Genomic DNA, 70,601 nt, shown 5'->3' with positions numbered 1-70,601 from the left:
ATCCCTCCAGTGCCCGTCTCCACCTTCACTGTCAGTCTCCTCCTCTGTACAACACAGGTCAAAGGTCATCCATATGTCAGGCTGATTACGAAGGCACAGCAGAGGATGGACTTTCTGCGGCAGCTGAAGAAATTCAACGTGCCACGGACCATGATGGTGCGATTCTACACCTCCATCATCCATCCTCTCCTCCTCCATCATCCATCCTCACCTCCTCCATCATCCATCCTCACCTTCTCCATCATCCATCCTCTCCTCCTCCATCATCCATCCTCACCTCCTCCATCATCCATCCTCACCTTCTCCATCATCCATCCTCACCTTCTCCATCATCCATCCTCACCTTCTCCATCACCCCCTGGTTGACCGTCGCTACAGTCAAGGACCAGACTAGTTTGCAGCGGGGGATACTTTCTGGGGAGAGGGTGATGGGCTACACACTCTCTCCAGGCCCTGCACAGGGAGGGTGATGGGCTACACACTCTCTCCAGGCCCTGCACAGGGCCAACCCCTCCCACATGGGCTGTTCTCTTTATTCACTTTGGCTGCCATATTGGTCAGTCTGACGTAATTGGTGGTACGAAGTGCCCGTTGACTTCATTGTTAAAAGTTCACTATAAAAACACCACTTCAAGAACCAAAATAGTCAAAATAACAGGCTGAATACACTATCGGGGTTACAAACTCATCATTACCAGCCGATTGTTTTTCACTGCCATAGTTTTCGCGTTTGGAAATACATGGAAGTGAATGAGCCATAGTTAGCCGTCAGCTGCATTCACCTCCATGTATTTCTAAACGCGAAATTAACATCAGTAAACAATCTGAATCAGTTCAGAACAAACTAGATTGCAATATTTTAACGTTGCTGCTATAGAAGTCACACGTCATTTGAATGTAAACATTAGTTGCATGTTCCAACGGACGTTTAACGCAGGACTAGCAGAACTGCAGTGTGAATTGTATAGCTCTCGGCTTAGGTTAACCCTGGGGTAACAGTGTGTATGTGTGAAAAGGGGCTAAGTTAACCCAGGGTTAACTCTTAGCCCTGGGCTAAGGATAGGCCGAGGCTATGAATATGCAGTGTGTAATGATCATTGAACTACTGTAGACTGACCGTTCTAGTCTCCAGCATCTGGTAAAGCCCAAAGGCCACCAGGGCAATCAACCCAGTGAGGAATATGTACAGGAACATCCTGCAGGGGTGAAAAAAACACAAGACATGCCATACTACTGTCTGGTGGAGCAAATAATATAAAATAAATAAAATAAATAAAATAAATAAAATAAATAAAATAAATAAAATAAATAAAATAAATAAAATAAATAATAAATATATACTTTATACATGCTAATATATAACATATTAATAAACACATTAACACTTAAAACAAACTAATATATAGCATATTAATAAACACATGAACACATTAAACAACATATGGAATGAAGCGCTTACGTCTCCCCGTCCAGGAAGTCCTCCAGCTCGATGATGGTGACTGTCTGGTTGTAAATGGCCGTCTGGAAAGAGTTGCCCTACATAACAGAGAAGACCCAATATCAGCACCTCCAGCCATGCATTCTACCGTCAGCATGTCTGAAAGCACAGACTACAATAAAGTGGCTTGTAGTCAAATAACTAGTGTATACACCCTAAAATATGTGCACAATGGACATTGAAGCACACAGTTTTGCGTTTTGATAAAGTCAAAGGTTTTATATTAGGCGCAGTCTATTCTTACAACAGCCATAAGATGACTGGCCAGCGATTCTTCTACAGCGTCAATCCTAACCTTAACCCTTCTCTTCAAAGTCCTAATCCTAACCCTTCTCTTCAAAGTCCTAATCCTAACCCCACCCTTCATAGGCCGGACAATAACCCTCCCGTAACACATAGGATTGAAAATATAGGGAATAGGTGCCAGTGCCTTCTCCATAGGACCAACATGATGTTCCCTAACCGTAACTCAATTATGTATTTATGGTCAAAATGATGGTTAATAGTTGGTGACTGTAAGTACCGACGTGCCCGCTATTTTCACAGCACGCCCCACGACATTGAATCAACAAATAAAGACCTTACCTCTCCATCCTGGTAGTTGAGGAGGATGACGAGGCCGAAGGGCCGACCGGCCATCTGCAGGGCGGGGATGAAGGAGTACTCGAAGGAGGCCTGCTTCTGAGGCTGTACCACGGCGTTGAGGGGCAGAGCTGTGAACTTCACAACACAGCAGAACATAAGCAGCTAGGCCTTTCCACAGCAAACAAGCTGAGGCAACTATCCACACTGAATTAGTATGTGGGAGGGAAAGATGTTTGTCCACAAAGAGGGATCATTAAGGTATCTATCTATCTATCTATCTATCTATCTATCTATCTATCTATCTATCTATCTATCTATTTATCTATTTATCTATCTATCTATCTATCTATCCATCTATCTATCTATCCATCTATCTATCTATCTATCTATCTATCTATCTATCCATCCATCCATCCATCTATCTATCTATCTATCTATCTATCTATCTATCTATCTATCTATCTATACATCTATCTATACATCTATCTGTCTGTCTGGCCATCTATCTACTATCCATCTATCCGTCCGTCCGTCCGTCCGTCCGTCCGTCCGTCCGTCCGTCCGTCCGTCCGTCCGTCCGTCCGTCCGTCCGTCCGTCCGTCCGTCCGTCCGTCCGTCCGTCACTCCGTCCGTCCGTCCGTCCGTCCGTCCGTCCGTCCGTCCGTCCGTCTATCTAATCTATCTATCTATCATCCATCTATCTATCTATCTATCTATCTATCTATCTATCTATCTATCTATCTATCTATCTATCTATCTATCTATCTATCTATCTGTCTGTCTGTCTGTCTGTCTATCTATCTATCTATCTGTCTGTCTGTCTGTCTGTCTGTCTATCTATCTATCTATCTATCTATCTATCTATCGTTATAGCGTTATAGGATATGACGGCTGAGGGCTTGATGGGAGGAAGCCAAACTTACGTTCTGGATGTGGAACTGGAAGTCCTGAGGGTAACGGAAGGAGGCCTCTAGTGAATGGACGGAGAAATCCTGGCTTCCTTTGTTGGTGAATCCCACCAGGAACTTCACAATTTCATTGGCTGGGAATTCTGGATAACAACAACAACAAACAAACATTGAATAATTCAAACTAATGGTTTGCTGATGAGGCCTTAATAAGATGCCTTGGCATGGCATCTAACAAATGGTTTGCTGATGCCTTGGCATCTAACTAAAGAATTTTACCCTCGCTAATTGAGACCGATATATCCTTTGGCTCATAAGAGAAGACAGGACCAACCTTCGCCAGTCACAAAGAGGATGGTGGTGTCTGCGTCGGGATGGGAGGTTACATCAGCACCTGCAGAATCTTCATCTAAGTCATCTTCCGTTTCCTGACAGGATTAAAACAGTGAATTCATGTTAACTATATTCTTTCTTGAAAAAAAAAAAACAGAAAAGAAAAAAGAACAGCATATTAGGAAATGTTGGATCACACACCGAACCAGGGACCTGATCTTCCTCCACCAGCACCTCATCCTCCTCTTCCTCCTCCTCCTCATCAACAGCTACATCCGGGGCATCCTCAACAGTCTCCGAGTCTGCAGATACCTGGCCTGTCAACAGAGATGTGTCACTTTCAACAGTGTATTAAATCTGTCACAATGCATATTCCAGCCTCAAGAGCTTTTAAAACGGGTCATAAACTGTAATGCACCGAAATCAAGCAAGCGTTGCAGTGACTTGCCTCAGTTTAATCTAGTACACAACAACAGTTTTGTATGGACACACAAACACAAACTGACGAGATATCCGGTAATGTCGTAATAGGAACCATATGATTAATTTAATTGTTTGACAGAGTTGCAGTACAGCGATTCTCCTCGGTGGTGACGTGTCCCACAGTGTAGCAAGGCGCCATTCCGTTATCGACTGATACATGGTTGCACACAAACAACATGAACCCACTGAGCAAAGACACGTCTAAAAGACGTCTTTTAGATGTCTTTTTTGTCTTTTTCGGACGTCCAAAGACATCCAATTAGGAGCCAGAATGAATGTTTTTTTTTAATGTTCAGATATTGAACCCGTTCTGCACGTCCACAGACGTCTTAGAGGGGTCCGAGCCAGACGTGTGAATATTGAGGGGTCCAGCAGACGAACACACGGGGTTCAGGACCTGGACGTTATTAAGACGTGATCTGCCCGACGTTGCGTGTTTGCTGGGAAGCCTCAATGCTTGTGTGCTTCACACATTTTTTGTAACCAAATAATTGTCGGTCAAAGTTTTTATAGGCCTACTTATTAGTTGGCTATTTTGCCAAGCGTTCAAAGCTTTTAGCACAGTTGTAGAAATCTATGAAGTCACAAAAAACCCAATAGCCATCTTTTTCATTAATACAAATCAAGTTTTGTTAGGTTGACTAGTTTCACCAGTACTACGGAATGAACATTTTCTTATGCCACGTCGATGTTAAGCCTGTCCGCAACCATTAGGCTAAACTACTGCACAACTGGGTAAAAGTTTGAACATTGTACAAACAATTATACAAAGCGACTTACCAACTATCAATCCACACGGGAATGCCAGGAGAAAAAGAAGAAGTATTTTTGAACCGAATGGAAACATCTTAGTGGCGTCAGTGTTCAGCTTGTACACATCAGCAGTCAGACGGAAAGGAAGAAGAAACGAAAAGGGGAGGGGTCAGAAGATTCTAGCCACGCCCCCATCATCTGCTCCAGCGGTGCCCAGGTAAGGCATGGGTAAGACCTGCACCCCCCCAGCTCCATGCCTACACCCCCCCAGCTCCATGCCTGCACCCAGATCCATGTCTACACCCCCCCAGCTCCATGCCTGCACCCAGATCCATGTCTACACCTCCCCGGGGGCCAAGGCATGGGTAAGACCTACACCCCCCCAGCTCCATGCCTACACCCCCCCAGCTCCATGCCTACACCCCCCCAGCTCCATGCCTGCACCCAGATCCATGTCTACACCTCCCCGGGGGCCACTAGTGGATGATATTTATATGTTTTTATAGCAGTTATTTATTCATAGTTCTTATGTTTTAATGCTCACATTACTGTTATATGACCCATTGATTCTTGATTTTATTCTGTACCACTTGGGTTCTATCTTTCTGCTGCTGTTCTGCCCAAATCTCTCCTCCTAGGGACCATTACAGTTATATCTTATCTCATGCCCCAGAGATCCCGAGACACATGCAGAATCTACATGATTCAATAAAAAAAAGACAGAGTAGCCTCCAACAGAGAGGAGTAGACCTGTATCCATTGTTCTTAGCTCAGTCAATAGTTCCTGTGTTAGTTAGCAGAATGCATGGCTCTCTACTCCACATGGATACAGGGTGTCCTCTACACACAACCATTTCCTTATGGTGTGGTTATGCAATAAAGTGTTATCGTTATAGCCATTCAAACATGCAGTAATCAATACCCAGGTGTGTGTGTGTGTGTGTGTGTATGTGTGTGTTGGGGTGGGATTGGGGGGTTTCTGGAGACCTTGTGTAACGTTCCCTATATGTTCTCTAAAGGTGTTGAAAGCCCCACACCATAACACAACATTGAGGACGTGCTTAAAACGTCCTGTTTTGCTTATGAAAGTGCTGCGGTTCAAAGTTCAAAGTTCAAAGTTCCCTATATGGAGAAATGGCACATATTACTGTTCCTTGTACCAAAACAAAAAATTCTGTGTGCAACTGATAATCAGGCTGGGACAACTCACTCTGAAATCTCACACACTTACATGTATTACTTGGTTTAGAAAAGCTTACAAGTACAGTATCACCTTTATTTATGCAAGATGAATTCTCTGATGCCCTAATGTGCATACCCATGTGTGTATGCCCCACTTTGGCGAGTGCCCCAAAGGTTCAAGGTACCCCACCACTTTGTCGTGCGCTGAGTGCGATGTGAAACGGCAACGATGGGACAGTGAAGCGAGTGTGTATTGTATCAAGTTGTTCATTATATCAGTCGACACTTTCATGGACTCCTGTAAGTAGATGTATGAATGTCATGTTGACATCATTTGCCAAAATAATCAATTATTTTCAACAATTTTATATATTTACATCAAGTCAAAGCTTTCATCATTATGTGGTGAAATGTGGAAAGGTGGTGAAATGACACAACAATTTGTGAAACAGGCAACCATAACAACAACGTTATGCCAGTGACAGACACATTAAAGAGGTGGATGCTGCAGGTGATGGAAAGCCTGCAGTCAGACAGTCGCCTCTACTGGAAGACTGGACCACACTGTTGAACAGAAACATCCGGGTCCAGCCTCCATCACAGCCTCAGGAGGTCGGGGAGAGGCCCTGCAGAACGACGCAGAAGCTGCAAGAGGTACATTTAAAGGAGTAGTAAAGGGAAAATGCATGTTTAGCCCTGTTTTAAGGTTACTTATGATCATATACAATGGTTCAGATCAAAACGTTGACAACACTTTTGAGAAAGTCTAATAATTGCTCTACCACCGTTTAGGCCATACAATGGATGTGCGTGTGCACCTTGAAAAATCATTCAAAAACATGTTAAATGTGTGTGGTATCCAATATTCTTTATGGTTTTAATTTCATGTCTGTATCTCACAGCCCCACTGTATTGCCATGATATAAACACATGAATGCATTTCTAATTAGTGCCAGTCCCAGACTCTGAGATGAAGCTCTTTTTTACAGTCTGTGTCAAAGGTACTCATTATTCTCTGTCTCAGTGATGTTTTTATAGGAAGGGCTGTGGTTTTCTGCAGATTGCTTCCTGATGCACAAGAGCTTGTGTTGCTAACATCCTGTACCAAACTCCTATGAAAAGGCTATGGTGTAGAAACCTCAGACATAAAAGCTTGAATTGATTCATAGAGAATAGCTCATTTTTAATTTTGTATTAACTTTAATCTATCTCTCTGAATCAATGAGGATCGTAGAATTGAAGGTTTAATTTCTGAGGCTTCTGAATTTGAAAACATGACAGTCGCTTGTAATTGCACACAAAAAACAGGTAAGTCTCTTATCAACTTGACTCATTCCTGTGTTTCCTTATCTTATTCTTTCTCGTCCTCGTCTTTCCTAAAGCTTATATATGATATTAGACAACCTTCATTCAAATGTGAACTTAGAATGTAGATTGGGTTGCTTTTGTGCTCATTATTCATATAAAAAAAAATCATATTTGATGTTGAAATGCAACATCTTAAAAAAAAAAAAAAGATTATTTTTTCTTGTCTGTAGTTTTTACAGCTCTCTGTGGATCCTCTGAGTTATGGATCCTACTGGTCGCTGTCAGCACAATGTTGCTTTTCTTCGTGGGCGTGAATATTCTTTGCTGTTTCGCAAAACTTTTCTCAGGTAAGAGTTTCATCAAGTTTAAACTCTGCCCTACAATTGCTGAAAAATCACAATTCATGACTTTCATGTTTTTTTGTTACAGATAAAGGCAAGATGTTTCTACCGCGCTTCAGAAGGAGGTAGGCTATGTTTGAGAGACAGATAAGGAAATTAAAAGGTTGTTTATCCAAACATGGTTGTTTGTTTATGGAACAACATTGGATTGTCTAACTCTTTCTCTCCATCATCAGTCTAAGTCTGAGACTGAGAGACATGGAAGAAAACCCCATTTATGGAAATATCAGCTACATTCAAACGAGTGAGTGTGTGTGCATATGTGTGTTCTCTAAAGTTTTCAAAATAACAATAAAATGCGGCCTCTTGTGACCGATGCCTCCTTGCTTGTAGGAGTTGACCCTCCAATCTGTCCATCGTCAATCAGACATCATAAGGTAGTGAAAAGTGTCGCCAATTAAGTATTTTCTACTCACTTGCATTACCTACATTTCAATATAATTCATAATGTTATCATGTACATTAGAGGTACACTGATGTACGTCATGTACATTAGAGGTACGACGTATGTGAGATTTGGTTTGTGAGATCTATTTAATGTAGGAGTAGTAATGTATAAATGTCCAAGACAAATGTATGTTTGGGGTCATCGATGGTCATCCATCTTCTGTTTTCTTACTAATGTCTCTTTGCATCTCTCAGCCGCCCTCTAAAGGTCAAGACTGTTACGCAAACCTAACTGTGATGACCCCCAAGCCGATGTCTCGCCGCGGCTCCCCAAAGATCGAGTACTCGGATGTGGTGACACTGCAGGCGCCTCAGGAGGCCGAGAAGGAGACAGAAGGCAACACAGACACGGTCTCTGTGCTCTCTGGTCTGTACGCCTCTGTCCAAACGGACCGCACCAAGACCCTGGACACCTCGGAGAGCAACGACGGCTACGCCAACCATGTCTGACGGACCTTCGCTGACTAGGGCCTTCACCTCGTCTTAATGCATTTTTATACAACGGTTAGTTCTGGTTCTTGATTCTGATTGGCTGGAAGCCGTGTTAAAATACTTTGTAACACACACCTGGGACCGCATATCATTCCATTTTCAGTATTAATGCGCCTCCCGTTTGATCCAATGCATTGTAGTTGTTGTTGTTGCTTGGCAACCCTTTTCTTAGGGGAACTATTTTGCTCGGCGGAATTGAGGGAATGATGCTTCGTTTTGAATAAATGTTAATATTTTACATTGCTGTGTGTTTATTTTACACTAATAGCTGTAGTCACCGTTGTATAAAAGCAATAAAACACTCGAGGCCGTGTGTTATAGTGATTTTATAACAGCTAGGGGGGTTTTGTGCCTAACAACGCTCCCTAGCTGTTATAAAATCACTATAACACACGGCCTCGAGTGGTTTATTGCTTAAATTGCATTTGGAGACCAAGTGATAGGCCTAGGTGGCAGCAGCTGGTAATTTGGTCCGCATATTGTTGCAGTTTGACTTGTGACCACAAGGTGTCACTGTTGATCAGCTTGATGGTATTGTTGAGAATGTGTACAGTTCTCTGAAAGTATTGGTTCAAATAGGTGAAATGTTTTTTTTGCTTCCCTCTGGAAAATTAGGGGCAGGATCAGTAATCAGTATATAGACATTCAACCCCCCCGTTCTCTCTGTAAAGCACATTGTGTTGCCTTTGTGTATGAAATGCGCTATATAAATAAACTTTGATTTGATTTGATCAGCATTTATAAAACTCCCTCCATTATCAATTGTTGCAAAACAGTGGATATGGCATGTTTTCATCCTGGGTCCAGAATGAAAATGTAGTGATACAGGTTGTGCTGCCTCGACAGGTTTAACTTCACTGTATTTAGTTAAATCTTTTCAAAGCCAGGATTTATCTAATCCCTTTGTATGAATTTCAGACTCAAACAAGTGCACAGTAAACATATAGTCCCCCATCCATTATGCATGTTCTCTTGTCAAGCCCTCAAACTCTCACTGATTCTGGGTTCAAGTACAATGTCTCCATCTAGTGGGCAAACATGTCCATGCACCTGTATGCTCTAAAATCCTATATGATAAATACAAACATATCTAGCGCTATTAAACACCTCAATCTCTGCTCTCTGCGGATGTAGAATGTACATGGTTTCCCAATTAAACTTTGTCTGAGACTATACTGCATTTAAAAAAAAAAGAAAAGCGGGAGAGCTTGTTGAACGTGGGTTTGATTTCCTCCCTGGGCAAGCCCTTAAAGGAGTAGTAAAGGGAAAATGCATGTTTAGCCCCGTTTTAAGGTTGTTACTTATGATCATATACAATGGTTCAGACCAAAACGTTGACAAAACTAGCACTTTTGAGAAAGTCTGATAATTGCTCTACCACCGTTTTGGTCATACAATGGATGTGGATGGGCACCTTGAAAAATCATTCAAAAAACAGGATCGTTGGTCCTAGCTTACCCGGTTCTAGGACCCACCAGACGCCACTGGGGGGGGGGTTGGGGGGCATTGGGAGTAATAACAATCTCGGAGAAGACCCTGTGCAAGACCCCACGGTACGCTACTGCATTATAGACAGACAGTCCTCATTACAATAGGAGTAGGACACTTCAAATCCTATAGTAATTCATTTTTGTATGGGATGTGATGCACCAGACGCTCTACGCCTACATGTGGTTTATTTTCGGTGATTAGACTGACTGTTGACTGGCACAGCTTTAGGGGGTGATGGAGGAATGAGCTTAATGTATTGATGCTTTTTTGTGTGTGGCTGTAAGCCAGCGCACCTAGTATAGCGTTCGTCCGGTTATCAATCCCTCCCTCCCTCCGTTACTGCGGACAATGTTGACCTGCATTTCTCTGTTGGCACCACAAGAGGCAGTAGTCCCAGCACACCAAAATCAAGAAGGACACCAAAATCAACCCGCTGAGGACCTCGCTCCTGCCTGACCCACGCCTGTCTGAGATCCTCGCTCCTGCCTGACCCACGCCTGTCTGAGACCCACGCTCCTGCCTGACCCCCGCCTGTCTGAGACCCATGATCCTGCCTGACCCACGCCTGTCTGAGACCCACGCTCCTGCCTGACCCCCGCCTGTCTGAGACCCATGAACCTGTCTGACCCACGCCTGTCTGACTACCACGCTCCTGCCTGACCCACGCCTGTCTGAGACCCATGAACCTGTCTGACCCACGCCTGTCTGACTACCACGCTCCTTCCTGACCCACGCCTGTCTGAGGACCACGCTCCTGCCTGACCCACGCCTGTCTGACTACCACGCTCCTGCTTGACCCACGCCTGTCTGAGATCCACACTCCTGCCTGACCCACGCCTGTCTGAGATCCACGCTCCTGCCTGACCCACGCCTGTCTGACTACCACGCTCCTGCCTGACCCACGCCTGTCTGAGGACCACGAACCTGCCTGACCCACGCCTGTCTGACCCACGCCTGTCTGAGACCCATGAACCTGCCTGACCCACGCCTGTCTGAGATCCACGCTACTGCCTGACCCACGCCTGTCTGAGATCCACGCTACTGCCTGACCCACGCCTGTCTGACTACCACGCTACTGCCTGACCCCCGCCTGTCTGACTACCACGCTCCTGCCTGACCCACGCCTGTCTGACTACCATGTCCCTGCCTGACCCCCGCTTGCCTCTCTGACCTGATCCTGCCTGACCCGTATTAAATAAACACGCCTCCGGGCTTCACCTCCAAGAGTGAGTCTGCTTTTGGGTCGTCCTCCGCTAGCCCTAACACATAAGCACATAAATAGTCTTAAAACCCAGTTTTATTCCTTGGCTTTTAACCTGGTATGAGACTTTGCTCCTGTTTTAATTGCTGTCTACTGTCTTTTATTGTTTTTTATTGTTTCATTGTTTGTTACTGTTTGTATGTATTTATGATTACTCATGTACAGCACTGTGTTGCAGCAATGGTTGTTTTTAAAGTGCTCTATAAATGAAGTTGAGTTGAGTTAACACGGGTTACACAAACATCTACTAGCGCTACTAAACAGCTCAAGCTCTGCTCTCTGTGGATGGAGGTCATGAGGTAGAGCGGATCATCCAATGATGGGGTCGACGGTTTGAATCCCGGCTCTTCCTGTCCACATGTTGAAGTGTCCTTGCGCAAAACACTGAACCCCAAATTGCTCCCAATGAGCAGGCTAGCTAAGCGGGGGACCAAGTGCTCACTCCAGATCTTGGTCGGGGACCAGGCCGGAGAGCATCTGTATTGGGTTCTTTGGGAGGAAACCCTTGTGAACACGGTGAAAACATGCAAACTCCGCATCGTGACCTTGTTGTTGTGAGGTGACAGTACAAGGAACTGCACCACTTGCCGCACATGAGCGATTTTGGGGTTCAGTGTCTCGCAGTAGCACACTTCCAGGAGCTGGGATCGAACCAGCAATCCCCAGCCGCTCTACCTCCCGAGCTACGTACCTACGTGCTGCATCTTGTTAACTACACCCACCGATGCCATTTCTGGCTTTGCAGCCCTATGCTGTGAATGAAAAAATCACCCCACAGAGCGAGACTGACTTTGATTGCATTCTCAATCCATGAATGCATTCTGGCTTTCAACCTGGCATGAGACTTTGCTCCTGTTTTAATTGCCCTACTGTCTTTTATTATTTTTTTATTGTTTCATTGTTTGTTACTGTTTGTATGTATTTATGATTACTCATGTACAGCACTTTGTTGCAACCATGGTTGTTTTTAAAGTGCTCTATAAATAAAGTTGAGTTGAGTTAACACGGGTTACACAAACATGTCTACTAGCGCTACTAAACAGCTCAAGCTCTGCTCTCTGTGGATGGAGGTCAGGAGGTAGAGTGGGTCATCCAATGATGGGGTCGGCGGTTTGAATCCCGGCTCTTCCTGTCCACATGTCGAAGTGGTACCTGGCCTGGTTCTTATCTTTTTGTATACATTTTTTCCCCCCGTCTTGTCTTGTTCATTACATTATTCCGGAATATTACGTATACTGTATAATTGTCACTTGAGCACGTGAGCGTGTGAATAAATCCTTATCTTTTAAAAGGAACAGTTTGGTTGTCAGTGTGGTAGTATTTGAGCACCCCACTTGTAGGCTGGGTATTCCATCTCCCAGCGGTGTGAGCATACAGGTATTCCATCTACCAGCGGTGTGAGCATACAGGTATTCCATCTCCCAGCGGTGTGAGCATACAGGTATTCCATCTCCCAGCGGTGTGAGCATACAGGTATTCCATCTCCCAGCGGTGTGAGCATACAGGTATTCCATCTCCCAGCAGTGTGAGCATACAGGTATCCCATCTACCAGCAGTGTGAGCATACAGGTATTCCATCTCCCAGCGGTGTGAGCATACAGGTATCCCATCTACCAGCGGTGTGAGCATACAGGTATTCCATCTACCAGCGGTGTGAGCATACAGGTATCCCATCTACCAGCAGTGTGAGCATACAGGTATCCCATCTACCAGCGGTGTGAGCATACAGGTATTCCATCTACCAGCGGTGTGAGCATACAGGTATTCCATCTCCCAGCGGTGTGAGCATACAGGTATTCCATCTACCAGCAGTGTGAGCATACAGGTATCCCATCTACCAGCAGTGTGAGCATACAGGTATTCCATCTACCAGCAGTGTGAGCATACAGGTATCCCATCTACCAGCAGTGTGAGCATACAGGTATCCCATCTACCAGCAGTGTGAGCATACAGGTATTCCATCTCCCAGCGGTGTGAGCATACAGGTATCCCATCTACCAGCGGTGTGAGCATACAGGTATTCCATCTACCAGCAGTGTGAGCATACAGGTATCCCATCTACCAGCAGTGTGAGCATACAGGTATCCCATCTACCAGCAGTGTGAGCATACAGGTATTCCATCTCCCAGCAGTGTGAGCATACAGGTATTCCATCTACCAGCAGTGTGAGCATACAGGTATTCCATCTACCAGCAGTGTGAGCATACAGGTATTCCATCTACCAGGGGTGTGAGCATACAGGTATCCCATCTACCAGCGGTGTGAGCATACAGGTATTCCATCTCCCAGCGGTGTGAGCATACAGGTATTCCATCTCCCAGCGGTGTGAGTATACAGGTATACCATACCAGCGGTGTGAGTATACAGGTATTCCATCTACCAGCGGTGTGAGCATACAGGCTCCGTTGCATTTTCTCCCTCCCTCCCCTAGACTACATCTGAGGGAGGTTTGTAACATCCGGCCACACATTGCACACAGTGAGCGGCGATAAGGTACACATGCAATTTTTGGGCGTTGCTGGTGGAAAATGTTCCCTGCATTTCTCCCATCCTAGCTGTCCTCCTCCAGGGGCAGCCAGGAGCAGCACATCGTTCATGGCGCCGGGGGACCAGGTGCTCACTCCAGATCTTGGTCGGGGACCAGGCCGAAGAGCATCTGTATTGGGTTCTTTGGGAGGAAACCCTTGTAAACACGGTGAAAACATGCAAACTCCGCATCGTGACCTTGTTGTTGTGAGGGGACAGTACAAGGTACTGCACCACGTGCCGCACATGGGCGATTTTGGGGTTCAGTGTCTCGCACTAGCACACTTCCAGGAGCTGGGATCGAACCAGCGACCCCCAGCCGCTCTACCTCCCGAGCTATCACACTGTTTTCTGAGGGATCACACTGTTTTCAGGCCTCTTGAATCATCACTTACTGAACCTCTGCCTGAGAATGCAATCAAAGTCAGTCTTGCTCTGTGGGGTGATTTTTTCATTCACAGCATAGGGCTGCAAAGCCAGAAATGGCATCGGTGGGTGTAGTTAATACCTGAATACCTGAATACCTGTATGCTCACACCACTGGTAGATGGGATACCTGTATGCTCACACCGCTGGTAGATGGAATACCTGTATGCTCACACCCCTGGTACATGGAATACCCAGCCTACAAGTGGGGTGCTCAAATACTGCCACCCTGACAACCAAACTGTTCCTTTTAAAAGATAAGGATTTATTCACACGCTCACGTGCTCAAGTGACAATTATACAGTATACGTAATATTCCGGAATAATGTAATGAACAAGACAAGACAGGGGGAAAAAATGTATACAAAAAGATAAGAACCAGGCCAGGTACCACTTCGACATGTGGACAGGAAGAGCCGGGATTCAAACCGCCGACCCCATCATTGGATGACCCACTCTACCTCCTGACCTCCATCCACAGAGAGCAGAGCTTGAGCTGTTTAGTAGCGCTAGTAGACATGTTTGTGTAACCCGTGTTAACTCAACTCAACTTTATTTATAGAGCACTTTAAAAACAACCATGGCTGCAACACAGTGCTGTACATGAGTAATCATAAATACATACAAACAGTAACAAACAATGAAACAATAAAAAACAATAAAAGACAGTAGGGCAATTAAAACAGGAGCAAAGTCTCATACCAGGTTGAAAGCCAGAATGCATTCATGCATTGAGAATGCAATCAAAGTCGGTCTTGCTCTGTGGGGTGATTTTTTCATTCACAGCATAGGGCTGCAAAGCCAGAAATGGCATCGGTGGGTGTAGTTAACAAGATGCAGCACGTAGGTACGTAGCTCGGGAGGTAGAGCGGCTGGGGGTCGCTGGTTCGATCCCAGCTCCTGGAAGTGTGCTACTGCGAGACACTGAACCCCAAAATCGCTCATGTGCGGCACGTGGTGCAGTTCCTTGTACTGTCCCCTCACAACAACAAGGTCACGATGCGGAGTTTGCATGTTTTCACCGTGTTCACAAGGGTTTCATCCCAAAGAACCCAATACGGATGCTCCGGAGAGGAAGTGCGTCAGCATTCGAGGCTGCTGACCACTCAGTAGAGGTGTTAATCCCAATAGTAATGCCTGTCACATGCATTCTCCGGTTGTGAGCATGTCATATTACACTCTGAGATTATCACTTTAACACAAGTCTAAATCATCTAAAACATCTTTATTTATCTTTGCTCCAGATGTCTTTGTTTTACCATGGTTCTTCATCCCTGGAAACAATAAGATGCTCAGTGTCCTCATACTCAGTGAGCACAGTAGCCGGAAAACAAGTGTGTTGGCTTACAGATTATGTATTTTTCTGTTTAAAGGCTTAAAGGAATAAGGTCCTCCAGGGCAATACAGTGGGGAAGCTTAAACTAATCTCTCTCAATTCAAATTGCTTGAATAATCCAATAAAAAGGAAGCAGATTCTCGGAAGCAGATAAGCAGATGCGGTACCCACAGCTACAAGAGGAGTGGCAGTTCTTATTCAAAACAATGTGATGTTTAAAAAGGACAAATGTATGGGGCGTCCCGGTAGCTCACTGGATAAGGCGCGTCCCATATGAAGGCTAGTCCTTCGTGCGGCGGACCAGGGTTCGATTCCCGGCTCGGGTCCTGTGCCGCATGTCCTTCCCTCTCTCTCTCTCCCATGTTTCCTGTCTCTCTAAACTGTCCTGTCCCCTAAAAAATATCTTAAAAGGACAAATGTATTAGAGATAAGTAGTGAAGATACAGTATGTGTTGATAACTGTAGAAATAGAAGCACAACTCATAACTCCCATTAATGTATACAACCCACCTGGACTTCCACAGCAGGTCTTCGGAAAAAAGTCGTATCTTTGTTAATGATGGAAGCGAAAACATTACCTCTCGCCCTGCGCTGTGGCTGGGGCGGAGGTAATGAATGATTCTTTAGCGTGAGGCAGTTTGATGTACAGTACCTTACCTGACATGATATTAGTGTTAACGTTTAAACCCATACAATATTCCCTTTCAGACTTTGACTGTGCTTGAATGGAAAGCCTGTTTAATAGGCATGCGGTATACCCGGTTTTCTGCTTTATCTGTCATGATTGTGTTGCGCACATCAGTGTTGGCAACACATTTAAAAGGACAGGAAGGCTACTGATTGTGTGAGAATGATAAGAATGATAAGGGAATTGTCTTACCTTGCTGTACTGTAGCTCTTCATGGAAAAACATGCTTTCAATTTACAGAAACTGTAACAGTAAACTATTTTTTATTTTTGTATTTTAAATTCTAATGTGGAATACAACATTTTATGGAAGTTTGAGTAGCTTTTTGTAATCATATTGATTTACTTTGTAATCACATTGATTTACTTGAGAATGCATTACATGCTCTTAGTCACTTGTTTTAGAAAGAAGATGCACTTGTGAGTTCTGGCAAGTAGTAGTACATTGGCTCTTCCTACGTTAAATGCAATTATTGTTAGTCGCTTTGGATAAAAGCGTCTGCTAAATGACTGTAATGTAATGTAATGTACATACAGTACTGGGATTAAAACACATTTTGGGTTCAGGGCTGACATGCCCCCCCCCCCCTCAATGTTCTGTTGAAAATCAAAATCTCTCTTATTATTCCTACTGGGGGACTAACTTCAGAAAATGACTTTTATTTTGAAAAAGCCTCCACTGTTTTGTATCAGCTCTGGAGTGTGTTTGCTATAGTTGGTTATAGTAGGAGTGTGTTTCCCATGGTTGACTATAGTAAGAGTATGTTTCCCATGGTTGACTATAGTAAGAGTGTGTTTCCCATGGTTGACTATAGTTAGAGTATGTTTCCCATGGTTGACTATAGTAAGAGTGTGTTTCCCATGGTTGACTATAGTAAGAGTGTGTTTCCCATGGTTGACTATAGTTAGAGTGTGTTTGCCATGGTTGACTATAGTAAGAGTGTGTTTCCCATGGTTGACTATAGTAAGAGTGTGTTTCCCATGGTTGACTATAGTAAGAGTATGTTTCCCATGGTTGACTATAGTTAGAGTATGTTTCCCATGGTTGACTATAGTAAGAGTATGTTTCCCATGGTTGACTATAGTAAGAGTATGTTTCCCATGGTTGACTATAGTAAGAGTGTGTTTCCCATGGTTGACTATAGTAAGAGTATGTTTCCCATGATTGACTATAGTAAGAGTGTGTTTCCCATGGTTGACTATAGTAAGAGTATGTTTCCCATGGTTGACTATAGTAACAGTATGTTTCCCATGGTTGACTATAGTAAGAGTGTGTTTCCCATGGTTGACTATAGTAAGAGTATGTTTCCCATGGTTGACTATAGTAAGAGTATGTTTCCCATGGTTGACTATAGTAAGAGTATGTTTCCCATGGTTGACTATAGTAAGAGTATGTTTCCCATGGTTGACTATAGTAGGAGTATGTTTGCCATGGTTGACTATAGTATGAGTATGTTTGCCATGATTGACTATAGTAAGAGTATGTTTCCTATGGTTGACTATAGTAAGAGTATGTTTCCCTTGGTTGCTTATAGCTCGGTAGAATAAAAGCTGGTGTCAGTTTGTGCCAGATAAGCCTTGTGTTCTGGAGTTCACAGAAATCTGATTTAGGTGTTTTGAAGAGCGCTTACAGTATGTCTCTCCAATAATATCAATTGTGTGTTTTGCTCACGGGGAAAGCGTGTCACTGCATGTGGCGATATTATGTAACGTTGGTAATCAGCGTCTTATTATTTGGAGGCCATGGAGCCAAAATCCAAGGTCAGATCGAAAGGTTACGTACGGCCAGAGCAGAGATAAGCACTTTAATACAGTCTCTGTAGGGATGAAGGATTGTACAGCAGACTATAAGCTGTTCTCATCCTCCATTGTCCGTTATGGGACAGATCAGGTTTGTGTGAACAAGTATAGTACTTTGCTCTCTCTCTCTCTCTCTCTCTCTGATGAAGCAGTGGAAGGATCTGTGTCTCAGCCCCTGCAAAGCTTCGGATTCAAAGATATTGACATAATACAATGATTTATTTGACCCCTTGGGTCCGGACGCAGGACTGCTCCTGGCAGCCTGCCCAGAGCTGAGCTCGGTGAAGAGGGGCGGGCTTGTGACACCAGGAATGAGACAAAAGCAAACACAGTAAACCAATGATCCAGATATCTGTTTATCTAAAGGCAACCGATGCCGCGCGTGCAGAACGTGAGTCGTCTCTAAACAAGATTCCAAATTCTACAGTAGAGGTCAACGAGGGGTCACATACACCTCTGAGACTCTGGGCTGTTTACAGCGGGTCACATACACCTCTGAGACTGGGCTGTTTACAACGGCCCTCTGTCTTCATGTCTTCACGCTTTGAGCTGTTCTTTTCCAACCTTCGTATCTTCAGCACCTCACAATCAGAGGAGACTGACTTCTAATAGATACTAGCAATAAACAACTACAGTCAACTAATACTATCTGTCAGCTTTATTACACACTGTAATATCATAAAAGCATAAACCCTTGATCCTTGCAGCAGAAATGCTGGCAGTCTGTCAGCCATTGATATTAAATTATATAATTATTTACAAACCATCATCACAGGCTATTATGATACTTTTCACACTTTCACCTTCATGTACTGTACAGTTTGTTATATCCAAGGTACAGAAAAGTCCTGGAATTAAATAATGATGATCAGAAAGAGATGCATTTCTTGAGGTAATAAGGAGTCACTCAGTTATCTACTGTACGATAATGGAGTGCTTTCAACTAAAACCTCTAACCACGCTGGGTAGATAGCCGGCCAGTTCATGGCCAGGGATGGCCGGACAGGACCAGTTTATCCGCCTAAACTGTGGAAGCATATTATAAGTATCTTAATATTAGGGCATCTCTTTGTACTAAATGAATCATCGACAAAGAGTACACTGCATGCCATGTCTCTCCTATGATGTTATTAGCCTCTCTTACTCTGAAAATGTAATTTAATGTTATTTATTGCTCTATGAATGTTCTTAGCCGGTAGACAAACATACTCCAGGAGCTTGCTCGATCGCCTTGTTGAGAGGGGTCAGGGAAGAATTTGTACAGCTCACTTATCTGGCCCCTGGGTGATTACTGTTTTTTTGCTTTCCTCTGGAATATGTAGAGAGTGGGTCGTATGCCCACCTCCCTTGTTCTCTGTAAAGTGCATTGTGTTGCCTCTGGGTATGAAATGCGCTATATAAATAAAGCTTTGATTGATTGATTGACTGCATAGGCAATACACGCATGCTGTAATCAAAAAAATCCTATGTTTAATTTTAACGCATAATTGGTAGTTTATCATTATTTTATCATTACTTGTTTTTATATTATTTTATATTTGACATAAAGGTACACAGGTACAAACACTATATCAGTATCAGTTCAGTGTCAGAGTTGGAGTGCAATATATGTACTGGTTTGAGCAAAGGAACAATCTTTCTCAGAATTTCTCAGAGTTTCACAACCAAGATATTGGATAAAGACGCTTGTTAGATAATGAGGGGGATAGATTACCTGAATATAGTCGATTATATGAGGGTAAAGACACTGTACTGTGTCCTTGTGTCCTGTAGATGTGCTATCTAGGCAGGGCTATACAGCCTCCTGAGTATCAAATATCCAAAGTTAATCATTCAATATGTTGTTTAATGATATGGCCTTGCTTTAGTGGACTACGGGAAGAAGCAGGAGAGGATCTACAACCCCTTTGACATGAACAGAGCCCCTGTGCAGAGGGACAACTTCAAGTGTCTTGGATGTCAGATCACCAAGGATCTGAAAGCATCTTGACTGGCAACATCTCTGCTTGGTATGGGAGGCCATTCAAGAGTGGAAATGGTAAATGGTAAATGGACTGCACTTATATAGCGCCATTCCACCTTAGCGGCACTCAAAGCGCTTTACAATGGCCTCTCATTCACCCATTCACACACACATTCACACACCAATGGTGGTAGCTGCCATGCAAGGTGCTAACCTGCTCATTGGGAGCAATTTGGGGTTAGGTGTCTTGCTCAAGGACACTTCGACATGTGGACAGTCGGAGCCTGGATTCGAACCGCTGACCCTTCGATCATTGAACGACCCGCTCTACCAACTGAGCTACAGCCGCCCCGGAAGGCCCTATAGAGAGAGAGTGGTACGGTCAGCAGGAAGTATCACAGGGGTGTCTGTCATGCTGATGATGGTTTAAGGCCGAAACGCTTCCGTTTAACCGCTAAACTTTAAAGACTATTCTGTCTTTAATCTTATCTCGTGAGTGCCGGTTCTCTTCTTTATGCACGGCGTCTCTCCTGCGTCTCAAGGACGTCTACACAAGACGGTGCAGAACCAGGAGAACCCTGAAGGATCCCAGCCACCTGGACTACAGCCTGTTCTCTCTGCTCAGGCCAGAGAGGAGGTACTACGTACACAGAACCAACTCAGAGAGACTCAGAAGGAGCTTCTTCCCTCAGGATCCTGAATGAAGAGACAGCCTGTTGAACTCTGGACTAAACTCAGTAGCTACACTCAGCACAACTGCACTTTATATTAATACTCAGTAGAATATACACATCCAAATCCTGTACTTATTACTATATATATATATATAAACAACCTCACTCCTCCAGAACCCCATCCCTTCATGTATGCTACAGTATGTATGTATGTGTATACTGTAGCTTGTACTCTGTATATACTGTAGATACAGAACGCATTGTAAGCACAAGCCTAGTATATCAATGGGACTTGTAATTGGTCACTTAATTAGTCACCCAGTTTCTGCAATCAGTTTGACACGGTTAATTCATCTGCAAAACAGACTGTACATTTCCTTAAAAAAAACTAAAAACTTTTTGTTCCCATGGGAATTGTTCACAATTGTTCATAGCCTACTCATTGTGCTGTGACATGGTTTTAAAGTTTTGAATTATGTTCCAGGCAGTTCTGCTGACAAGACTCATGTATTTGTCATGTCTCCTCTTCCTCCTACCGCATGCACACTTCCCCATAGTTTCATTAAGCTTAGCTGTTGGGCTTCATGCACACTTTGTTCTTAGGGTAGTATCCCAGTATAGTTTTACTTTGCTATATTTTTTAAAATATGTTAGTTTGTCACCCTCTAGTAGTTAAGAAATGCTTAGTACAGCTTCAAGCTAGATCAGGCCAGCTTGTTCCACATTTGTAGCAGGTAGACTACTGTTAGTGTTCGTCTTGTTTGGATCTCTTCATCTGACCAGTCTTATCTGCTAATCAGTCTCACCTGTGTTCAATCCAATCAATTCAATAAGTGCCCACTTATTGGCTTTGCTTATCCAGGATTCCTACGGCGTAAATAAGCTGTGAAATGTATCCTTTCTATTTTAAGTTAGAGCGATCTGAAGCCATACTCCCCTCATTCACTGCAAAAAACTTGGTAGATGTAGTGACTTTTATCTGAATTAGACAGTATCTCAAATACAATTTGACAGTATTTTGAATTCTGTCCTCATCCCGTCCACCTCAAACTATCAGCGCTCATATGGAAAAAAAACACTATCCACAATCCTATAGTACAACAGTGTGAGCTCCACCAATCAGAGATGTCACTGTTGGCAACCCCAACCAACCCCCGCCTAGGACTACATCCGGCCAAATTGATTGATTGGCCACTAATTGAGCATGGCTGCAGTTACTCTGCAATTAGGAAGACAAGCCAAAGAACGTTTCAAACCCCAGCCCGTTTGTCACTCATGAACATGAGAGATAGATACATGGAATATGTAGGGGTGGGTCGTATGCCCACCTCCCTTGTTCTCTGTAAAGCGCATTGTGTTGCCTCTGGGTATGAAATGTGCTATACAAATAAAGCTTTGATTGATTGATTGATTGATTGATTGATACATGAAGGCTGCCACATGCCTCGTGTAATTTGTTTGAGAACGTTCTTTTGTAGAACTTTTATGAGAAGATCAAGCGAAGGCCAAGCTGCTAGCTTCACACTTGGCTCAACAAGAACAGGACCTTCCCTTGGTTGTGAGTTCAAGCCAAATAAAGCGGACTTTGACAGGCATGTACAGTGATTTAAAATATAAACTGAGCATCATAAAGACCTTCAAGGACCTGTGTATAAACCATCAGCTTTCTGTTTTTACTGACCAGAGAAAATACACTGGAAACTAAATGTATATTATGTTTTATTTTCAATATGAAAAATTACTGAAAAACTAAAGACAAAAGAGGTATATGCATTTTTTTCTAATGACACAGTGCATGAATTAACAATGAAAAAAGAACATTACAGTACATCGTATTCCCTCAAAATCAAGCCCTAATGATGGAATTTGTACAGAGCAGTTTTGATTTCTTTTCAGGTTGTGATATATTGTAGTTGAATAATGTATCACTTTTGAATACATTAGACATTTTAGTAAGTCACTGTAAACAAAAAGAAGTGCACAATGTCGTAAAATGTCACCACACAATTATATTTTTTTTTACTAAAGACTGATTTTCATAATCATTAAATATTCAGAGCCGTCTGTTCCTTTTGTACACGCATTCAAGAACACCCTCTATGAGTGGATACCTACGAGGCTAAGAGGCAGTAAAACGCACATGAACGCAGTGAAATAGACAATAAATACAATGATAAATACAATGAAGTATCAACATTCCAAGTCAAAATATTCTTAAGTGCTATTTATATCATGGTATAGGTGCAACATTATGCCGCAATCATTCCCCAAATATCGCTGTCACGGAGTCCAGTACACAGGACTGGCGTGAGCTCAAACTTTGGTGGTTTCCTCGGAGTTGATGGGAGCTTTGAGCATCCCCATGCTCTCGAAGTCCGAGGGCGTGTCGAAGAAGAGCTCGTCGTCGAAGCAGAACTCGTCAGACGGTGACGCCAGACAGGGCAGCTTCAGCGCGAAGCCGGTCAGCACCCCGCCGGCAGCGGACGCCGCGATGGTGGCGAAGATGGCCGCCACCTGGAAGAGGGCCTGCTCTTGGGCGGTGCGTCCCAGGCCTGGTTTCAGCCCGGGGATCAGCTGCTGCAGCTCCAGCAGCTTGGGGTCCCCCTCGGGGGGGGCGCGGTGGGCAAAGATCTGGTACATGCTGGGGCCGTAGGTCTCCTCGCTAGCCAGGAGGATCGCGCAGATGCCCGCCGTGCACGATATGAGGCCTGTGAGGCCGTGGAGGTTGTGGATGCCGCACTGGTCTTGGATCCGTAAGTGTCGGGCCATGAAGGGGGTGAGGTAGCGGTAACCCAGGAAGCAGGCGGTGCATCCCATGATGCCCAGGGCGTAGGAGGCGGCAGGGGAGATCATCATGTCTACGGACGCCCCCACCGTCACGCCGCCCGCCAGGGTCACGTTCTGAATGTCTGCCATGGTGAGCTTGCCTCTCTTGTTGAACACGGCGGAGAGGGCGAAGGCAGTCAGGGTGGAGGAGCAGAGCCCGATGAAGGTGTGGAGCACCGCCCTGTGCTGGTCGTCGCCTTTGAAGGTCAGGGCCGAGTTGAAGGAAGGCCAGAACACCCAGAGGAACAGGGTCCCCATCACAGACAAGATGTCCGAGTGGTAGCTGGTTATCTCCTTGGCGTGACCTTCGTTCAGGCTGGGGCGGTACAGCACGAATGTCACCCCCAGGCCGAAGTAGCAGGCGAACAGATGGATAAGGATGGAGCCGCCCGCGTCGTTGATCTTAATGTACTTCAGCACAGCCCACTCCGTCAAGGCAAAGATGGGCACCTCCAGCACAGCCATGACCAGGAGCTGAACCGGACTGGTCTTCCCCAACACCGCCCCGTAAGAGATGAGCACCACAGCGCAGGCGAACTCTGCGTTCAGCAGGTTGATCACCCCCAAGTGGATCTTGCTGTCTGATTCCGAATAGAACTGGAAGTACCCCTGCACCAGGATGGCCCATTGGATAGCGAAGGTGGCGGTCAGGAAGTTGAAGACCATCCCGCTGAATCCGTACAGCCGGAGGAAGGCCAGCAGGCAGCCGAAACCGATGAAGATCATCACCTGCACGTCGGCAAAGAAGGGGTAGTCTCGGTACAGGGAGTTGTCCATGGGATTGGTCATGTTGTTTTGCAGCTTGGCGTTCGCATTGTCATCATAGGTGACAAAGAAGAAGTAGAGAACGAGCATGACCACCTCCAGTACGAGTACCAGGACTGGTAATCGCACCCTCAGGCTCGTGGACCTGTTCATGATGCAGTGTGACTGACAGTACAGTGATATCAACTGCTTCAATAGTAGCAATTTCCCTCCTTATATAGGCTTCCCTTCCTCATCAGATAGGAACAGCTACCGGCATTGGCTAAAGAGCAAAGAGCACGGAGCCCACACAGTAACGCTGGACTCCTCTACTCACTCACTGAACACATGGTTGTACTTTGGCCCCTAAAAATCGCATTTTGACAAGACAGCATATTTATTTGATAACTCAAGAAGGCTATCATACTGTAACTCGACTTCCACCGATGAAATACCTATAACTTATGAATTGTAAATTCAGCTTAAAGTAGTATAGGCCTAAGTCTATTTTGAATAAATGTGTCAATGATTTTAAATTATTTTTATAGTAGGTTTGTTGGTCTACGAGAGCTTTTGTGAGAGGGATAAAAGCCTACCGTTTGAAAAGCAGGCGGTAGCCTAATTATGTCCGCTATTCAACCTCTAAATAAAACAAAAGGAAAAAATAACTATGAATAAGATTTAAATTATATAATAGCCAATGTACACTGATTCTTCGTTAGTATAAAGGAGCGGTATTATATGGCCAATTCCATATTATATGGCATTACAGGATAACACAAGCCATCAGTCGAGTGATCATCGATGCAAATGATTCCCCCCTCATGCATAATAATGTCAATCAATAAATAGGCTACATGAAATCGAATTAATTGCATGATAAGAATCAACCTATTTGCAGATATTTGCGTAGGCTATATCAGTAGGCAATTGCTGGGAAAAGCCCTCAAATAAAGAGGCTATTTCAATTCAAAGACATTATTTTGGCAGACGGGTAAAGCGCCGATCGAATAGATAATATTACTCCTAGGTTTAAAACAGGCGATGATATTTCAAGCTTAGGCCTATGGCTTATGGCTTTATTTACGGAAAGTCCTTCTTGCAAAGAATACCTTATGACTGTGTTCTTATCAACGGTTCCATCCATGGACGTTTTTGTAGGTAAATGTTCATCAGAGCCCAAGCGGGTCATGCTGATTTATCCATCATCAGTCAACGCGCCGTCTGCCAATTGCCTTTGAAATGTCGACGTAGGCTACGTAAAAGCCTATGGGATCATGGTGCGAAATTGATTAAATGCGTTATTTTTTATCACGTTTTAAATAAATAAATAAATAAATACATAGTTAATTGCACAAAATTAACGCCTTAAATGTAGAATACACCCCTGTTGTTAACGCGGTTGAGGTGTTGATGTCATTTTGTTGTGCACACTGCCATCTCCTGGGCAGCTATGTAGCCTAGTAGGCCTACACTACTGTGTAAATGAAAATGTAATTTTCACTTAATGGAAATGTGTTACTGGGAAGAGAAAAGCACACGTCATACTTGCTGTCATTCTGTATTCCTAATCTACTGTTTTTATTGTAAAATGTGTGTTTTTGTCGATAAATGTATGTTTTGTCGTGAAACACCAATAGTGGAATAGTGCAAACAAACCTGGCAACCCACCGAATCGTGTCTGCTCGGGTCTGCTCGGGTCTGCTCGGGTCTGCTCGGGTCTGATCGGGTCTGATCGGGTCTGATCGGGTCTGCTCGGGCAGAGAGATCTCCCGACATGCAATGTAATGCCAACGTAGGCAGAAGAGATGCCGTGGGAGCTTGACAGCATCAGCTAGCTCACTTAGCATCCTCAGCTAGCTCACTTAGCATCCTCAGCTCAGTCAATGGGTGGCCTTTAAACTAACAATACATCTTTTCATTTATCAACCCTCCACGTTAGAAGGCTGTACTCAAGTCGGAAAGTCAGTTTCTCGAAACACCTTGCGCGTTATTTAACAGGTAAGACGACATGGAATGTGCTAGGCTATTACTTAGCATAGCTAGCTAGCAAAGATCCTGTGATTTGATAGTATTTCTGCATATTGCTGTTCCTCTTGGTGACAAGCACGATATGCCCTAAACAGACTTCATTGCTTGCATACAAGGCAAGGCAAGGCAAGTTTATTCATATAGCACATTTCAGCCACAGGGCAATTCAAGGTGCTTTACATGAGACATTAAAAGCATTAAAACAAAAAGCAAGACATTATAGACATTTAAAACAAAAGGCAGGACAAATTAAAAGCATTAAAACAAAAAGCAAGTCATTATAGACAGTTAAACAAAAAGCAGGACAAATAGAATACAGGAATAAAAGTTACAGTGCAGTATACTGATAAACAGCTCCTCTTAGAAAGCAGTGGCAAGAAGAAAAGTCTTCAGGCTTGTTTTAAAAGAACCAAGAGTTGCAGCAGACCATATGTTAACTTACAGGTGATATTGGTCACGCCACGTATTTTACCTTCCAGGTGTGAACATGGCCAGCCCTAGAACCAGAAGGGTTCTAAAGGAGGTGAGAACCCAGGAGGAGAACAATGTGAGTAACAGATACCAACATGAGCCATCTCGCATGAAAGTTGGTTTTTTTAATATTATGCATGGTACTGCCATCCTCTTATGTCTAGAAGTTGGTTTTTAATATTATGCATGGTACTGCCATCCTCTATGTCTAGAAGTTGGTCTTTAATATTATGCATGGTACTGCCATCCTCTATGTCTAGCTTTGGACGTGGTGGACGTGTGGGTGTACTGATGAGCAGTCTTGACATATACATTTCAGATGTTTTCAATAGGCTCTGTGCACCAGCTCCACTTCTTCCTGAAAGTCACTTGGCATCTTTATTTCCTGTCCTATATGATTGGATTAAGTGATTAATCAGGTGTGAGGCAGACCCAGCGCACACCTGATTAATCACTTAATCAAATCATATTGGACAGGAAATAAAGAAGCCAAGTGACTTTCAGGAAGTAGTGGAGCTGGTGCACAGAGCCTATATCCCGCTATGGCAGCTGTTATAGGTCTAGTTATCTTCGTAGAGGAGTCGTCATTAAAGAGTTGGCATGTTCTTAACTCCACAGCTTTGCTTTGAGTGTGGCGGTTTCAACCCTCAGTGGGTGAGTGTCACGTATGGCATCTGGATTTGTCTGGAGTGTTCCGGCAAACACCGAGGCTTGGGAGTGCATCTCAGGTGAGTACAAGACCCACGTGTTCTCCATACAAGACCCAAGGGTTCTCCATACAAGACCCAAGGGTTCTCCATACTCCTAACAGGAGACCGTTGGTGCTGGTCTGGTCCTCTCAGGGATTGTTGTCAATAGAGGGCCACTTCCATTATTTCAACATACAGGCTTCAGTTTCTTACAATTCACCACCCACATCCTCCCAGATCTTAAGCCTTGCCACTCAGGGTATTGCTACCTCATAATATCCCTAGTCAGATTTCAGCTGTTTACTTTTCTGAGTGAGTGGCTGTCTATCTGAGTACCTACTGGAATGAAGAACTGATTAGCACTAAGAAGATTATGTAAGGACAAGCGGTTACAATAATTCCAATGTGCCCACTTGTTACACATGGCTAATAAACTTTTTTTTTTGCTATATTCTATTCAACTTGGCTGTCCCCTGTGTAGCTTTGTGCGTTCTGTCACCATGGACAAGTGGAAGGACATTGAGCTGGAGAAGATGAAGGCGGGAGGGAACGGCAAGTTCCGTCTGTTCCTGGAACTGCAGGACGACTACGATCCTAACTTGACCATGCAGGACAAATATAACAGCAGAGCGGCCGCTCTGTTCAGAGACAAGGTGAGGAGACCACCTATAAAAAAGACGACCTGCGCCCCGGGCTGATGTAACAGTTGGTTGGGGGGCGCATTATAAATAAAAATAACATAACATAACATAACAAATCCCTCTGTACATCCGTCGATACGGCTGTGTGTGTTTGTGTGTGTCAGTATTTGGGTGTTGTCCAATGCGGATTGAAAAGAGAGGTTAAGACCTTGCTTCGATATTCTGTTCTGTTTCGCTGGACAGGTAGCGACCTTGGCCGAGGGGAAGGAGTGGTCTATGGAGACGTCCTCTGCTAAAGAGTGGACGCCTCCTCAGCCCAAGACTGGACTCTCGTCCTCTCATCGGTAAGGCGGGAAACGGCTCCTCTGAATCTGTGGCTTACCGATTCCAGAGTATTCATTTTTACATTTGGATAAGCTGAAGAGTCACCAGCGTGATGATCCTGTTCTCCTAACAGCTCTGGCGGACCGGGGAAGAGCTCCTCCAACCCTTCAGACCGGGCGTTCGAGGATTGGTTGAGTGACGATGTGAACTCCTATCAGAGGTGAGAGCATCACGACTCTGACTCGCTCTTCTGAGCGGCTGCCTTGTTCGCTGTTGATCCTCTGTTTGTCCTACGTCACGTGACCACAACCTGTCACTAAGCTGAATAATATACAGTGATTGGACTCAACAGAGCGCTCAGATCTCTCTTCATCATGCGTGGCTTCACACGGAATTAATACGGAGCGGCTTTGGCTCAGGAGGTAGTGCGGGTCATCCAATGGCCGCAGGGCCGGCGGTTCGAATCCCGCCTCTTCCTGTCCACATGTCGAAGTGTCCTTGGGCACTGAACCCCAAACTGCTCCCAATAAGTAGGCTAGCACCTCGCATGCCAGTTGGCTGCCATTGGTGTGTGTGTACGTGTTTGTGAATGGGTGAATGATGGGCCATTGTAAAGCGCTTTGCATTCACCATTTACCATTGCTCATCTAAACTGGTCTCTCTACAGCGGTGGAGGCTACAGCGGTAACCAGGAGAACCGCTATGTGGGCTTTGGGAACACGGTGACGCCTCAGAAGAAGGAGGAAGACTTATTCAACAACGCCATGTCCTCCATCTACTCGGTATGACTGAGGCTCAGGAGACTTTCCACGGCTTGCGGAGTGCTTTTCTTTTTAGAGAATGCATCTACTGTACGATGACCGACTCGAGTGGGTCATGTTTCCCCCTTAGGGGGATCAATAAAGTATTTCTTTCTTCTGCAGGGTTGGAGCAGTTTCACAGTTGGTGCTAGTAAATTCGCATCAGTTGCCAAAGATAATGTAAGAACCTCCAAAATACATTTTTCACTACTGAATGTTGTTGTGGTTCCTAGACTACTACAGTATATTGTCTTGGAAGTTTGCTTTGCCTGCCTAATGGTCTTTTTTTCCTTTTTTTTTCCTTAAAACAGACGGCAAAACTGGCAAACCAAGCCACCCTGAAGGTAAAGTCACCCTTTCACTGCAGCTCTGCAGGTGTAGTTAAAATGGACATGAGTGTCTGATCCTCTGATCATGATGTAGTCTGAACTGTGTGTTGCTTCTCTAACCTCTTCTCTAACTGCCTTCTCTGGACTTAGTTACGGGGTTATAAACCGCCCCCAGAGCCGGTAAAGCCAATAACCACTGCATGGCTCCATAAACACCAATATTCAGTTTAATTATCTGTTTATTTTTTTGTTTTTCATGGAATGAGCCTGTCGTGGCCTTGCTGGCTGGTCACTGTTGTATAGGTTTGACCTCTATTGTAAATGATCTAGACCTGTTCATTTGAAACGATAGCTCCATCAGGCCTCAGCTTCTGCTTGGCTGCAGGAACAGTGCATGCTTCTCCTGTCTCATGAGGTTCATCTGGCTAGTTGATGGATAATCTTACTGTGGAGAGAATATGATGTTCAGCCACTCACACTAATGGCCTGTGCAGACTACACAAATTCAGGCAGATTTTGGGCCGATTTTTTGTCGCAGTCAGTGTCCAGCGCCAGGCACGTCATGAACGACAAAAAGCCGTGTAGTGTGATATGATCGAAGATCACCGATTTGGCGTCTGGGACGCCCTACGACACCCCGATGAAAAGTCTAGCATGTCCGAATTTTTGGTATTTTCCTGCCTAGTCTGACATCTCCTGTGACCATGCCTAGGGCGTACCGTGACGTTGACATTTATGCAACTGTGATCGCATAAACTGACATGGTGACCAGCGCGAAAGACAAAAAATAGTGTAGTCTGTACAGGTCATAAGACGGTCTTCTTGAGTGGCTTATTAGGATCGATTTAAATATCCCCAATTAGACCACGGTGCACGAGCTGACAACCTCCTATCCTTCTAACACTCTTGTCACTTGCACTGAGACAAAGTGCTACATTATATTTCACATTTCCATAGGGTTATCCATCCATCCATCCATCCACCCATCCATGCATGCATGTCCTGTTGTCAGGTGCTCCTGAGGGCTGAGTGCTGACTGTGCTAGTGAATCCCCCTGAATGACAGCCTGCCTCAGAGAAGCACAGTGCTGTGTGGTTGTGAACTTCGAACTGCCCTGTTCGTTTTATTCACACGTCTTCTCCCTTCTCACCCCCACCCAGGCCACAGAATTAGGACAGACATTAAATGAGAATGTTATCAAACCTACACAGGAAAAGGTAACATTGATGTTTGAAGTTGCCGATTTGGTAGTGGGCCGCACAGCTTTGTAGAATAACAGCTTCAGATGTGAATGTGCACTTTGAACTCTGCCTGTCATCTGGAATGTGTCTGTGTTGTGTAGTTATTGGCCAGACCTAGGTGCTCATGGGGTAAACATGGTATGATTGCTTGATATAGACACCTAAATCCGCCCTAGCTGCTCAAATTGATGTTAAACAATTTTATAGTATTTGAGACTAACCTGAATCGCCAGTTAAAGCATTTTTTATATTTATATCACCATCCTATTCATGAAAATTGTAACATTCTACTCAAAATCTAAAGATCATTTGCAAAAAATACTGGGCCCTAAAGATTCTGTTGTCTCCATTTCCACTGACTGTGATTTGGCCTGTTCAGGTAAAAGATGGAAAGTTGTTAGATGAAATGGCCGTCGGCATCACCGGGCTGGCGTCAAAGGTAGGGGGGGCCGCGCCCTGCCGCACCCCGCAGACCTACAACCAGTCTCCTGGGCAAGGGACCCTGGGCGCGGGTCAGACCTAGACAGCCCACAGTACTGTACTTGCTGTCCTTCCCATACTGTACCCTGAACAGGAGACTGGTTTAGGTATGTGGATGTACATTTAAAAATTATTAATGCAATTTTTATCTTTTTTTGCTGCCTATGTTAATTCTGGCGGTGAGTACTAGCTTGTTTATCTACTGGAACTCAATCCATCTTCTCGTTTAGATGGAAAAACTGACCTAAAATGATTTTTTGAAAGATTTTGTGTGGGAAATGTCCTTTCTTCAGGTTCAGGGAGCTGGTGCAAAACTGACTAACCTCTTCACTGGGAAGCCAGAGGATGGGTAATTATAATAAATTATAATATAAATTCATGGAAAAGTTTGGAAAAAATTTGTTGTAGAACCAATACTGAACATTGTTTTCCTAATCAGCTTCAAGTTGTGCCTGACCAATCACATCTTCCAGGTCAGGGGGCGAGAGCTACCAGAACATGGATGCCACTGAGGGCTATCAGGGTAGCCAGCCCCAGCCTCCTTCAAAGGACTTCTGGGAAACCTTCGGCAGCAACAGCTCCCTAAAGCAAGCCTCCAAGAAGTCTCAGAGCAGCGACAGTTGGACCATCGCTGACAACTCTGCAGAGAAGAAGAGCTCGGACAGCTGGGACAACTGGGGCTCGGAGGCGGCGTCCAACAACAAGCACAGCACAGGAGACAGCTGGGAGGCCTGGGACAACAACTGGGAGAGCGCCGGGGAGGCCAAGCCCAAGAAGAGCCCCTCCAAGCCGGCAGAGGAGAGCTGGGAGAGCGCAGGGGAGGCCAAGCCCAAGAAGAGCCCCTCCAAGCCGGCAGAGGAGAGCTGGGAGAGCGCAGGGGAGGCCAAGCCCAAGAAGAGCCCCTCCAAGCCGGCAGAGGACACCTGGGAGAATGCAGACTGGTAGAGGCCCCCCATTCCTTCTCTCTGTCTCTATTCTCTCTCTATTCTCTCTCTATTCTCTGTCTCTCTCTCTCTCTCTCTCTCTCTCTCTCTCTCTATCCTCTCTCTCTCTCTCTCTCTCTATCCTCTCTCTATTCTCTGTCTCTCTCTCTCTATCCTCTCTCTATTCTCTGTCTCCCTCTCTCTCTATCCTCTCTCTCTATTCTCTCTCTCTCTCTCTCTCTCTCTCTCTCCTCTCTCTCTATTCTCTGTCTCTCTCTCTATCCTCTCTTTCTCTCTCTCTCTCTCATGCTCCACCTCCCCTCTCTTTATCTTCTCTCTCTCTCTCTCTATCCCTCCATCTCACATGCACTTTCACAGTTGCACAGCTCTGCCTATGAGAACTGGAACCAGCGTCGGGCTCACTACCACTTCAATATACCTTCTTCTTTCTTCAATAAGAAGGACTTGAAGTGGAATTGAGCCCAACTTTAAAAGAGTATTGCTGAATATTCACAAACTTAAAAAGAGGGGTTGAAGCCAATATTTTTTGTCATGTGTTGGTTGGTTGGTTAGTTGTTTTTTTTTAACCAAAAATCTGTAGAGCTCTACAGTATGGTTATTATAGATATAATATTATTATGAGTTATGTGATGTGTAGGCCTAAGCCTGCAACCATTGCACCCTGTCTCCTGACAAACGCTGGGTGGAAATGGTCTCATGTCACTTCCTGACTGCTCATAACCTCTGTATGACGGCTCCCAACATTGTGCAATGACGCTGTGTATGATGTAGTTGTGATGTAAGTATTTGAACAATAGTCTCCATTGACAAGACTTCTGTTAGCTGGAGCATCATGGACATACTGACGAAGATCAGGTGTCTGAATGAGCATTTCAGTCTTAACTCTGTTACCTGAAAATACCTTAACATAGAATGAGGGTTATTTAACTCATTCCACCACTTCTCAGTGGTTGTAAAAAAACATCAGCTAACTGTAGTGATCATGTGTTTATTTTATGTGACAGTATGTGTGTGAGTGAAGATTTAAGTTAAGTTTCTGTTGAGAGAAGTGCATACAGTGTAGGCGTACACACACTTAGAATGATGGTTCCTTGCATGTTGTTATACTGCCAAAACTGTGGGACCAGCACCACAGTGACCTATCGTGACCTCAGTTAACTACCGTAGGATCTAGCCTAGTTGAATCTGTCTTCTAACACAGAAACACTTGCTGTGTGAGCTGTTGTCTGTGTAAGTCTGTGTTATGTGTTGCATTGGATTTGCTGTGAGTCGATGAGACCCGTTTAAATTTCTTAACATTCAATGAAATAAACACATCCAATACCACACGGGCGTATATTCTAGATAAAGTATGCTACTACAAAATTCAGGTTTGAGTAAACTAGCGAAACAAAAATAGATATTAAAACTGCAATTAAGGCGATTGAACCTCTGCATGTTTGCTTCTGAAAGAAAAAAACAAAATGGTCCCGAAATTCACTCCAACTTCAGCTCGAAGCCTTTGCCTCGTCTAGTTTAGATTGTATTGTTCCCACCATCGCATCCTGTTGTAACGCATGGGTGGAATCAGAACCAGAATACTGGGAATGGGACAGAACTGTTTTTAAATTAACTATTAAATTCACACTTTGCTGTACGCTGTCTGTCTCCCAATTTTAACAATGTTTGAGCTGTTTCAGGTCTGTGTGTGAAGTTTTGCATTCAGTCTGTTTCATTTTTCTTTCAAGTGAAGACCGCTTTTTTTTTGTGTGCTGGAAAAGCCTCCTGGCTTTATTCAGGTGCTTAATGTCTTGTCTGAAAGAAAAAAGCTTTTGCTAATGAGCCACAATGCCAGGTCTTGGATTTGCATGTTTCTACAACTAAATACAAAAATGACCTGAACACTAATCCTCTACAGGTGTCTCCCCTGTTATGATTTCGTGTTACGAGCCTTAATGAGCTGCCCTTGTGTCTCTCTATTGGTAAACCGTTTCCTGTTTTGTGTGTGTGCGTGTGTGCGTGCGTGCGTGTGTGTGTGTGCGTGCGCGCTTCTCCTAAATTAGATGGATGGCATGTATTATATTAAAGATATCAAATGAGGTGCTGCTTTTTGCAGATTCCTTCTTATTTCTGATACGTTCAGACCTCTTTTGAACTATTCTTGTACTATTATTTTACTGATCTTGCATTTTAAGTCAAAACACATCACATTTTCTCAGTCCCCAGAAATGGATAATTCTTGATTCAAGGATGAATTTTAATGATTGAATGTTAATTGGATTTTGTTAGAGATTCAATTATCATGAATTGAATTGTCAGGAAGGGTCAATTCCTTAAAAACAAATTAAATATAACCAACAACCAAGGTACTGTAGTTCAGTATATCCTCATGCCAACATGTTCATATATGTCTGTTCTTGATTTTATTGTCACATGAGATTGTAGGTGGCAATCCTTTGTAGATAAGATACCACTGTCAAGTTAAATAATTGGTATTTTTATATTATACATGAAGCATTATCATAGTAATTTGAACTCTTATAGTTAAACATGAATGTGTTAAATGCAGAGTGGGCTTTAAGTGGATCTGTTCCCCCTGAGTTCCTCTGATTGTACCCAAACAAACATTCCACATGGTGACGAGGATAAACGAACCCAGTGCTCTCAAACCCATGACCCTACCATTGTTTTAAGAGCCAGAATAACTGATAGAAAATGTACATTTCTGGTTGTGGGTGTGGTTTCTGTGCACCCCCTGTTGTCTGTATGGTAAATAAAGACCTATACACGTGGTGTCGTCTCTGCTCCAGAGTTATTTCACATTCTCATGGCATTGCAAGGAGACATCCTCTCAGAGGGCAGCAGAGGCTGGAACGCAAAGCCAAATGCGTATTTAAATAAATCCGTAGTGCGCAATTGGACACCTGTGAGTGCGTAATTGGACACCTGAGATCTTGATCTGAGTATCATTTTCTCTGCAGTGTGAGCATCCTCCCTCACCTCTTCTAGAGATGTAATATTCTCTATGCACTAGGCTACTGTATTATGATTTTGCAGCAACCAGTGACACCAGTGTGTCCCCGCCTCCAAGGCGTGGTGTAGTGCGCCTCGCTGCAAACAGTCCAGCTGCTGCCTGCGACTGATCCGAGGCATGGGGTAAGTCATCCTTATAACCTTACTAGGAATCCCCCCCCAGTAAGTACCTCATTTAAAATGATTCACTTATTAATTGTGGTATTATATGCACACTTGTGAGCTCGCCATCTGCGGTAGCACATATGAGCTAGCTTGCAAGGAGCGCAGGAAAAGATGGATGTTTGGAGCCGAGCGACCGTGCGTGATTAGTCTGGTGGATCATCCTGAGTCCGCGGAACGACGCATGTCGCCGGATAAACCCTAGCTTTGGTCAGGGGCTTGAGCTGAACGCTCAAGGGGAATGTAATTAATGTTATCCAACTAGGTTCATGATCATGCATTCCCATGCTTAAATTGGCCTTGTTGAAATGATGGTACTTATTCTAAAGACAGTATGGTTGCTGCAGTATAGCGGGCAGCTCCCCCTCTCTGAGCCCCGCTGACCGAGCAGCGGTCTGTTAGCAGCGGTCTGTTAGCAGCGGTTAATAGCAGCGGTCTGTTAGCAGCGGTTAATAGCAGCGGTCTGTTAGCAGCGGTTAATAGCAGCGGTCTGTTAGCAGCGGTTAATAGCAGCAGCAGTCTGTTAGCAGCGGTCTGTTAGCAGCGGTCTGTTAGCAGCGGTTAATAGCAGCGGTCTGCTAGCATCAGTCTGTTTACAGCAGTCTGTTAGCAGCGGTCTGTTAGCAGCGGTCTGTAAGCAGCGGTCTGTTAGCAGCGGTCTGTTAGCAGCGGTCTGTAAGCAGCGGTCTGTTAGCAGCGGTCTGTTAGCAGCGGTCTGTTAGCAGCGGTCTGTTAGCAGCGGTCTGTTAGCAGCAGTCTGTTAGCAGCGGTTAATAGCAGCAGCGGTCTGTTAGCAGCGGTTTGTTAGCAGCGGCTATAGTCTGGGTAGAACAGCTAGATAATGAATTCTACTGGGCCGTTATTTCATAATAATAGCCAAATGTGTCAACGGGAATAATGGGTAGTTTCCTTTACCAACTAGTAAAAGTGTCGGCTCTATTAAAAGGAATATAGATCTGGACTGCCATTTTATCCAGCGCAGTTCAATTAATCAAAATTAGAAGCGAGGATGTTATAACCGGAGATCTATGGGTATCACTGATCATCCAGTGGGGTGAGTTGTAACATAGTGGGATGGGATATGGTTACTGTTTTAAGGTTTTGAGGCAGAAGATATCGACGCCCGACTATTTTTGAGGTGTCCCTCAAAAAAGAACGAGTTTCATTAGACAGAGCTATATGGCAGAGAACTATAGGCCTAGTAGCTTAAGAGGTTTTAAGTATTTTACAGCCTTCTGTAGGCTATGACTTTACATTTTTTGTCGGATCATCAGCTGAGGTTGTTCACAACCATACTTTTCCTAGTTTAGGGCTAGTGGTCACAGCGACATCACTATATTGTCTTCAGTAACTTGGCCTAGGTCTGTCTGGGCTGTGTCATGGTATTGAAGGGATGATTGATAATTGAAATGTAACTCGGGATGATTTACAGAGAGTTCAGATGTGTTATATCTTCATAGAGATAACTAATTACCCTTTTCTACTTAAGTATTGGGCTACCTGTACATGCCACTATCATAGCCCAATAATAATAATTAACCAATAACAAAAGTCTATGTTTCCAGACGATCATTATTAGGCTACATGCCACAATAATTGGGTTAATAAAGTAATAACCCTCTTGTATTAATCAAGAAAGCACTATTAACCTATCATCTTTGTTTAATTAGTCATAATAAGATTTTGTAAATACTGTTAGGTGAATAACTACGTCAGATAATGTGATGTTTGTGTACTGCAGTACCTATATGAGATGTTTGTCTGTCTTTCCAGGAAAGCTGATGAAATGGTTTGAGCTTCTAAGTTGAGTGAGGTGTCCACTCAAGGCTCCTTCAAAAGGTGAGATGGACATATCCATAAGATCAAGCTTCATACCCACTGAGCAAAGACACGTCTAAAAGACGTCTTTTAGATGTATTTTTTGTCTTTTTCGGACGTCCAAAGACATCCAATTAGGAGCCAGAATGAAAGTTTTCTTTAGACGTTCAGATTTTGAACCTGTTCTGCACGTCCACAGACGTCTTAGAGGGGTCCAAGCCAGACGTGTGAATATTGAGGGGGTCCAGCAGACGTACAAACGGGGTTCTGGACCGACGGACGTTATTAAGACATGATCTGAATGTCTCCCTGACGTTGTGTGTTTGCTGGGTAGGAAGACTCAGATCAGGCCAGGAACTAACGAGCTCGATGAGATGGTCTCCAATTTACTGTGATCCCCTCAGCCCACAAAGACTCACTCACTCACTCACTCACTCACTCACTCACTCACTCACTGAAGAAGACCATCCTTGAATACCGGGTATCCCACTGGAGTTCAGTGGGATTTAGTCAACAACGTCTGCCATCTTTTATTCCCAGCATGCCGCTGTAATCACCATAATATTGGCTCTGAGCTCTGTAATGGTGTTGGACTCGGAGAGCAAGCTAGTTCCCCTTGGGAGGAAGGAACAGGCGCTCAGGCTGTCATCATTGAATCCCCACTGTTGGGATGACAGTGCCTGCCTTGGCTCTGGGAATTGACATCTCTCCTTGAGACCCAAACAATGGCGGCATTGTGGCTCAGTTCATGCATGGTGGCAGGAATTCCTGTCAGGCTGGGTTTTGTTAGATATTATGTGTGCCACGTTTCTTCAGTTCTCTGTTTTGTGTATGACTGTGTTGTTTTTGTCTTAACGTGATTGCGCGGACTCGGTGGCAGACAGTGTATGTTTTGTGCAAACGTCTGGCTTGGACCCCTCTAAGACGTCTGTGGACGTGCAGAACAGGTCCAAAATCTGAATGTCTAAAAAAAAAACTTTCATTCTGGCTCCTAATTGGATGTCTTTGGACGTCCGAAAAAGACAAAAAAGACATCTAAAAGACGTCTTTTAGACGTGTCTTTGCTCAGTGGGTAGTGTTACCAGGTACATTCACCAGCTCTACCCTGTCTATCCACTCTGCGAGTGTTTTTTTGTCCAGGGGGAACGTCTCTGTAGAAGCCTGTCTGTCCATTGAAGTGACATCACAAAAACCCAAGTCAAACAAACAAGACAGTGTTCAAAGCGTTGGCCGTGTCGACCAACGAATAAACCGCCCAGCCAGAGCGGGAATTCTGGGAGAACGGGTTGTTCACTGATGTCTTTGGACGTCTTCCAGGCATTGGCAGAAAGAGAAACTACATTTTCCAAATGAAAACCAGAAAAGACACATGGGGATGATAGCTGGCCTAAGAGCGTGTTCAGTGGTGTTGGGTAGAGAGGGCGTGTTCAGTGGTGTTAGTGTTGGGTAGAGAGAGATACTATAGCACCTGTGCTGAGGTAACTTGTTCAGGCTCCTGTGTGAGAATGCTCCACCTGCTACCAGATGTGTCTCCTAAAGCTGCTGGGTTTCACCAGTACGGGAAAAATGCTCTGTCGTCACTTCGTCTCCATGTGTGTAGTTAGAGTGTTAAACCGGAGGATATAATCATGGTGAGGAGACTCTGGTTAAATGGTGTCCAGCTCACACTCTAACACACCTCTTAAAAGCCTTGTGTTGTCGTACGGTGTTGACGTCACTCAACACGGGTTATAGGCCACCTGCTGGCCTCTCATTAAGACAAGTTGAACAGATGCTGTTTTTCAGTTACTGTAGTTACAGGATGTTATAGTGCACCTACAGGGCTTCCATGTTATGTTAGGGCTTCCATGTTATGTTAGGTTACTGTGGGATTCACCTGAACAGTGTGGAGAGTGTTTTTTAAAGAGCAGTGAAGGGAAGACTATTTCGCTTGGCTGCCCATCGCATTGTTGTGAACAGAATGAATACCACCTACTAGCAAACAAAACATGTTCAGTCACAATTATACTGTTAAAACTAAGATGCCTGGATAAAAATATATGTTTTCCAACGGATATATTTGACAAAAGTAGATTAATAAGCAAGCCGCTTTTCATCGCTAACTCAGAGCGAGGAGAGCCATGAACACAATCTGTTCGTGGACTACAAGAACGCGTCATTGATACCTTTAACTGCGCATGTCAAAGGTATCAGTGACTCGTTTTTTTTCAAAGATGGCGCGGTTCAATAGGGCTTCACTCTTTCGAGCAGTCAGTAAATGGACCCTATCCAGTTCTATTAATACATCCATGGTGCAGACCATTGCTGTATCAGACGAGGACCACAATAGAAATAGTCTCAGACTTTGTTGTGTTGTGAATTCCTCAACAATGTGATACATTTGGTGGGTGTGGCCAGATGGTTTTTTTAAACCTGTGTATTTTAACATTAGCTCAATAAATTCATTCATTTATTTAGCGTGGTGTGAGACGACGTCCGCCATGCCTCCCCCCTCCGACATCGTGAAGGTGGCCATCGAGTGGCCTGGCGCCAACGCCCAGCTCATCGAGATCGACCAGGTCAGTGCCCGTCTAAAAACACGCCATGACCGGGTCAGTGCCCCTCTAAAAAAACGCCATTAAAATGACCAGGTCAATGCCTCTCTGAAAACATGCCACGACTAGGTCAGTGCCTCTAAAAGCATCAGGCTGGTACTCTACATACTGGTACTCTACATAGTGGTACTCTACATACTGGTACTCTACATACATTCTTCCCTGTGCTGCTTTCATCCCCAGAGACTTGAATAACTGACGTTTGAAGAAGCTACGCTCCGTAGCTAATGCATCGCTCAGACTGCTAGACATACGGAAATGTCACCATTGAGAAACTAGCACATCCCTGTCTGATTAATATCCCACAATGATGTCTGGTGTTTTTTATCTAACCTTTATTTCATCAGGCAAGTCATTAAGAACATATTATTTTCAATGGCGACTTGGGAAGTGACAATCTCCACTTAAAGGAAAGGGTAGATGGGCAAGAAGATTTTAAAAATCATGTTAAAAGCACAATATACATCAACAATAGCAGCTAAACATGAACACGAATGCAACAATAATAGCACCCAAACATAAGCACATGAGGACACAAGCAGGCAAACGGCAGCCTGTAGTGGGGATAAGGAGAAGTAGTCATTACCAATGTGATTTGAAGGATATTATTTACCCATAGACCTACACGTTTAAGGATGAGGATGATTTGCAGTGTCTGATTGGCTCTTGTGTGTTCTGTTTGCAGAAGAAGCCTCTCTCCTCCATCATACGAGAAGTATGTGACGGGTAAGTAGAACCACTCCTTATTTATAACAGAATAACTCCCCTCATGAGAGTTTATAACAGAATAACTCCCCTAATGAGATTGTGTCTGGAGTTCCTCTGATATTCACCCTTTAGATATTCCTTTAGATATTCCTTTAGATATTCCTTTAGATATTCCTTTAGATGATCCAACCTAATCCTCATGTGTCTCCAGCAACAAATCACACTTCTATCCATTACAGCCAATCCACTGAGTACTCTGTACACACACAGTACTCAGTACACACACAGTACTCAGTACACACAGAGTACTCGGTACACACACAGTGGCCTTACTCAGCACCGAGGCAGTCCCAGCCCGTCTGTGAGGGGCTGTGCTCAGTAGTGTTGAGAGCGTAGCTGAGGTCAGTAGTGTGAGAGCGTAGCTGAGGTCTGGTAGAGGCTCAGGAGTGTGAGAGCGTAGCTGAGGTCTGGTAGAGGCTCAGTAGTGTGAGAGCGTAGCTGAGGTCTGGTAGAGGCTCAGTAGTGTGAGAGCGTAGCTGAGGTCTGGTAGAGGCTCAGTAGTGTGAGAGCGTAGCTGAGGTCAGGTAGAGGCTCAGTAGTGTGAGAGCGTAGCTGAGGTCTGGTAGAGGCTCAGTAGTGTGAGAGCGTAGCTGAGGTCTGGTGACAGCGCTTCCTGCTGGGCTGTGTTCTTCCCTTCCCCCTCTCTCTCCCGTTCTTTCTTCCCCTGTCGGTGTTCCTGAAAGGCCTTGTTCTTAGACTAATAAAGGAGCTGTAATGGCTCCCAGATGGGGGCCAGACTGCTCTGGAAGGGTGTTTTTCTGCTTACATAACCGTTCGTGTTGCTATTCTCACTCAGTCTGTGCCTGTTCTCTCCTACCACACGCCTCTCGGTGTTCCCGTCGTCTTCATCTCCGTATCCTCCTCATCGTCGTCTGACTGACACTTTCTCTCCAACATGAGAACAACTTACTTTTCTCTCCATCTTTGCCTCCTCTCCCTCTCCCTCTCTCTCCCTCTCTCCCTCTCTCTCTCTCATTCTCTCTCTCTCTCTCATTCTCTCTCTCTCTCTCTCTCTCTCTCTCTCTCTCTGCCTCCTCTCTCTCTCTCTCTCTCTCTCCTCCTAACTTCTCCCCCACTCTCTCGCTCTCACAACTGAATGTATATGTATGTATGTTGTTGTTTTTTTAATTTCCTTTCATATTAAACACCCACTCTTATCTCCCCTCACAATCTCGCCATCTGCTCCTCTGGCAAACTGGAGCCAATCTGACTTTTGTTAACCTTTTGTACGTGCTTGTGTTGTTTCTGTTGTATGAAAAACTGTTGAAAAGTGAAGTGTGTGGGTTTACGTTCATGTCTGGGTGATATTCTCACTGCCAGTGCTCTCTGGTATGGAGTGGAAATGAAGTGTGTGTGTGTGTGTGTGTCCATAGCTGGTCTCTGTCAGGCTCGGAGCAGTTTGCCCTGCGCTATGCTGACGGTCCTCAACTCTACATCACTGAGCAGGTGAGTCTCACCCGTCTCTAACGACCTCTAATGACCTCTAACGACCTCTAACGACCTCTCCCGGCTCCCTCACAAGTCTCACTTGTGTTTTGTGTTGTTGTTGTTGTTGTTGTTGTACACCTGTGTTTACCTCACCTGCGTCGCGTGTTTCAGAGCCGTAGTGAAATCAAGAACGGAACCATCCTTCGATTGGCAATATCTCCCGTGAGACACTTTTATTGTATTTATAGAATGGATTGTTAATTATCAGATTATATGTAGTTCATTAAATATGAACAAACTCATTACTCAGTCATGGCTAAATATGTTGGCATAGTTACAAATGTTTTTTTAAATGCACTTACAAATGTAGAGAGTTTTGTGTGATTTATAACCCTTATACAAAACATGATTAAAGGGATAGTTTGGAATTTTGGACATAGGGCCTCATTTATGATTTACCCATTATGATGTTGATTGATGGAGATAATTTTCAGCTGCTTCAATGCCGCCCCTCGTTTGGGCGTTCACGTGTTTGTGGTCGTCCACAGGCGCGGGCGGCGCGGCAGCTCCTGGAGAGGATCCAGTCCCACGGCGTCGACGCCCGCCTGGAGGCGCTGAAGGAGCTGGCCAAGCTGTGCGCCGACCCCACCTTCGCCACCGAGTTCATCAACATGGAGGGCATCGGGACCCTGGCGCGCCTGGTGGAGAGTGGCACCCAGTGAGTGTTCAAGCAGCCCCACAGGGGTGAAGCTCCCCACAGGGGTTGGTTGTCGTCTGAACCGTGGGGTGTGCTCACTCTGTCCCCAGCTTCGGAGAGATGCTGGCCTTCACCCTCACGGCCTTCCTGGAGCTCATGGACCACGGCATCGTGTCATGGGACCTCATCTCACTCTCCTTCATCAAACAGGTAACACACACACACACACACACACACACACACACACACACACACAGATGACGTGGCTCTAGATGTTGGTTGTCTGGGTCCTCAAACCTTTCATGCAAAATCCTGTTTTGCAATGTACACAAGATGAAATGGGTCCTCCTCACCTTCTCTGATAAATCCTGTTGTGTTTAATATTGTCTCTCTTCCTTGATTCGAGCACTGGAGATGGGCTAGTTTGAGCATCTTTAAGTCCTCTTCATGTTTTGAGTCTCATTTATTTAATGGTTTCACCTCCAACCCATAATTCGTGCCGGAACAGAGTGGGCTGCTGTTACTTAGCAACCATCCCTCCTCCATGTTATTTGAAGTCCCTGCAGTTGTGTTGTCTGTTAATAGTGTTCAACTCTGTCACCCCACACTGCAGTGATGAACTCTGTTCAACTCTGTCCCCCCACACTGCAGTGATCAACTCTGTCACCCCACACTGCAGTACTGAACTCTGTTCAACTCTGTCCCCCCACACTGCAGTGATCAACTCTGTTCAACTCTGTCACCCCACACTGCAGTGCTGAACATTGCATTCTCTTAGTAGAAGCAAATGGACGTTTATTGTGGCTTTTAATGTCTCTCATTATCTCCTGACCCTGAGCCAAAGTGATGAGCTTTCAAATTTACATCGTAAAACATATTCAAGTGTGTGTGTATTCAAGTGTGTGTGTATGTTGTGTGTCTATATTCAAGTTTGTGTATGTTACAGTATGTGTATTCAACTGTGTGCATGTTTTATGTGTATATTCGTGTGTGTGTATGTTGTATATGTGTATTAAAAACTCATCTCTTCAAGAAGTACTACACCAATCCTCCCTCCTAAGCACGTATTGTATTGCACTGTACTTTAGATTGCTATTTTTGCACTTTGCCTTCAGCACTAGATTATGCTCTTAGTCACTTGTTTTAGAAAGAAGATGCACTTGTGAGTTCTGGCAAGTAGTAGTACATTGGCTCTTCCTACGTTAAATGCAATTATTGTTAGTCGCTTTGGATAAAAGCATCTGCTAAATGACTGTAATGTAATGTGTATGTTGTGTGTCCGTTAGATCTCAGGCTATGTGAACCAGCCCATGGTGGACGTGTCGATCCTGCAGCGTTCTCTGGCCATCCTGGAGAGCATGGTGCTCAACAGCCACAGCCTGTACCAGCGCGTGGCCCAGGAGATCACCGTGGGCCAGCTCATCGGACACCTGCAAGTGTGAGCACACACACACGCACCGGGGCCCCTCACACACACACGCACCGGGGCCCCTCGCACACACATGCACCGGGGCCCCTCACACACACACGCACCGGGGCCCCACACACATGCACGCACCGGGGTCTCACACACACACACACGCACCGGGCCCTCGCACACACACCGGGGGCCTCGCACACACACACGCACCGGGCCCTCGCACACACACACGCACCGGGGCCCCTCGCACACACACACGCACTGGGGCCTCACACACTCACACGCACCGAGAACCCAGATTTATTTCAAATAAAAGCAAAGTCATTAAAGGTGCCGTGTGTAGAAGTTTGTGGCAGAATTTTGTGCAGACTTCAGAAATGGATTATAATATTTATAAGTATGTTTTAATTAGATTGGTTTCACAAAGTTCTTTATCAATACAATTCATTGTTTATTATTATTTCATTGGTGTATAATCCCATGAAAATAGGTCCTTTTTTTTTCCTGTTACCTTAGAATGACTCTTTTATTTCTACATAGGCAGCGGGTCCTTCCATGGAGGCTGTCATGTTGCACCATTATTGTTTTCAGTTGGTTGTAATCTGCAACCTCACCACTAGATGCCGCCAAAAGTCACACACTGTACCTTTAACCCTGCCCTAACCAGTTCCTGGTAGTGTAGTTAGTTTAGCGTCAGTGCGTGGCGCCCAGGAGCAGATGCTTCTAACTGGTTGTTTTGTTGCTGATGCCTCTCTAGGTCGAACCAGGAGATCCAGACCTACGCTATCGCTCTCATCAACGCTCTGTTTCTCAAAGCGCCGGAGGACAGACGACAGGTCGGTAGACGCAGACTCTCAACACCACAACGAAGGCTTTGATAGACACAAAATATGAACAACATCACCAGCTGTTCTCCATCGTAGCGCAGGGAAGAGAACCCCCCCCACCCCCCTCACGTGTTAATATAGGATTACCATGAGGTCATGTCATCTCCTACCCACGGTGACATCTTTGGGTCATGGTTGTGTCGAGGTTACTAACACCCATCTCACCCCATCAGTACTCCATAGTGTGTCAGTGCTCTATTGTTGTGTCTTGCTTGAATGGGCCGTATGCTGAACACCATACACTGTGCTGGACCCAGCCGGGCCGGCCGCCATCTTGTGATCCTTCTCTATGGTGCCGTTTGCCTGCTGCGCCTGTGTGCCTGTTACCTTGTGCTCTGTGTAAGTGTTTGTGCACTCTCTGTCTCCATTGCACCCCCTCCTCCCCACCCATCACCCCCCTCCCCCCTCCAGGAGGAATACACAAACCCCCTGGACCAGCAGCTCACTGTAAGTGAACAACATCTCCCACAATCCTTCACTCCATCCCCTCCACCACCTCACCCCCCCACCCTATAGCCCTGCCGTCCACTGCTGTGCTCCGTAGGGAATCAGCCAACTGCATAGTCCTTATCATTCAGACAGAGCCATGAGTAGCACTCTTATGGAGGTAAGATCTATCTGAAGCACTCTGTCGCCCCCTAGTGGTAGTAGACATACCCTGCTCTCTGGGTTGCGACATGTCACCTTGTTTTGGGGGTGATAATAACCTCCACCAGCAGTAAAATGCAGTTCAGAAAGCTATAGAAACATCTTATGTTAACACCTTTTTGCAACTTTCCCCCAGAACTCACAATAGCCTTGCTGTGTGTCCACCATTTTGTGTTCTTTGACTGATGGTACATGGATATCTTTCCTCTCAGGAGATGGCGAGCACCTTGGCTCAGAAGCACCTGCGCTCCATCATCCTCAACGTGAGTCTCGGGTCGAGCTCACCTTCACACTCGCACCTAGGGCTGGGTATCGAGTCGAATTTCAAGAATCGATTCGATTCCGATTCACAAGGTTCAGAATCGATTATCACAATTTGATTCGATTCAATATAAATTCGGTTAGTGTTACTAAAACCTTTTTTTTTTTTTTTTAGCTGGAACCTTAATTACATGACTGCCAAGTTATGCAACACATCAATACTAGGGCTGGGTATCGATACTGATTTCCAAAAATGAATGAATGAATGAATCATTGAATGAATTAATGAACTATTCATTCCTTCATTTATTCATTCATTCATTAAATAAATGATCGATTTTGGGATTCATGAATCGATTCTGAATCATTTGATTCAGAATCGATTAATTGATTTTTTACACAGCCCTACTCGCACCACACTCTGCATTAGGTTATATGGGGTTTTCACATGTTGGAGGTTTAAGCTAAGGTTTAGCTAGACAGATAGATCAATAGACAAATAGATCAGTAGACAGACGGACCTATCTATCTAGCTATCTATCTACATTCAGCAGCCTAAAACCTCCAGCATGGTCGACTGATGACCGGCCGTGAAAACCGGCGCTTTGACAACAGATTAACATTCATGTGTCCTCTCTCCCAGCATGTGATCAGAGGCAACCGACCAATCAAAACAGAGATGGCTCACCAGCTGTACGTGCTGCAGGTGCTGACCTTTAACCTGCTGGAGGAGCGCATGATGACCAAGATGGACCCCAACGACCAGGTACACATAACCCTGACCCTAACCCTGACCCTGACCCTGACCCTGCCTCGACCCCAACGACCAGGTACAGCATAACCCTGACCCTGCCTCGACCCCAACGACCAGGTACAGCCACATAACCCTGACCCTAACCCTGACCCTGCCACGACCCCAACGACCAGGTACAGCCACATAACCCTGACCCTAACCCTGACCCTGCCTTGACCCCAACGACCAGGTACAGCCACATAACCCTGACCCTGCCTCGACCCCAACGACCCGGTACAGCCACATAACCCTGACCCTAACCCTGACCCTGCCTCGACCCCAACGACCCGGTACAGCCACATAACCCTGACCCTGACCCTGACCCTGCCTCGACCCCAACGACCAGGTACAGCCACATAACCCTGACCCTGACCCTGACCCTGCCTTGACCCTGCCTTGACCCCAACCACCAGGTACAGCCACATAACCCTGACCCTGACCCTGACCCTGCCTCGACCCCAACGACCAGGTACAGCCACATAACCCTGACCCTAACCCTGACCCTGCCTCGACCCCAACGACCAGGTACAGCCACATAACCCTGACCCTGCCTCGACCCCAACGACCAGGTACAGCCACATAACCCTGACCCTGCCTCGACCCCAACGACCTGGTACAGCCACATAACCCTGACCCTAACGCTGACCCTGCCTCGACCCCAACGACCAGGTACAGCCACATAACCCTGACCCTAACGCTGACCCTGCCTCGACCCCAACGACCAGGTACAGCCACATAACCCTGACCCTGCCTCGACCCCAACGACCCGGTACAGCCACATAACCCTGACCCTGACCCTGCCTCGACCCCAACGACCAGGTACAGCCACATAACCCTGACCCTAACCCTGACCCTGCCTCGACCCCAACGACCAGGTACAGCCACATAACCCTGACCCTAACCCTGACCCCAACGACCAGGTACAGCCACATAACCCTGACCCTGACCCTGACCCTGCCTCGACCCCAACGACCAGGTGCTGTACAGCCACATCTGTACCTCTAGTGCGTTGGTCCCTGACTACCCGCCCACCCAATCGCCCACCCCAGCACCCACGAAAAGGTTCAATTGCACACGTTCAAACTCTGCGAAGCGCGAATCACGCCCACAACGACGGGACCCTGTGTGTTCCAGGCTCAGAGAGACATCATCTTCGAGCTGCGCCGGATCGCCTTCGACGGGGAGAACGATCCTGGCGGCACGGAGAAGAGGAAGGCCATGTACACCAAGGACTACAAGATGTTGGGCTTCACCGTGAGTCCACACACCAGAACACCACCTTTCTGGAGCTGACCGATGTAATGGATTTTAACTGATCTAGTCAAAAAGGATTTGCCAAGATTCGCTCAAACAGGTTAAGTCTGGTTTATTGAGAAAACATACGAGCGCAAGGACTTCAGGACAACGCGCGTGAGTGGTTTATCCAAGTGAAGTCCCGCCTCCTGGTCTTGCGCGGCCTTATATTCAAGCAAAACACAGGTATTGGCTAACCCATTGTACGTACGTCATATTAAATGGCAGGCGTCATCAACAGTGGTCGAGAATACAGACACGTGAAGGGACAAAGGATGGTTATTCTGGAGTAGACAACGTCTAGGTGTGTTGACCTCCTGGAGGTCATCCTGTCATGAATTAGGTTAGCACAGCTATGTGAAAGGTTGAGGGAGGTGGTGAATTACAAAAGGAGGTGATGAAACTACAATTTCTATGACATCGATTACTCTTGATTAATATATGTTTTGAGATGTTTGCTTATAGGCCAGTTCCTTCAGAGGTGTGTAGAGATTCTTTGTTTGTGATGAATGTGTGGTGTTTGTGTAGCGTGTGTAGGACTCACTCATTGTGTTGTGTCCAGAACCACGTGAACCCAGCGATGGACTTCACCCAGACCCCGCCTGGCATGCTGGCCCTGGACAACATGCTGTACCTGGCCAAGCTGCACCAGGACACCTACATCAGGGTACCGTACGCCCGGACCCCCAACACACACACGGAAGAATGGAACAGGCCCAACAGAAGTTAACTGTGTGTGTGTGTGTGTGTGTGTTCCTCTTCCAGATTGTCTTGGAGAACAGCAGTCGCGAGGACAAGCACGAGTGTCCGTTCGGGCGCTGTGCCATCGAGCTGACCCGCATGCTGTGTGAGATCCTGCAAGTGGGCGAGCTGCGTGAGTACTGGATACCGCACACACACACACTCCACACACACACACTGGACACCACCCACCCACTAACACAACACCACACACACACACACACACACACACACACACACACACACACACACTGTACTCACGCACACACATACACACACAACCACAAACACACACACACACACACACTCCACATAACACACACACTCCACACCACACACACACTGTACTCACACACACACACACACCACACCACTCACACACTCACACGCACACACTGGACACCACACACCCACTAACACACCCACACACACACACACACTGTACACACACACGCACACACTGTACACACACACTGTACACACACACACACACACACAGTACACACACACACACACACTACACCGCACAGATGGCTCCATCTCTCTGACACCACAGCCAAGCAACACTCTGCCGTCTGCTCGTTGATTTGATCAGGAACAGCCAGTTAATAAGACCTCCTCATGTTCTCACATCTCCAGCATTATAAACATCTCCTCAAAACATTTCACTCATTAGCACTTCGTTGTTGAACAACTAGTTGAAATTAGAGCTGCACAATTAATCATGCATTAATCCTAATCCCAATTATGACCTCTGCAATTAACTAATCGTGTGCTTGGAGTGAATCATGGGCGTTGTGCATTGTGAGCAATTTCACTGATAGACAGATAGCAGATAGACAGCAGACAGATAGCAGATAGCATACATTTCTCAGATTATTATTCCTATTATTATTATTACATTTCTCATTTATATATGAAAGTGGCACCACAAAAATGTATTTAAATGTGAAATATTAATCACACTTAATAATCACAATTACAATATCAGGCGAATAATCACAATAATTTATTGGTCCTAATCGTGCAGCCCTAGTTGAAAGGCCTAATTGTGTGTGCTGTGCTGTGGCCCTCCAGCTAACGAGGGCTGTAACGACTACCACCCCATGTTCTTCACCCACGAGAGAGCCTGGGAGGAGTTCTTCTGCATCTGCATCCAGCTGCTCAACAAGACCTGGAAGGAGATGAGGGCCACGGCCGAAGACTTCAACAAGGTCAGAGGTCGTCTGGGAAACACACACACCACACACACACACACACACACACACACACACACACATTCATACACTTTCCTTCAAGTGTGTGGTTCAGCTGAGTGGATGATGTAGACTTCTAACTGGTGGTGATCGGTCACAATGAAATGTAATTTGAGTTCGTATTTTGTAAGGTAGATTTGAGTTAGTATTTTGTAAGGTAGATTCGAGTTAGTATTTTGTGAGGTAGATTTGAGTTAGTATTTTGTGAGTTAATTTGAGTTAGTATTTTGTGAGGTAATTCGAGTTAGTATTTTGTGAGGTAATTTGAGTTGGTAATTTGAGTTGGTATTTTGTAAGGTAGATTCGAGTTAGTATTTTGTGAGGTAGATTTGAGTGCATGTCATATAATGTAGTCTTTCCTCTGTTGGGCCGGATTGGTGCTGTGTGTGTTTATGTGCGCGGTCCCCCTCGGTGTGTCCAGGTGATGCAGGTGGTCAGGGAGCAGATCACACGGGCGCTGGCCATGAAGCCGGTCTCTCTGGACCAGCTGAAGAGCAAACTGCGAAGCCTGAGCTACTCCGAGATCCTCCGCCTGCGCCAGTCAGAGAGGATGAGCCAAGATGACTTCCAGTCTCCACCCATCATGTGAGTCAGTCAGACACAGCACCCCTGCTACCTGCATGTCATCAACAAACCAACCACCCTGCTACCTGCATGTCATCAACAAACCAGCCACCCTGCTACCTGCATGTCATCAACACACCAACCACCCTGCTACCTGCATGTCATCAACAAACCAACCACCCTGCTACCTGCATGTCATCAACAAACCAGCCACCCTGCTACCTGCATGTCATCAACAAACCAGCCACCCTGCTACCTGCATGTCATCAACAAACCAACCACCCCGCTACCTGCATGTCATCAACAAACCAACCACCCTGCTACCTGCATGTCATCAACAAACCAGCCACCCTGCTACCTGCATGTCATCAACAAACCAGCCACCCTGCTACCTGCATGTCATCCACCCTGCTACCTGCATGTCATCAACAAGCCAACCATCCTGCTACCTGCATGTCATCAACAAACCAACCAACCACCCTGCTACCTGCATGTCATCAACAAACCAGCCACCCTGCTACCTGCATGTCATCAACAAACCAACCACCCTGCTACCTGCATGTCATCAACAAACCAACCACCCTGCTACCTGCATGTCATCAACAAACCAACCCCCCTGCTACCTGCATGTCATCAACAAACCTGCCACCCTGCTACCTGCATGTCATCAACAAACCACCCTGCTACCTGCATGTCATCAACAATAATAATTATTGAGTTAGTATTTTGTGAGGTAATTTGAGTTAGTATTTTGTAAGGTAGATTCAAGTTAGTATTTTGTAAGGTAGATTCGAGTTAGTATTTTGTGAGGTAATTTGTTAGTATTTTGTAAGGTAGATTCGAGTTAGTATTTTGTGAGGTAGATTTGAGTTAGTATTTTGTGAGGTAATTTGTTAGTATTTTGTGAGGTAGATTTGAGTTAGTATTTTGTGAGGTAAAAACCAACCAACAAACCAACCACCCTGCTACCTGCATGTCATCAACAAACCAACATTGTCATGCTGTGTATATATTGTGTTTGTTTGTTTGGGTCTGCCTGTCCCCTGTTAGGTTCTCAGTCTGTCATGGTGGTCTGGCGTAGATCTAGAACACAGTCTCTCAACCAGGGGTCCATGGACCCCCTGTGGTCCCTGGCATAATTACAGGGGCTCCATGGGAAAGTGTTTAAAATGTATTTTTGTTAAATGTATCAAAAATGTTTAAATAATATTGTAAAAGCCCATCAAATTACCCCAAATTTGACTTGTTGTAGTAGTGTAGGGTTTTCCATGCCGATGGAGGTGTGTTGATGTTCTAGTAGTGTAGGGTCTATGATGTAGGTGTGTTGATGTTCTAGTAGTGTAGGGTCTATGATGTAGGTGTGTTGATCTAGTAGTGTAGGGTCTATGATGTAGGTGTGTTGATGTTCTAGTAGTGTTGGGGTCTCTGTGCGATGCTGATGGAGGTGTTGATGTTCTAGTAGTGTTGGGTTCTCTGCGATGCTGATGGAGGTGTTGATGTTCTAGTAGTGTTGGGTTCTCTGCGATGCTGATGGAGGTGGTGATGTTCTAGTGGTGTTGGGTTCTCTGCGATGCTGATGGAGGTGTTGATGTTCTAATAGTGTAGGGTTCTCTGCGATGCTGATGGAGGTGTTGATGTTCTAGTAGTGTTGGGTTCTCTGTGATGCTGATGGAGGTGTTGATGTTCTAGTAGTGTTGGGTTCTCTGCGGTGCTGATGGAGGTGTTGATGTTCTAGTAGTGTTGGGTTCTCTGTGATGCTGATGGAGGTGTTAATGTTCTAGTAGTGTTGGGTTCTGTGGTGCTGATGGAGGTGTTGATGTTCTAGTAGTGTTGGGTTCTCTGCGGTGCTGATGGAGGTGTTAATGTTCTAATAGTGTTGGGTTCTCTGCGGTGCTGATGGAGGTGTTAATGTTCTAGTAGTGTTGGGTTCTCTGCGATGCTGATTCAGGTGTTGATGTTCTAGTAGTGTTGGGTTCTCTGCGATGCTGATGGAGGTGTTGATGTTCTAGCGAGCTGCGTGAGAGGATCCAGCCGGAGATCCTGGAGCTGATCAAGCAGCAGAGACTGAACCGCCTCTGTGAGGGGAGCTGCTTCAGGAAGATGGCCAACCGCCGGAGGCAGGGTGGGTTCTCCACACACACGCACACACACACACACACACACACACACACACACACGTATGTATGTATATATATATACACACACCACACACACGTGACTCAGACTCCTCATTCAGTGTCTCATCAGTTAGATCTGTCCTTTCGACACATCTCATTTGCTGCATAAAATGATTGATGATGTCATGACCCTTCCGTGTTGATATGTTGATGATGTCATGACCCTTCCATGTTGATATGGTTCTCGCTGTCCTCCGGAGGACTTCTGGTTCTCTCTGTGTTGAAGATGTGGTTCTCTCTGTCTGTCCTCCAGAGAAGTTCTGGTTCTGCCGGCTCTCTCTGAACCACAAGGTGCTTCACTACGGAGACCTGATAGAGTCTCCTCAGGGCGAGGTGCCGTTCGAGATGCTCACCGACAAGAGTGAGTCTGCCGCAGCGCTCGGTCTCTTTCTCTCTGACCGGTCCACAGCAGGCTGAAGACCACCTCGGTGGCGTGACCTTACAGCAGGGTTATAATAGTTTAGCTTTTTTCATTAGTTTTTATTTTGTATATCGTTTTAACTTTTTGTGTTCAGTTTAGTTTTAATTAGTTTTTAAAGCAGATTTGCTAGTTTAGTTTAGTTTTAATTTTTTGATAATGCTTAGTTTTAGTTACATTTTTATTAGTTTCAGTATTAGTTTTAGTTTTAGTTTTTTTTCTGTGCTAGCCTCGTGAGACCATCCTGATCTCGTGAGCTCATGTTGTTTCACTCTGTGTGAAACAAACCATCAGGCGAACGTCAGGTTACTTCTGCGCAGGGACACAGCTAAACAACATGGAGGATAGATTTCATATCCACCCAAAATCCTAGGCTTATGTATGGAATGAAAAAGACTAAAACTAAGGACATTTTCTTTACAATTTTAGTTTATTTTAGTTAGTTTTGTAAACACACAATACAGTTTTAGTTAGTTATCGTTTTTTTGTAAAGCCTAGTTTTTATTTTTATTTCAGTTAACTAAAATGTTTTTTCACACCTAGTTTTCGTTTTTTAGTTAGTTTTCGTTAACTATAATAACCTTGCCTTACAGCAGATAGATGATCTGTTTATTCTTCTGGCCTACAGTCCCTGTGTCTGATATCAAGTCGGTGGTGACGGGGAAGGACTGTCCTCATATGAAGGAGAAGAGTGCCCTGAAACAAAACAAGGTGACCGCAGAACTAGACCAGCAGGGGCTGCCGTATAGCTCAGGAGGTAGAGCGGGTCGTCCGATGACCGTAGGGTCGGCGGTTCGAATCCCGGCTCCTCCAGACGACATGTCGAAGTGTCCTTGAGCAAAGACGTGTGATAGTATTTTAGACTTGTCTAGTCCAAAGATTTACCAAGATACGTTCAAAAGGTTGAGTCTGGTTTATTGAATGAAATCAAATACTTGCGCAAGGACTTCCTGAACAACGCAAACAAAGGTGGTTTGTCAGAGAAGTGCAGTCAGTCACTTCTGGCTGTGGCTTATGTACAGTCCAAACAAAGGTACAGTGTTTCCAGGATGTGATTGGCTACTGCATTGTACATGAATGTGAAATGGCAGGCGTGGCCAAGAGCACAGACATGTGACAACAAAGAAAACAAAAGTCTGAATGAGGACGAGGAAGACCAAGGTGGGGCCCCTCCGACCTAAACAAAGAGATGAGGAAGAGCTATGCAGAGTGTGCTCACAATTACAAAAGAGGGAGAGCTGAGGTGTTTTACATGACTGAAACTGGGGTTTTGCAGGGGACTTGGGGGGAGGTGATAAATTACAAAGACAAAGGCTTAAGGTGGGTTTAAGGTGTTTGGATGTAAATTCCTGGACAATCCCTCATTTGTGCCTGAACAGGCACACAAAAATAAAATCCAAACACAGTGTAAACAGTCAGCTATGCTATACATGTGGAAAGGAAATAATCTCTCCACTAGGTGGAAACTTTAATTATTTCCTCTCAACGTGCAAAATCACACACCAAAACCCCTTGCTTCAGAAATTTGACAGGAAACAAGATAAAAAAATTGACATGATTATATACTATTTATAGTCTAAGAGTGGACAACCATTCACCAAAAAACAAACTTGATTTAACAAGGCAAAAAAAAAGATAAAATGGTTACCAGTGTAAGAGGGGCAAAAAACCTCTTGGTCAATTTAGAGGAAAAACCCAAACTTATTTATCAACTCATGTTTCAACCATTGCAACTCTTGTAAACAAATATGATATTTTCCAGATTATTTTAAAGTTCATTCACTCTTGTGAATAATTGCATGTGATGTCCTATGGAACATAGATTCCATGTGTGCGTCGCTGAATGTTTAATGTAGGTTCCAGTGTGTGCGATCAGAGGTGCAGTCCGATTGCTCATCAGAGGAGAATGTCATCTGGGGAATGCAAGGCGTCTTCTCTTCTAGATCGCAACTTCGATGTCGCGTTGCTTGAAATCAGTTATGTTCAATGTTAGTGTGTGCAGGTGTGTGTGCGTGTGTGGTGCATCTTGTGAGGAGGTGACCAGCAAGGTCATTTTTCCTCCGATTCCTCGTCAGAGGAGAGGACAGTGTGATGGCCCATGGTTTTGGCCTCTGAGCCCTCTGGTTCAGCTGCATTCTGATCTCCTGGTGTTTGCGATCCCTTGGTGGACCGTCCTCTGCTGCTTGGACCCGTCGGCAATGGCTTGCATGGGTCCAACGAAGTCCTCTCAGATCGCTGTCTGCGTGATGAGTAGAAACTGGTACGTCCCGAGCCACCTCGGCGAGTTCCAGCTCCTTCGTCTGGGGTCGTGGACCAGGACCCAATCCCCAGGAGAGATGTGATGCAGGAACCCCTCCTTAGCCTCAGGAAATGGCGGTCCTCACTCTGTTGGAGACATCTGTTAACATCCTCCGCCACCCCTGTTTTTGAAACATGATCTGGCCCGTGGGCTAGTTTGAAAGCATAATGAAAACATGAACGAGGTAGTACAGGTTTGTCATTAGGCCCTAGATACAGGTTAGTTTGGTGGTGGAAATGTGCACTTAGTCCTTCATTTCTTTTCTCCGCAGGTGGAGCAAATGCTTGTAGGTCAGAAATGTAGGCTCTTGAACTGAACCCGGTCCATCCCTGTACTGCTCCACGTAGGGCCGGCCCGGGTCGTGCTGCTGGAGGGCTCACCTCGGCGCTCCCGCCTCCAGCACAGGCTGATGAAGTGCTCCGTCTGTGGATCCACAGATGAGAGAGACAAACAGAGACAAAACAGAGCAAAAGAGAGTCCTCTGGTCTGGTCTCCCTGTTCCCTTCTTTGGTCAGGAACGGTTATTCAACAGTCTGTAGGAGATACTCAGAAACATGGTTAAGCGCAAGCTCCTGCTTTGGGGAAAAAATGTTGTTATTCTGTCAGGAAAACTTAAACAGGGTGACTGTTCAAGTGTCATTTAGAGCCAGTCTGCAGTAGCCTACAGTGACATCAAGGGCAGTGTTAGAATGACTTTAACACGCCCAGTCCCCAGTCATGATCAAGGCAATTGGATTTGGCTCTTAGCATTTCTCTTGCGATTTTATGAAAATAAAATACGCTATATTCTCGTCTCAACAAAACAACACCCCCTAAGGGTGAAAGCAAAAATTTCCTGAAGTCAGGATAAAAATAGAGATGGGGCAAAGAAAATGACACTAAAATGAACTGGCTTCATTTACAATTAACTAATCAAAGAACTCCATCAAAGCTTCATTTGTATAGCTAAAATTTGTATATCTAAAACCCTCCCTCTTCTGCATTTGAGGACAGAGTATTTGGGCACTGCTCCTGTTTCATACTTATCTGTCGCTCACAGTGAGTTGGTGACATGGCGTTGGTCTGCATCTCACGAAACCCAGATCGCCCATCTGTAGGGAAACAGGCCAGTAATCTCCATCTCCACCTCCGGTCTGTGCCCGTCTCCTGGTTCGGCATTCGCCCATCACTCCCGGAACGACAGTTGTCTGTAAAAAAACACTCAGAAAAAAACACTCAGGCCCGATGAATGTGCCTTAAACTATAAACATGAGATATTTAACATACTCATTTAAAATATATATAAATTGGGTTATGAGATGCTGCATTCAGATTAAGATACTGGCAACCCTTATCTATTCCCCCCACTATTATGCACAACCCTTATGTCTTAAGCTACATATCAGAAAGAGAGACAAAACAAACAGTTAAAACAGACAAACAGCAGGTCCCAAGCAGTCCCCAGGAAGGCATGATCCAGGCTTCTCAAAGACCTGCCGCCCAGGGTCCATAGCACCTGAAAATTAAGACTCAAAACACAGACTGGGTTCAATAGCAGAGGAGAAGGCCTAATGCCAGCTCCTCAAAAAACACATTATCATTATATGAATGAAAATTCATACAGTAGAAATGCATAAAACGAACAGCTTATGGCCATTCATTGACTATTGAAACAACGCTTTAGTCTTTCGGACCTCCCATTCAGGGCGCAATCCCGGGCTAGACCCCGTTCCGTCCGAGGCCTCAAGCCAGGCTCCCCTGGAATGAGAGCTCAGCCTTCTGCTTCCCGGTGTCTTCTTTTCAAAGCCCACCGATCACAGAAGCACTACTCGCCTACTAACGCATTCGCTTTTGGCTTGTAGTGGCCTGACTGTACATTGAGCCGAGCGCGGCGGCCATCTCAGGTCTTACTGCCATATGCGACCCGACCGGCCGGTGACCCAGTCGATAGCGATCCCGGACACCGTAGTGATTGTTAGTCACCCAGCTCAGAACCGACGGTCTGATCCTAATTCCACTTGTGCTATGAATATTAGAACTTTGACCGTTTTCACCAGCCTTGCCTATTCACAGAGGTCGTCTCTAACGCCCCTCTGCTTAGGTGTGGACTGTCGTCCACGTACCACACAGTGCCAACCCCTTAACGGCGACACAGTGCTGACTAGACGGTACCAGAGCAGTATGTTAATTCATACTTCCTCAGACACGGGGGCCTTCAGTCGTCTCCCCTAGCACTATATGAAGATTTTAACGTGCCCTTTTGGGACCTTGCGGTCCCGCCCCCGTCTGTTGGAGTCTAGGTCCAGGGGTGCCCACTCCCCCTCCCTAAACTCCTGAATCAAACACCTATTCAACCCTGTCAGACTTTTGAGTTCGCTCTACATCTATTTTATCCTGTTTATTTACCTTAAAAATTAAAACTCTCTATCTTGGCTAGTTTAAAATCACCCTTATGGGTTGTTCAAGGGAAGTCCAGCAGGTGGCGCTCGACCCCAAAATCGGAGGCTCTTCCCTTTCATTTAGCTTGCGGTAACTGTGACACTGTTCAATCCAGTGACCATATTGACCACAATGAAAACATGCCTCATCTTTCCCACTCTGTCTGTACCTGTGAACATGCTTAGACCTACTGCTACGTTGCCTATTCTCCCTTTGTCGCCGTCCCCGTTTTTGTTTCAGACCTGCACCTTTATTTTGAATGTCTAATTGTCTCAATTGAGCAGCCTGAAGTCTAGCGGCACCATCCTTGACTTTTTTCAAATTCCGTTGTTCAATGTAATGTCGGAGGCGTTCGGAATACCGGAAATGATCAACAACTTCCCCGAGAGAAGTTGATTCCCAGGTGTGGCATATCATCCTCACTTGGTCAGACAAAGAGGAGAGAGAGTTATTCATTAACTGTTGTTTCAAAATCTTTTTATAATCGGCGTTCGCTTTGTCCATGCCACTGTGTGACGCGAAGACTGATTCCAGTCTTTCCCAAAATTTCTCGAACTGCTCATCGGAATTTTGTTTACAATACGTGATACGGTCCCAATCCATCTTTTTAGGGAATCGAGTTTTGATTCTGTTCAACAGCGCAGTGTTTTGTGCAGTAAAATCGACATGAGAAAAAGGCAACGTTATATCAAACGGGTCTTTTACTTCGATCCATTTTAACCCAAGTACTTGTCGCATGATCATGGCGATTTCCTCGGCGTGAGGCTCATACATTCGAACTAAACTGTTAAAAAGATTCTCGAACTCGTTCATGTCTTTGGTTGGATCGGGCAAGGTTTTAGCAACATCACGGAGTTCGTCTGAACGCCACGGTCTGTACACCCTGATTTCAGGGGTCCAGGCCTCGTGGCCATCTGCATCATCTGTTTGAGACGGTCGGGGATTAGGGTTCGGGCATCGTACCATTGGGGCTAGGAGTTGCGGTTCCTCCAGACTATTACTAGCTATTTGTAGTTGTTCCAAATTTAACTTAGCCTCAACTATGGCTCTAGCCAATTCTTTCTTCCTGTCCTGCTCTTGCTTTGTGTGACATCTAGTCGACAGAGCTATAGAATGGACGGGAGAAGAGGGTGGTCCTGGAGGTACGCTCCGGTCGGGGGAAAGGGGCGCATTTAATTCGTATTGTAGAGGGGAGAGAGAAGGGGCGTGGCTAAATGCGGGAGCAGCAACAGCCTGGTTGGTTGTGAGCACGGAGCATCGAGTCGAGGGGGGGGGGAAATCTAATTTTAAATCAGAGTTATTCTGCTGGGGAAATGGCGGAGAGACTGTTTGCTGAACCTCATTATCTTTCCTTCCTGACCTAAGAACCCGCTCTCGTGCTACTCTCTCCCAAATCTTAAAAACAGACCAGTCTACAGAATTAACAGGCTTTTCCCTTAACCTAATCATCTCAACCACCTCTAGCTGAGCCCGAATCTTAGCTAAAAATGTAACACTAAAATGCAGATGTGGATGTAAGAAATCGAAAATGCTTTAGCACATAACGAAATTCTGCCAACAAACGCTCGCAGAATAATGCTTCAGCGCAACAATCTCCTCAGGCTAGCAGTAGAATCCTGTGACCTCCTCTAGCCCTATGTTATTAGCCGGGGTTACAGGGACACCTAGTGGTGATCCCAAAATGTTGCATGTATGACCCGGAAGTTGTCTTTGGCAGCGCGGGGAAATTTAAAGAAACAAATCCCTAATAACTACGACGCAGCCTAACCCCAAAACAGCAATGAAAGGAAACCTTATGGTTAACTCACGGCGGGAAAGAATACAATTTCGAAAGAAACACACATTAAGACATTAAATTCGCTTAGTACTCACTCAGTCAGGAATCTCTTTGTTCTCCCTCTGGCTCAAGGCGGATCACCGGGAGTTGTTTTCCGGCGTCTCCTAGGCAACCAGTTAGCTAGCCTACTGGGAATCTAGCAGAATTTTAACAGTCTAAAAAGGGTACAAAACAATACTTTACCTGGATCCATGGCGCGCATAACAAACAATAATCAAGAGCCGAGGCTCAAACAGTGAACACATAAGACGAACAAGACGAAAACAAAGGCCCACGTTACAAACAACAAGCATGCTCGGCTACACTAGCAACTTTGGTCCAGGCCAAACCTTCCGTTTAGATCCTACCAAAATTACTGTACAGCCACTTGGTCAGAGGTAACGCTCGTTATGTTTACCAAGTCACCCGGGAACAAAGGGGAAAACGTTTCTCCAAGAAACGCGGATTGCAAAAACGCTCAATCACTCCCGTAGCTACCATCTCGTTGGTAATCGTTCTTCAACGAACATCAACAATCACTTCGAAGCTAGTCGGCAATCGTGCTAACACGAACATCAACAACGGGGCTTAAGCTAGTTGGTATCGTTCTGAAAACGAAACATCAACAATGAGGCTTAAGCTAGTTGGTATCGTTCTGGAAACGAAACATCAACCATGCTCGCCCTACCCTCGGTAGGACTAAATACCCACGCTGGGGTTCCTGTTTTCACCAATCCAGACCAACACAACTGAACCAAATCAAGGCAAATACAACTCAACCCATAAGAGGGTTCGTTTAAACGTACCTGTGAGCCTCAGGAATCCAGTGGCAGAACTGAGGAAATAATCTCGGCTAGCGCTCTGGCGCAAGAGAGAAAATTGATTTTCCAAGCCCATATGGACCGACACGTCTGTCGATCAGTCCTATCCACTGGAATCCCGGCAACACGCAGGTAGTCCTCCCAGATCATCCGCGTCGCCAAAACTGTGATAGTATTTTAGACTTGTCTAGTCCAAAGATTTACCAAGATACGTTCAAAAGGTTGAGTCTGGTTTATTGAATGAAATCAAATACTTGCGCAAGGACTTCCTGAACAACGCAAACAAAGGTGGTTTGTCAGAGAAGTGCAGTCAGTCACTTCTGGCTGTGGCTTATGTACAGTCCAAACAAAGGTACAGTGTTTCCAGGATGTGATTGGCTACTGCATTGTACATGAATGTGAAATGGCAGGCGTGGCCAAGAGCACAGACATGTGACAACAAAGAAAACAAAAGTCTGAATGAGGACGAGGAAGACCAAGGTGGGGCCCCTCCGACCTAAACAAAGAGATGAGGAAGAGCTATGCAGAGTGTGCTCACAATTACAAAAGAGGGAGAGCTGAGGTGTTTTACATGACTGAAACTGGGGTTTTGCAGGGGACTTGGGGGGAGGTGATAAATTACAAAGACAAAGGCTTAAGGTGGGTTTAAGGTGTTTGGATGTAAATTCCTGGACAGACGCTGAACCAGTGAGCAGGCTAGCACCTTGCATGGCAGCTGCTGCCATTGGGGTGTGTATGTGTGTGTGAATGGGAAGCCTTCATTGTAAAGCGTTTTGGATAAAAGTTCTATATAAGAGCAGTCCATTTACCATTTACCAGCAGAGAGAGCTGTTTAGCACTGACTGTTAGTGTACTGACTTAGCGTGTGCAGGTGGTGTTGGGGCTGGTTAACATGTGATATCTCCTGTGTGTGTAGGAGGTGATGGAGCTGGCGTTCTCCATCCTTCATGATCCAGACGAGGCCCTCAACTTTGTAGCTCCCAACAAATATGAGGTAAGTTGCTCGCTTCACACAAAACAAACTGAGTGGATAATAGGACACACACAGGTTTATGTGCCTGTACTGTTCTTGTAGGCACTGACGTGTGTGTGTGTGTGTGTGTGTGTGTGTGTGTGTGTGTGTGTGTGTGTGTGTGTGTGTGTGTGTGTGTGTGTGTGTGTGTGTGTGTGTGTGTGTGTGTGTGTGCAGTACTGTATCTGGACTGACGGGCTGTGCGCCCTGCTGGGCAGAGAGATGGGCAGTGATCTCACGCGCAGCGACATGGACACTCTGATCAGCATGGAGATGAAGCTCCGCCTCCTCGACCTGGAGAACATCACCATCCCAGAGGCCCCGCCCCCTGTGCCCAAGGAGCCAAGCTCTTATAACTTCACTTACAACTACGGCTGACTCGTGTGACGCTGAGATTCCACTGACTCCGTGTTCCGGGGCGTTCCGGTGACGGTACGGCAGGCGGAGGTGACCACGGCCGCTCTAGACCATGATTGTGTTCCCGCCAGATGCTCTGCGGCACGTTTCAGAAGCGTCCCAGAACCGGTTCTCCGTGGAACACTGGTAGAAACTGACAGCAGGTATATTTTGGATGGATCTGGCATCTGGCAACCAGTGGGGGTTGAAGCCGTGTGGAGAACGGAGTAAAACCTGACCGCATTCAGAACGCCACACAAACGGAGTCAGTGGAATTGAGGTGTTTGAGTATGTCTGGGTTCGCTTCTGTGGGTTTGTGAGTGTGCAAAGAACTATGTGAGTATGTACGCTTATGTAAGTTTGCGTGAGTGCGTGCGTGTGTGTGTGTCTACATTTTATCTGTAACTGGTGAAGGAAGGGACTGGCATCTTCCTGGCGCTAAGGAATGAATCTCAACAACACTAGCCTGATGTCCTGAACATCCAACTGCCACTCGCTAGTCAAGGCCAGGGTACTGTATGTAGGACTAACTGAGAAATTAAGTACAGGTAGTCTCCAATATATGAACCATAAGGTTTGTATTGTGTTTTCTAACTCATTACTTCATGGCCTTATCAACAGGATGTGTAAAATGATATTGGAGAGAAAATGGAGGCCCAGTGAGTGTATTGCTAAGTGACCATTTCTCTCACCAAGAGAGTTGTTCTGTATTCTAATGATCAGGGCAGGGGTATTTTCTGAGGCATTCAAGTCACTTTCTGTGTCCTATTATCATCGAATTACCTGAATTCAGTACTAATCTATATTGTTGTTTGTTTGTTATGCAGAATAGAAATTATATTTTTGTAAACGATTATGTGAAACCGTCTGTGAAGAAAAAAGGAAACACGCCAGTCCAGAACGAACGTGGGGCAGAGAAGATGGAGGAAGTTTAGCATCAAAACCTTTTCTTTCCATGTTTGTCTTGCAAACCGCTCCTCTAGTGTGTACAGTGAGTAATAGTGGCCAGATACTGTTCGAACACAGTAAGCGCTACAGACGAGGCGCTTGTACCTTGTACACCCTCTGCATACGCTGTGGTGAAATGCTTTCTGGGAGCGGCGAGAACCTGCAGTGGTCAAAAATGGACCAACGTTGGATCAAATGTTTTTGCTGTACTGTAACTAAACACTGCTACTAATGGACGTAACACGGAATGTGCTTGATATGCTATGGGAACTCATGGTCATTCGTATATATGTCATAAGTACATGAATTACAGTAACATGGCGCTGTATTGGAAGTTGTTTTACCCGTGGAAAGGAGATCAGGGTTTCTGTATTTGATGTCCCATTTTAGGCTGCGTCGTAGGGCCTACTCCGTCTGAAGGGGATTTGATGGCAGGCGATGCTGCCCTAAGCTTGTAGCAGCTTTTAAAACACCACAACATGCCACATAGAACAAAGGAGGGTCACTCCCAACGCTCGGGACTGCTGAGCTAACTTTATCATCCTCTTTTACATGACTCGCTTAACAATCGCTGTGTTCAGGCTAGTGCTAGTAGTGAATGACATGTTGTGAAATGACAACATTACATTTAAATATGGTATTCATATATAAATCACTATATGTATATATTGTGTTGCCTTATTGGAAAAAAAATGTATTTTGTTTTGTGTGAATAAATACGTCAAATTGGGTTGAAAATCTCCGTGAATTGAATCTCATAGACGTATTGAAGAGTGTACATGTCAGTCTGACCTGACCAGCACAGGGAAGGCCTGACCTCAACCACACCCACACACTACCTGGATGAGTGTCTAACATGTAATTCCTCTCCTTGGCCGGCAGGGGGCAGTGTGTGTTATATACGCTGCATCACACTATCATATCAAATAGAAGTCAACTGATACTGAACACATTCTAAAAGCTGTGATTTGTCATCAGTATGTCAGTCCAAAACGTTTTTTTATTGATTGTTCAAAAAAAGAATTCAATACAGTCGTTTACATCATGTTTGAAAGAGAGGCGGTACATGTGGGCGAAGGGGTGAGGACCAACGGGTGAATCAAGCTAAACGGTTGAGGCTGTTCACATCGACCACTCCATCACTCACAAAAACCCAGACGAAGCATGGACGTTGAAACACTTCAGATAATGTCCTCTGTTTGGGTGTGTGAGGATATGAGCAGAGTCAGTGCAGAATAGGAGCGAGGAGAGTTTGTGAACTCCAGTATTTGGACCTGAGGGGACAGACGGGCTCCAGTCTCGCGATATTCTCGGGGGAAGCAGCCTGACGCCCCCTGCCTTGTTCCACTGGTTACAAAGACTGTTTTTACAGTGAAAGAAACATGAAAAAACAAATGTTCCTGTACATCACAGTAGCTGATGCTTCAGCCAACCACAAGTCCCCCCCTCCATGTTCGGTCTTATGGCTGGAGACCTTGTTCTGTTGTCTTTTGCTCTTTTGATTGGTTCAGAGTCCAGTTTCACTCAGACCGTAATTGGACTGTAAGTTCAGCTGCTTGGTCAGGGTTAGGACCAGCAGACAGGCGGTCCCTCCCGTCATACCTCTCTGGGTGCTAGCATGGTTTTCATATCTTCTTTTACATCTTGATACACAAACAATGTGAATATATATTCATATATATAAAATAAATACAAATCTCTTCACTACATCAATCTCCAGGATATACGTAGTCTTCCTCTGTGCTGATTGCTGATCCACCAAGTGATTTATTCAAAGTTAAAAACTTGAGAAGTAGCCTATGTATGTGTGTGTGTGTGTGTGTGTGTGTGTGTGCGTGCGTGTCCATGTGTGTGTATGCATGTGCAGCTGGTTGTGTGAGTGTGTGCGTGCATGTGTGTGAGTGAGTGTGTGTTTATGTATGTACGTATGTGTGTGTATTTGTGTGTGTGTGTGTGTGTGTAAGTGTGCTTGTGAGTGTGTCTGTGAATGTGTGTGTGTATGTATGTACGTGTGTGTATGTATGTGTGTGTATGTATGTACGTTTGTGTGTGTGTATGTATGTGTGTATGTATGTACGTTTGTGTGTGTGTATGTATGTGTGTATGTGTGTGTGTGTATGTATGTGTGTATGTATGTACGTTTGTGTGTGTGTATGTATGTGTGTATGTGTGTGTGTGTATGTGTGTGTATGTACGTTTGTGTATGTGTGTGTGTGTATGTATGTACGGGTGTGTATGTGTGTGTGTGTGTATGTACGTTTGTGTGTGTGTATGTTTCTCAGCAGCACGCTGGCTGCAGTGACTCCTCCTCTCCTCGTCCTGGCTGCTGGTCTTGGCTGCTCCGCGTCATCTGATTGGCTGAGGACAACTGCTCCTCCGGGGTCACCCTCCCCCCCTCATGACCTTTGCCCTCCTGCAGAGGGGGTTTCTCCGTGGCGTCCCCGGCCGTCTCCCATTGGCAGGCCTGAACGGCGAGCAGCAGTATGGCGGCGCTGAGCAGCATCAGGGTGGCGGAGGTCAGCTCCGGGCTCAGGATGAGGTCGGGCTCCGGCTCGGGGGCGTCGACGGTCCGCAGGGTCACACACCGGGGCCGCCCGACGCTGCCGCCGCCTCCGCTCTCTCTCCGCGGCCTGCTGCTGCCGCCCCCCCCCGCCGCACGCCTGGGCCCCGCCCCCTCCTCCTCTTCCTCCTCCTCCTCCTCGGCGTCGCTGGTCCCCGACGCGTGCAGACACACATGGTAACGCGTCCCCGGCAGCAGGTGTGTGAGGTTGACGATGCCAGCGCCGGCTAGCACGTGGGTGTGGCGCGCGTGCGCGTCCGTGGCCGCGTCGGAGCGTGCGGCGTGCCAGGACAGCCGGGCCGTGTGCGGCAGGTTGCGGCCGACTGTCACGGCCAGCACGGCGTAGCCCCGCCCGACATCCCTCACCTGCACGGCCTCCATCCCGCCCGACCCCGCCTGCGCGAGCCCCGCCCTCCCCCCTCTGCCGCCGCCGCCCCCGCCCCTCCCCCTCCTCCTCCCGCGCACGCCCACGGTGACGCTACGGGTGTCCGCCCCCAGCTCGTTCTCGGCCACGCAGGTGTACAGACCCGCCTCCTTGGGGGTCACTTTGGCGATCTCCAGCGTCCCCTCCGGGAGGAGGCGATAGTGGGAGGGGCCTGGGATAGGGGGGGAGGGGGCGTGGCCGAGAAACCGGGTACGGTCGTACTGACGGGAGGCGGCGGCAGTGGCGGTACCCGGGCGTGACGGGGCGGGGCCGGGGCGAGACTCCGGCGTGCGATTGGTGTGGTGGGCGTGGTGGCCCTCGGAGGGGGCGGGTCCCAGCCTGACGCCGGCGGGCGTCACCCAGTAGAGGCGGGGCTGTGGCTCCGCCAGGGCGCGGCAGTGTAGCGCCAGACCCGCCCCCTCCCTCACGCCCACGTAGGCGGGCAGCGGCCCCGGCGGGATGAGCGGCAGGCAGGAGGCCGACATCTCCCGGGGCGACAGCTCCCTCACGCTGCGCGCCCTCAGCTCCGGCGGCTCCGAGCACAGCGTGGCCTGGGGCTGGATGAAGCGCACGGCCCGGCGGGCGGCGTGGGGGGTGGCGGTGGCGTGAGCGCGGGCGGCGTCGGCGTCCGCGTACCCCTCGGCCGCCCAGCGGAACAGGCAGTCGCAGCGGAGAGGGTTGGAGTGCAGGCTCACCTCCTGCAGGCTCGGCAGGGACAGGAGGGTGCGCCGGTGCAGAGCGCTCAGGGCGTTGGAGTTGAGCATCAGGCTCTCCAGACGGTCCAGCTGCAGGAAGGCGCGTGGGTGAACAAAGGACAGCCGGGGGTTGTTGGTGATCTCCAGCTTGGTGAGCTCGGGCAGGTTCTCCAGGGCAGCCCTCTCGATGGACACCAGCTCCTCCATGTTGTTCAGGCCCAGCTCCTTCAGGTGGACCATGTCCCGGAAGTCCCCGGTCTGCACCAGGACGATGCGGTTCTTGTTCAGGTCCAGGAACTTCAGGCCGCGCACCCTGCTCAGGGCGCGCGTGGGGACGGCCGTCAGCAGGTTGTCGTAGAACGAGAGGCTCTCCAGGCTGTCCAGGCCGTCCAGGGCGCCGTCCGGCAGGCGACGCAGACCCATCTCCCCCAGGACCAGGCTGCGCAGGGAGCCCAGCGCCTGGAAGCCCCGCTCGGGCAGCGTCTCCACCGGGTTCCCGCCCAGCATCAGCACCTCCAGGCGGGGCAGGGCGGTGAACCAGCGCGGGTCCACCGACGCCAGGCGGTTGTTGTTGAGGTGCAGCCTCCGCAGGGTGTCCAGGCCGGAGAAGGCCCCGGGCGCCAGGGAGCGCAGACGGTTGTGGCTGAGGAAGAGCTCCTGGAGGGCAGGCACTGCGGAGAAGGCGCCCCGGGGCAGGTGGGCCAGACGGTTCTCCTCCAGGTGCAGGCAGAGCAGAGAGGGCAGGGCCCGGTTCTGGGCCAGGCTCTGCATGCCACCACCGCCGCCGCCGAAGCGGTTCTGGGACAGGTCGAGCTCGGTGAGGTTGGGGAGTGTGTGGAGCGCGGAGCCCTCCAGGGTGGCCAGCAGGTTGCTCTGCAGGCGCAGGGTGTGCGTGTCGCGGGGCAGCGCCGGGGGCAGCTGGGTGAGCAGCTGGTCGTTGCAGTCCACCGTAGGGGCTTCGCAGTACACGGACTCCGGGGAGAACCAGGGCTTGATCTGACACGCGCACCGGGCCGGACACGGGACGTGCCACGGGAGCGAATGGATCACCACGCCGCCGGACACGCGCACACACGCACACACGTACACGTACAGGAGCAGCCGCGACTGCAGTGGGAGAGGAGATGGCCTCGGCATCCTCACAGCGGACGGAAGCAGGTGACACACAAGCTGCTGTTGAGGTTTGTTCCGGATGATTCCGGATGAGCGTCGCGGTGCTGAAGGGAGCTGGAGGGCTGTAGGTACTGTAGTCTGGGGGGGGTTATGGGACAGTGTCTGGGGGGGTTATGGGACGGTGTCTGAGGTCAGCAGACGGTCGTTGTTACATCCTGGCAGCAGGTGGAGGTGATGTGGCTCTCAGTTAGGAGCAGAGCTGGGATAGAGGGAGAGAGAGAGAGAGAGAGAGAGGGAGAGAGGGAGAGAGAGAGAGAGATTAGAACAATAGATGACAGACATTTAACTTTTTTTTTCTTCATTTGTTTGTGATGAGGATGTCGATGGGGATGAAGAAGAAGATGGACAGAGAGATGGAGAGAGGAGGACAGACAGAAGGCATGGCTCGCTCATTAGGAGCTCTGTGTGAGCATCAGACTGGCTCTGGCTCTGTCTGCTAGGCTGGCTCTGCTAGGCTAGCTCTGGCTCTGCTAGGCTAGCTCTGACTCTGCTAGGCTGGCTCTGGGTCTGGCTCTGCTAGGCTGGGTCTGCTAGGCTGGCCGCTGGGTCTGCTAGACTGGCTCTGCTAGGCTAGCTCTAGCTCTGCTAGGCTGGCTCTGCTAGGCTGGCTCTGGGTCTGCTAGGCGGGCTCTGGCTCTGCTAGGCTGGCTCTGGCTCTGCTAGGCTGGCTCTGGCTCTGCTAGGCTGGCTCTGCTAGGCTGGCTCTGGCTCTGCTAGGCTAGCTATGGCTCTGCTAGGCTGGGTCTGGCTCTGCTAGGCTGGCTCTGGCTCTGCTAGGCTAGCTCTGGCTCTGCTAGGCTAGCTCTGGCTCTGCTAGGCTGGGTCTGTCTCTGGCTCTGCTAGGCTAGCTCTGGCTCTGCTAGGCTGGCTCTGGCTCTGCTAGGCTCTTAACTGGCTCTGGTCTCCCCTGACAGGGAAGCCCACTCAGACAAATGGACTGAGAGGCCTGAGAAGGAGCGGAGAGAGAGGAGGGAAGCTGGGGGAGTGAGGTGAGCTCTGAGAGGAGGAGAGGATTAGGAGGAGGAGGGAGGAGAGGAGGAGAGGATTAGGAGGAGGAGGGAGGAGAGGAGGAGAGGATTAGGAGGAGGAGGGAGGAGAGGAGCTTGGCCGTCAGTGTACGCTGTTTTTTTCTCCCCGTTTTCCCTTCAGCATCAAAGGGGCTGGTGCTCCACAGGGGAACCTGCCGGGTTCCACTTCTACATGGTTCTGATTAGACAAATAGCAGGGGGCAGTTCCTGTTCATTAGACCTCACCTGACACAATGGAGGGAGTCGGGGGAGGAGGAGGAGGGGGAGGAGGAGGAGGAGAGGGAGGGAGATACAATACTGAGGGAAAGGGAAAGAGAAAGAGCGATTGGAAGAGAGGGAGAAATGTGAAATGGAGAGACGGGCAAACAGTCCATGATTATTGTCCCGAGCGTCTCTCTTCAAACTACACAGTGAACAAACAGCACAATCAAGTGTTGATCAAAGGCGCTCACATAATCAGGCGTCTTTTCTTTTCGTCGTCAATACCTCTAAATATGCAAACAGGCAGTAATTATTCTGGGGAGGAAGGGTTGAGCAGGAACAAAGCAATCTCCACACCCAAATCCATCCATCCATGCAGATTCTGGCATTCATAAACGTCTTCTCATTTGAGGTTTGTGATAATGTGATTCATCGTTACGAGAACACAGGTGTGAACAAATAAAAAACACGGTAATGAGGCACACAGCCAGTGACAGAAGTGTTCACCAATGAAAATGTTCCCATCCCATCGTCCTTTTCCCCACGGGCAGGTGGGAGCAGACAGTTGGCAGCGTGCAGCGTTTTTCATATTGGGATCTTTTATGGGGGAAACCCTTGCAAATACGGGGAGAACATGCAAACTCCGTACGGAAAGGCCCGGACACCTTCTTGCTGTGACTAGTACCTACTACGCCACCGTACCGCACGTGAGCAATTTTGGGGTTCAGTGTCTTGCTCAAGGGAGCGCTCCCCAGACTGTGTTCAGAAAAGTTGTCTACCTTCTCAGGATGACCTACCACCCATTATATAAGGCTATGTTTAATTCATGGGTAGAGCATCCTGTCAGGTAGGAAATGTCTATCAGAATGTCCCCATTTTATTGTGCTAAATTCATGGATACCGCATCGTGTCAGGAAGGAAATATTGATCGACAGTTCGACATTTCCTACCTGACAGGATGCGCCCCATGAATTAAGCACAATAATGGGTTGGAGGGCATTCTTATACATTTCCTCTCTGACAGGATGTGCTATAAACACACTTTAGGGTAATCTGATAGACATTTCCTCTCTGACAGGATGTGCTATAAACACACTTTAGGGTAATCTGATAGACATTTCCTCTCTGACAGGATGTGCTATAAGCACACTTTAGGGTAATCTGATAGACATTTCCTCTCTGACAGGATGTGCTAAGCACACTTTAGGGTAATCTGATAGACATTTCCTCTCTGACAGGATGTGCTATTAACACACTTTAGGGTAATCTGATAGACATTTCCTCTCTGACAGGATGCGCTATAAACACACTTTAGGGTAATCTGATAGACATTTCCTCTCTGACAGGATGTGCTATAAACACACTTTAGGGTAATTTGATAGACATTTCCTCTCTGACAGGATGTGCTATAAACACACTTTAGGGTAATTTGATAGACATTTCCTCTCTGACAGGATGCGCTATAAACACACTTTAGGGTAATCTGATAGACATTTCCTCTCTGACAGGATGCGCTATAAGCACACTTTAGGGTAATCTGATAGACATTTCCTCTCTGACAGGATGTGCTATAAGCACACTTTAGGGTAATCTGATAGACATTTCCTCTCTGACAGGATGCGCTATACGTTTAAGCGCAATACAGTAATGATAGTAGGGCATTCTGATACACATTTCCTACCTGAATGTCTATCACATCCTTTCTTCCTGACAGAATGTACCCATGAATTTAGCACATTAAAATGGGTCGTAGAACATTCTGATAAACCTTTCCTACCTGAGAAGATGCGCTACCCATA

At 46.4% G+C, this 70,601-nt stretch overlaps 5 protein-coding genes across 8 annotated transcripts in view; 2 read left to right on the top strand and 3 right to left on the bottom strand.

The window, feature by feature from the left end:
- Positions 1–4,693, bottom strand: part of LOC311311758 (translocon-associated protein subunit alpha-like) — a 6,029-nt gene extending 1,336 nt beyond the window's left edge. Inside the window, exons 1-8 of the mRNA XM_084441519.1 lie at positions 4,588–4,693; positions 3,526–3,641; positions 3,326–3,419; positions 3,007–3,134; positions 2,084–2,218; positions 1,460–1,536; positions 1,118–1,196; positions 1–44 (exon numbers count right to left, since the gene is read on the bottom strand). The exon at positions 1–44 is cut by the window's left edge and continues 50 nt beyond it. Coding sequence (XP_084297645.1) covers positions 1–44; positions 1,118–1,196; positions 1,460–1,536; positions 2,084–2,218; positions 3,007–3,134; positions 3,326–3,419; positions 3,526–3,641; positions 4,588–4,654 — 740 coding nt within the window. The 5' untranslated portion in view covers positions 4,655–4,693. The remainder of the gene's footprint in view (positions 45–1,117; positions 1,197–1,459; positions 1,537–2,083; positions 2,219–3,006; positions 3,135–3,325; positions 3,420–3,525; positions 3,642–4,587) is intronic.
- Positions 4,694–22,323: 17,630 nt separating this feature from the next.
- LOC311311071 (ammonium transporter Rh type B-like) lies at positions 22,324–25,292 on the bottom strand. Of its 2 annotated transcripts, XM_084440701.1 has the most exons (2): positions 25,237–25,292; positions 22,324–24,109 (listed from the first exon to the last, which is right to left on the bottom strand). In XM_084440701.1, exon 2 carries the CDS (start codon positions 24,104–24,106, stop codon positions 22,868–22,870), a length of 1,239 nt encoding a protein of 412 aa, XP_084296827.1. In that variant the 5' UTR covers positions 24,107–24,109; positions 25,237–25,292; the 3' UTR covers positions 22,324–22,867. The 2 variants fall into 2 exon arrangements, with proteins under 2 accessions (XP_084296827.1, XP_084296826.1); XM_084440700.1 differs by lacking the exon at positions 25,237–25,292 and having other exon boundaries at positions 22,324–24,531.
- A 722-nt stretch (positions 25,293–26,014) lies between these two features.
- Positions 26,015–32,226, top strand: arfgap1 (ADP-ribosylation factor GTPase activating protein 1). 2 transcript variants are annotated; one of them, XM_084441521.1, is made up of 13 exons: positions 26,015–26,125; positions 26,635–26,702; positions 27,245–27,354; positions 27,797–27,968; positions 28,200–28,300; positions 28,414–28,500; positions 28,948–29,062; positions 29,204–29,260; positions 29,392–29,424; positions 30,570–30,626; positions 31,030–31,089; positions 31,424–31,479; positions 31,604–32,226. In XM_084441521.1, the coding sequence occupies exons 2-13, from the start codon at positions 26,643–26,645 to the stop codon at positions 32,073–32,075; spliced, it is 1,380 nt and encodes a 459-aa protein (XP_084297647.1). In that variant the 5' UTR covers positions 26,015–26,125; positions 26,635–26,642; the 3' UTR covers positions 32,076–32,226. The 2 variants fall into 2 exon arrangements, with proteins under 2 accessions (XP_084297647.1, XP_084297648.1); XM_084441522.1 differs by lacking the exon at positions 30,570–30,626.
- A 2,966-nt stretch (positions 32,227–35,192) lies between these two features.
- elmo2 (engulfment and cell motility 2) lies at positions 35,193–63,392 on the top strand. Of its 2 annotated transcripts, XM_084440745.1 has the most exons (23): positions 35,193–35,209; positions 37,022–37,087; positions 39,524–39,624; positions 40,346–40,386; positions 41,802–41,874; positions 42,028–42,078; positions 42,405–42,574; positions 42,664–42,763; positions 43,840–43,991; positions 44,731–44,809; positions 45,272–45,307; positions 45,721–45,771; positions 46,413–46,535; positions 47,697–47,816; positions 48,418–48,522; positions 48,621–48,729; positions 49,674–49,810; positions 50,274–50,437; positions 52,426–52,538; positions 52,847–52,954; positions 53,640–53,722; positions 61,282–61,359; positions 61,555–63,392. In XM_084440745.1, the coding sequence occupies exons 3-23, from the start codon at positions 39,547–39,549 to the stop codon at positions 61,753–61,755; spliced, it is 2,172 nt and encodes a 723-aa protein (XP_084296871.1). In that variant the 5' UTR covers positions 35,193–35,209; positions 37,022–37,087; positions 39,524–39,546; the 3' UTR covers positions 61,756–63,392. The 2 variants fall into 2 exon arrangements, with proteins under 2 accessions (XP_084296871.1, XP_084296872.1); XM_084440746.1 differs by lacking the exon at positions 45,272–45,307.
- Positions 63,393–64,999: 1,607 nt separating this feature from the next.
- On the bottom strand, positions 65,000–67,537 carry LOC311311253 (leucine-rich repeat neuronal protein 2-like; the record flags this gene model as incomplete). The annotated part of the gene is made up of 2 exons (XM_084440934.1): positions 65,000–65,272; positions 65,456–67,537. 2 exons carry the CDS (start codon positions 67,535–67,537, stop codon positions 65,000–65,002), a joined length of 2,355 nt encoding a protein of 784 aa, XP_084297060.1.
- Positions 67,538–70,601: the final 3,064 nt, after the last annotated feature.

This window comes from Borostomias antarcticus, assembly GCF_949987555.1.
Source record: "Borostomias antarcticus genome assembly, chromosome: 7".
Taxonomy (NCBI): Eukaryota; Metazoa; Chordata; class Actinopteri; order Stomiiformes; family Stomiidae; genus Borostomias; species Borostomias antarcticus.
The sequence above is the reverse complement of the archived record's forward strand: the minus strand, read 5'-3'. Positions and strand labels throughout refer to the sequence as shown.

Coding starts and splice junctions, on each gene's coding strand:
- elmo2 (XM_084440745.1), top strand. CDS start 39,547: ATGCCTCCCCCCTCCGACATCGTGAAGGTGGCCATCGAGTGGCCTGGC. Junction 43,992..44,730: donor CTCATCGGACACCTGCAAGT/GTGAGCACACAC, acceptor ATGCCTCTCTAG/GTCGAACCAGGAGATCCAGA. Junction 48,730..49,673: donor CCTGCAAGTGGGCGAGCTGC/GTGAGTACTGGA, acceptor GTGGCCCTCCAG/CTAACGAGGGCTGTAACGAC.
- arfgap1 (XM_084441521.1), top strand. CDS start 26,643: ATGGCCAGCCCTAGAACCAGAAGGGTTCTAAAGGAGGTGAGAACCCAG. Junction 29,063..29,203: donor CCATGTCCTCCATCTACTCG/GTATGACTGAGG, acceptor TTTCTTCTGCAG/GGTTGGAGCAGTTTCACAGT. Junction 29,425..30,569: donor CAAACCAAGCCACCCTGAAG/GTAAAGTCACCC, acceptor ACCCCCACCCAG/GCCACAGAATTAGGACAGAC.
- LOC311311071 (XM_084440700.1), bottom strand. CDS start 24,298: ATGAACAGGTCCACGAGCCTGAGGGTGCGATTACCAGTCCTGGTACTC.